General features: G+C 36.6%; 6 protein-coding genes across 9 annotated transcripts; 2 read left to right on the forward strand and 4 right to left on the reverse strand.

Moving 5' to 3' along the window:
- Window positions 1-15,435: 15,435 nt before the first annotated feature.
- Window positions 15,436-20,424, reverse strand: LOC115963515 (HIPL1 protein). The gene is made up of 7 exons (XM_031082527.1): window positions 19,437-20,424; window positions 19,125-19,282; window positions 17,907-18,704; window positions 17,613-17,829; window positions 16,980-17,158; window positions 16,223-16,464; window positions 15,436-16,046 (listed from the first exon to the last, which is right to left on the reverse strand). The coding sequence occupies exons 1-7, from the start codon at window positions 19,525-19,527 to the stop codon at window positions 15,647-15,649; spliced, it is 2,085 nt and encodes a 694-aa protein (XP_030938387.1). The 5' UTR covers window positions 19,528-20,424; the 3' UTR covers window positions 15,436-15,646.
- Window positions 20,425-24,409: 3,985 nt separating this feature from the next.
- On the reverse strand, window positions 24,410-29,077 carry LOC115963516 (protein NUCLEAR FUSION DEFECTIVE 4-like). 4 transcript variants are annotated; one of them, XM_031082529.1, is made up of 4 exons: window positions 28,520-29,077; window positions 25,794-27,052; window positions 24,888-25,001; window positions 24,645-24,779 (listed from the first exon to the last, which is right to left on the reverse strand). In XM_031082529.1, exons 1-2 carry the CDS (start codon window positions 28,967-28,969, stop codon window positions 25,856-25,858), a joined length of 1,647 nt encoding a protein of 548 aa, XP_030938389.1. In that variant the 5' UTR covers window positions 28,970-29,077; the 3' UTR covers window positions 24,645-24,779; window positions 24,888-25,001; window positions 25,794-25,855. The 4 variants fall into 4 exon arrangements, with proteins under 4 accessions (XP_030938391.1, XP_030938389.1, XP_030938390.1 ...); XM_031082531.1 differs by lacking the exons at window positions 24,645-24,779; window positions 24,888-25,001 and adding an exon at window positions 24,410-24,482; XM_031082530.1 differs by lacking the exon at window positions 24,888-25,001.
- A 3,643-nt stretch (window positions 29,078-32,720) lies between these two features.
- Window positions 32,721-41,832, reverse strand: LOC115965479 (protein NUCLEAR FUSION DEFECTIVE 4-like). The gene is made up of 2 exons (XM_031084712.1): window positions 41,226-41,832; window positions 32,721-33,978 (listed from the first exon to the last, which is right to left on the reverse strand). The coding sequence occupies exons 1-2, from the start codon at window positions 41,712-41,714 to the stop codon at window positions 32,830-32,832; spliced, it is 1,638 nt and encodes a 545-aa protein (XP_030940572.1). The 5' UTR covers window positions 41,715-41,832; the 3' UTR covers window positions 32,721-32,829.
- A 3,262-nt stretch (window positions 41,833-45,094) lies between these two features.
- On the forward strand, window positions 45,095-46,237 carry LOC115964378. Its single transcript, XM_031083704.1, has one exon. The coding sequence runs from the start codon at window positions 45,095-45,097 to the stop codon at window positions 46,235-46,237; it is 1,143 nt and encodes a 380-aa protein (XP_030939564.1).
- A 7,989-nt stretch (window positions 46,238-54,226) lies between these two features.
- Window positions 54,227-54,751, forward strand: LOC115964379. Its single transcript, XM_031083705.1, has one exon. The coding sequence runs from the start codon at window positions 54,227-54,229 to the stop codon at window positions 54,749-54,751; it is 525 nt and encodes a 174-aa protein (XP_030939565.1).
- Window positions 54,752-66,765: 12,014 nt separating this feature from the next.
- LOC115965994 (protein NUCLEAR FUSION DEFECTIVE 4-like) lies at window positions 66,766-69,964 on the reverse strand. The gene is made up of 2 exons (XM_031085327.1): window positions 69,489-69,964; window positions 66,766-67,953 (listed from the first exon to the last, which is right to left on the reverse strand). Exons 1-2 carry the CDS (start codon window positions 69,942-69,944, stop codon window positions 66,766-66,768), a joined length of 1,644 nt encoding a protein of 547 aa, XP_030941187.1. The 5' UTR covers window positions 69,945-69,964.
- Window positions 69,965-72,089: the final 2,125 nt, after the last annotated feature.

Consider the following 72,089-nt stretch of genomic DNA (forward strand, 5'->3'; position numbering starts at 1 on the left):
AATTAAAATGCTTTCATTTCATTGTCTTCAGGATTCTATTATTGTATTATCACCAAACAAATGAATAATAATAAGTATTACATTACAACATCTTGTATTCCTTATAATACCTATTCCTATTTCTATGTAATTTCTATAATAGTCTACCAAACGTGCCTTTAGAGTATGTTTGGCATCGGCTTTAGTTTTTAGTTTTGAGAAATGTTAACAAATGCTCTAAGGGCATTGATTTAGGAATTATTTTTAGGAATATTTTATGGGAAAATGATAAAGTAATTAATTTTTCTGACAGCTTTTTATATTTACTATGTAAGAGGTGTTAAAAACTTTCCTAATATAGTTAATTAACAATTGTTCTAAGAGCACTTGTTAACATGATCTTTTAGCTTTTAACTTTTATCTCTTACGTACAATTTTTTAAAACCTCACGGTTTTTTACTTTTTAATTTTTTTTTTATAAGATATAAGTATTTAAGCACACTTCCAATAAAAAAATTTCGGCAAAAAATTAAATAAATTGTTCAAAAGGTACGTTTTAAACTCTTTGAATGAAGATGTTATTTGTTTTGGTATTGGTTTATCATGATGTTATTGGATCTGAACTTCTCTTTATGAGAAGGAAAAAAAAAGAAAAAAAGAAATCAAAGGACAAGACATGTGCGATCTATTGATTGCAGGCTGCAGCTTTTGATTCAACCCATTTTGTTGTTTATGGTACAGGTGAATAGAAATGGCATCATAGGGTTCGTTTGGATTGAATTTATTTTTGTTGAAATTAAAAATTGAAAATACTGTAACAAAATAATTTTTAAATGCATGAATAGTATTGTGGGACTCGTAAACAGTGCATAAACAGTGTTTTCGTCGCTTGCACAATAAAATCATGTGATATTACTGTTCACGCACAGAAAAAAAAAGAGTCTGAAAATGCAAAATGTAAACGCCACATTTAGTTGAATCCAAACGGGTACTATGACAACATCTTAGCTTCTTCTTTTTTTTAAAAAAAATTTAATTTTTTTATATTATAAAGAAATTGTCATCATTTTTTTTAATTTAATTTTTTATATTATAAAGAAAATATCATCATTTTAAGGAACTCTACACAATAGAGTATGACAGAATATCCTAAAAGCTCTAGAAGATCTTGATCTATTTACATATACATTCTTAATAAGAAGGTTTGTAGTTATATTTGGTTATTTACACAATTTTTAAATGAAGTTACCAACATGTCATTAGAGTATTAACATTTATATCTAAACATCCAAGCACAAAAAAATCTATACATCGGAGCATCCATAGCTAAAAATTTTTAGCCACAAGCTACATAAAGGTTGTATAAGTACAACCTAATTTTAGCAGCTGTTTTTCTTATTTTATTATTTTTTCTTCTTCTCAATTTTTCCTTCCTCTGCTTATTATTTCTAAGTTTTATATTATTTTATTGAATTTTATGTAAAAATAAGAAATGAAATGTTTAATATATTATAAAATAAGTGAGTAAAATAAATAAAATACTTTTAAAATATAAAATACGTATTTTTTAAAAGTTCAGATATGAATACTCTTATAAAGCCCACTAAAAAGGAAAAGTTTTATCTCCCAATCAGTTTAGCATAAAATTTCTCAATCCCATTATGAGGGGAATGGAAAAACTATTCATACACAATGATGGCGTTAAGTATTGTTTGGTATCAAGGAAATTCCAGAAAACTGGGTTTAAAAGAAGAAAAAAGACCATGCATGCACGGTGCATATACTAGTCACCGAAAGGTTTAGGGAATTGTTGACTACTTGACTTGACTAGGTGAGTTCAGCGTCAGACACAGTTGATCAGTTCGACAGTTCCTTTAGTTCGAATTGCCAATGTGAGAGAGAAAGCAGAATCATGAATCATGAATCATGGAATGAGATCAGGTGGAACCCTCCATTACTATTTCACCTGATACAATAGTAATAAATAATTGAGATTTGAAAGTTGAAAAAGTAACTTTTTTTCAATTTTCAATCGAACCGTTAAATGTAAAAGGTTAAAAACTTTTTTAAAAATTAAAATTAAAAGTTAAGAATGGTAAAAATTTACATGAGAGTAATTGCACCGGATGCAATATCCACCGGATCCAAATCCATGCATCCACTAGTCCTTCGCAGTTCGGATCATTGTTTCATTGTCGATGGCAATTATTGCTCCAAAAATCAAAGAGCTCGTTATGATTCCTCATGGCCTTTGACTGAAATTACACAGGGAACTCCCAAAAGAGTAGACCAGTAATCATGCCTCTGAATGGCCTCCTATGACTCAATGCTACATATTCTTCTTTCTGTAATTAATTTAGTGGCGGCTTTTCTCAGCCCAAAAAAAAAAAAAAAAAAAAAATCAGTGGCGGCTTTGATAATCATATTCTTGCCAAAATAATAATAATAATAATAATAATAATAATAACAATAATTTAGTTCAACAAAATAATCTTCACCTTCCAAATATAATTCTTAACCCCTTGAATAAATAAAATAATAATAAAAGTATGTATAACGACAATAAAAATTATAGAAATTTTATAAATACAACAAAATCTCACAACTTTTTTACCATATCTTTATTTTGAATTGTGGTCAGTTTCAATTTAATATTTTATTGTTTTATTTTGACCTATGAGCGACCAACACATAAGTTGCTATGACAATTTATATATTGTGTTCTTAACACAACTCTAAAAAATGGTCCAAACTACAACAAAATTAAGCCAAACAACAACAAATGAATAAAATATTAATAAAATAAAAAACTCATTCAAAAACCAAAAGTAAAAATCCCAAATCATTCAGATTTGTAACTCATTCAACCAATTTTATAAAAATGATCTCTAATTTTATTTTCCTAAAAAATGATACCTAGAGAGATATACTGTAGTCGTGAATTCTCCCTGGCAACAACGAATTTGCTTTTCTTAGAGGCTTAACTAACAATTGCAGCAGATATCATTCTCTCTCTCTCTCTCTCTCTCTCATTATTTTAGATTTTTTTTTTCACTTTATCTGTTATTAGTCTATTTTTGCATTTTCATTTTATTAGTAGAAGGAAATTATAAGTCTTCATATATTTGTATTTTTTTTGTAATGTTGATATTTTCAAGTTCTTATTTTATTAAAATTTGTATGATTTTAGTTTCTTAACGAATAATCTAGGAAAAATTAATAGAACTGCCACTAATTTTATTGGACTTAAATTAGTTTTAACATGTATTTATTTTCATTTTTTTCGCTAATACAACTTAATATTTTTTTTTTGAGAGAGAGTTTCAACCTATGACGTCCGCTCCTAATAATAGTTCTTTATTATCAGACCAAGACATCAATCAGTTTTGGTGTAGGCGGAGATTGAACCCCAGATCTCTTATACAAGCATCAGAGACTTTACCAGTTGAGCTAACTGGAACCCACATACAACTTAATATAATTCTTAACAAAACCTGGCTTTCATATCGTTGATTACATTTTTGTTTTTTGTTTTTTTTAAATCTGTTGCTTTTAGATATTCAAATCTAAGTATAAATTAAAACAATTTAGATGATGGAATGGGAAAAAAAGTGATCTCATTTCCAAAATAATATTGCCTTAAGGCATATACTCAAATGCAGAGATGGACCCAGGATTTCAAATTAAAGAGGGTCGGAGTATAAGAAAAAAAAAAAAAAAATTCTAAATAGGCATCCATATAGTATTACAAATTATAAAGACACAAAATCGTTATTTCTTAATACATTAAAATGCAATCATCTACCAATAAATACCCAAAAAAAAAATGTTTAAAAGAAATATATACTAGGCTAGCTAAGATTTTTTTTTTAGTTAGAGCATTCACAGTAGTAGTGTTAAAAAATTTAGTTTTTAGTACCGAAAAAAGCTAATTTCAATACACCAAACATCAAATATTTTATTTTTTTACTACTTCATTTAAAATAATATAGACAACTCATTAAAATAATAAAGGAAGAGAGAGAATTTTAGTTTTTTTAATTGAAGGTAGAGAGATAATTTTAGTATCCATTTGGATAACATCCAGCGTTTGGAGTTTTGTGCGTCCAGTATTTTTAGTGGGTCTCATGCACTGTTCACAGTACCCGCAAGTAATTTTTTTCATAAAAAAAATTTTAAAACTGGGTTCTACGGTACTATTTACACATTTAAAAATTATTTTGTTACAGTATTTTCAGTTTTCAATTTTCAGTTTTCATCAATAAGCGGTATCCAAACAAACTTTTAATAAAATATTGTATTTTATTTTTAACAACTTATTACAGTTAACTAGTATTTATATCAATTTACTATAGTTTTAAAAAATTTAGCTTTAGCTTCTCCAATAACACATGGTTTTTGGTTCTTTGGTTTTTTGGTGATAAAATAGTTTTTATTTTTTATTTTTTTATAAAATATAATCAACATTGTAAAATTTTAATTATTTTTGTTAAGTTTTTGAGTTGGATAGTTGTTAGTTGGAGGGGGGCCTAAGGTTTTGGAATGGGGGCAACTACAAAAAATGATGTATATAATTTGTAAAATAAAAAAGAAAATTGGACCCAAGGCCCCTTGGGTCCTAACCTGTGTCCATCCCTGCTCAAATGGTACTGACCAATAGATGTAAAATCATAAAAAAAGAAAGAAAAGAATATGCATATGAGATGAACGGGTGGTTGTTGCAATTTGAAACAATATTGAATAATTGATTTAACTGAATAATAATTAAATAAATTACATAAATATTTCTCTAAGCGTGTGTTTGTTTGGAGATAAAATAGGATGGATGGAAAACTTTAGAGAGAAAATGAGAAGAGAAAACTTTTAAAAGGGTGTTTGGCTTTTTTATTTTTATACTTTTGATTTCCTGTGCAACGTTGGGTTTTTTTTTTTTTTTTTTTTTTTTTTTTTTTTTTTTTTTTTTTTTTTTTTTTTTTTCGATTTCCTGGGCGTGGGGAGATAGTGATTTGTTTTGTTTTGTTCTTTTTTTGGTTTTGTTTAACTAGACATGATTTTTTTTCTTGACATGATTTAAAAAAAAAAAAAATTGGGTGATTGCTTTTTTTTTTTTTTTTTTTTTGTGTTATAGTTGAGCATCATTTTTTAACAATGGTATGTGAGTAAATTTATACAAACTTTTTTTTTTTTTTTTTTTTTCATCCATCCACTTTTTCACTTCCAACCAAATAAAAAAGAGAGAAATTAAAATCTTTTCTATTCTCCAACTTTTCCCATAATTTTTTATCCTCCCACTTTTTCACCCCTTTCAACCAAATGGACTCTAAATATCTTAGGTCGAAGGATCAATATTCTCAACTAAAATTCCATTATATGGATAATACGTATTTTAGCTGATTCTAAAGTTTTGTTTATGAGTAAAGATATTCTGTCCACAAGTGTGATTTCTCCTATTTAGATATTCATGATCAAGAAGTATTAGATTCTCTTTCTATGCTTAAAGATAATAAGATATTCATGATCAAGAAGTATAGATTCTCTTTCTATGCATAAAGAAAATGCAAAAGAAGGGTGTTTATACGAAAAAAAAAAAAAAAAAACTTGTATATACTTTTTGTGTAATAATGTAAATGCACTAGTTAGCAATACAAAAAAATTAACACCACACAACATAGCAAGTCAAGCAAATGTCCAGTCAAAGGACTGATTTTTCTAAGGATCTGTTTTTCAAACAATTAGGTAATATGCTTACAATTTTTTGGCTAGTGTACAAGAATGAAAAGTTTGTAAAATTCTTCTTTTGACTATCAACTTGTATGAATTTATTAAAAATAGTGAAAGTTCATTCTTAAAAGAGTTATGCTAGTGTCATATTCTTTGGCACAACTCGCTCATGTGGCGAGTTATGTTTGGTGGAGGGGTGTTCCACCAATCACAACTCGCTACATGGACGAATTGTAGTACAAGCTGTGCCAAAAGTTGTAACACCAGCATAATTCTTCTTGAAATACATTCTAACTTCTAACTTCTAAGTTTCAACTTTCAGTAGAATATTATCAAAACTCCTGAAGTGGTAATATGCATGCATGTATAGCTAATTAGCCAAGTATAAGATTTTGTCAGCACTTATAATATTGTTCAAAATATCTCTCGCGTAATATCCGTCATTTTCTGCTCAGTGTGTAAGAATAAGTCAAAAAGTGTAGTTTTATACTCATTTTTTGATGTCATATGCTATACGTCATAATTTCATTGAAGTAATTATAGAGTTACTAATATAGTAATTTAAAGGGATTTATAAGTTTGATTATTCCTTCAAAATGGGTTTCAAATGCTTGACTTCATAGATCCAAGCTAAGTCAGCTTTGTCAATGTGAGTTTGGAAATTTTCCATGTGAATTCTTGACATATATCACATCTCATAATTTGTTCCACCATTCACCTTTTGACTAGCTAGAATGTTGTGATAATAGCCATCATTGAGAATCATTTTAATTATATTAAACAAACAATCTAGAAGCTGAATTTATTAAGAGTAAGCTCTGCCGACCACTTAGATGGTCTAATTACTCATTCTTAACTACTTAGTAACTAAAGAGTAAACTCTCTCTCTCTCAAGGTAAAAACTAATTAAAGAAAAAAAAAGAAAAAGGAAGAGAAATGAGAGTGACCATAATTAAGCACATATTTACATTACCGATGGTGGGTTACTTTTTTCGTTTTTATTCTGTGTTTCTTTTTCATTTATACTATAGCCTAATGTAATTTCCATGTTGATTAGATTCCTATTCTACCTAAGAATTTCTATAAATAGAGGCTAACCCTAACAAACTATGAACTATCCAAACAATACTTTCACTTACTCTCTCAAACACTTGTCTTTGTGCCTTTAGAAAGTCCATGTAGTTTTAGGCTTTTAGTCATCCTTTCCTTCTTTTTGTAGGGTTAGCTGCTGAAGCATGCAAATGACATACGAGATGAGGGCATGGTGGAGCTCTGTCGCAAGAGAGATGACACCCGGTGTCACTAAGATTATAAGCTAGTTAACGTGACACTTGTTGTCATCTCTTTTGGACAGACCTCCCTCAACTCCCTCCTTGCCTCTCTCTCTCTCTCTCAATGCCTTATTTGGTTTATTTTTATGGATTACATTAAGAAAGGTAAGTACCTTCCATACCCTCAAGATAATGGGAGGTAACTATCTTCTATATATATATCCAGACATTTATGGTTTTGCATGAAATTTTCTTGACAAGATAATCTTTTACATGAGAAGTAGAGTTACTAATATCTAAACAATTATGCTTGACAAGACAGCCTTCATGCAAATTCGAAGTTGTGGTTTATGGAGTAACCATTTATTTCTTATATTCGGTTTGGTTTTCTGTTTCAAGCTATGAAAAACTTGATCCACATTTTTCCAATATATTGTTGTAAAAAACTGTTTATAAAAATTATTTTCTTAAAGCACACCAAGAGGATCTATTTCTATCTTTATTACAAAGATAGAGTGAGAGAAAGTGGCTAGGCAGGCAAAGAATATTTATACATGTGTATAAGATGACGTAGTTGATTGTACAGTTGACCTGAATAATGAATATTTGTAATGAGAAAAACAATTAGAATATAGAATATGGATATCCGCGTGGTGGTGACGGCCGGCCTAAATGTCTCTTATCCAATGACAAAGAATACCTTATTTAAAGATTAACTAAGATGATTTATGAGCGTTTATTGTTTAGTTGATTACCCTTATAGCATAAAATTTGCCCTGGAATCTGTGACATATTATAAAGTTACTTCACTTTTAGCGATCGTGATAATTGTGGAGATAGAGTAGCATTTTATCTTTTGGTGGAGAGAATCTTGAGAACACAATTATTATTTTCTCCATTTATGTTCACCAAGCTCAAGAGTTGTCCAAATTGAGTACGTGTTCGACACATATATACATCTAATCAACTGAACTGAAATGAGTTGTGAATTGTGATCTCGAAGTGAGTGTGCCATTTCAATTGTATCAATTCATATACATAATTTTGTTTATGAAGTCTTTTCTAAATTTGAGTTTTAACCCTTTAATTTAAAAACTTTCAATTTCACCCCTGAAAAGTTTAAAATAGTAATTTCATCATTCCTTTATTCTATGGTTAAAGAAATTACATATATGGCATTCGAAATACTAACATGCATGGCATGTTAAAAACCTAATGTGGCAAACAAAATGTTGGTGTGGCAGAGTAGAAAATTGATGTTGTCTGAAGTAAATATATTGAGAAATGGAAGGAAGGACAAAATTGAAACCTTTTAAATTTTTTGGAAGACAAAGTTGCAATTTTTTAAATTTTACTAAAGAAAATGGAACTTAAACCAATTTTATTTTATTTACTTTATTTATTTATTTTAACTCATAGTTGGGAGGGGAGGATTTGAATTTTAGATATTTTTGTTTGAAATACTAAGAGATACTAATTAAGTTAGAGGGCTCTTGACAACTTAAACCAAAGGTAAGAAATGAAAATACTTTTAAAGGTTAATGTATGTACCATAACCATATAATGTACAAACTATTAATCATTTTTTATTTATCATATGTGAATTCCAATTGGTTTGATGTGTGCCAAAGGTATTAATCATTACTAAGCTACACATATGATATATCACAATAGTTGACCAATTCTTCCCAAAGGTTCTCGAGCCTGGTGAAGTATCTCTAAAGAATTATGATTCACTTAGTTGACCAATTCTTCCCAATCTTAAATATTTCTATTAAAAATACAATGAGTTATCAATTAAGTTACAAAGTTTTTGACAACTTTAACCAAAGTTAAGAATGGAAAAATATAATTAAGCTTAAAATATGTACCATAGTCAAATAATGTACAAACTATTGATCAATTATTTTTATCATATGAGAAATCCAATTGGTTTGTCGTACCAATGATATTAGCCACCCATGATGTAACAGATATGTGCGCCTCGGCAGGTTCACTTTGGTCCCCCCTACTGATTGATGATTGTTATCACTCTAAATACCGATTGAAGAAATTAAAATCCAAAGAATGTTTTTTCTCAATCTGTTTACAGAGAGTTCTTCAACAAAGCTGGACTCAACTTGAAGAAACCAAATCTGAGTCTCAGTGATCAATCTAGAAGGTGAAGTTTGTATTTTAATCAATATTCCCCATGTTATAATATTTTCTTTACCACCCTTCTCTCTATTTTATGTTATTTCCTTTTCATGATATCTAGATTTAATTTCAGTATATTTTACTAGCAAGTTAGAAACAATCTTGTTATAATCTTTTCTTGACTCTTTTTTTTTAAAGCTATTCTCAGTTTCAGTTTGGTCATCATATTCATGTTAATGAAGCATCTTTGGTGAAGTAATCAAATCTTTATGTGGATAAAAAGTCATGAGTTCAAAGAGAGATGACTAAGTCGAGAATAGCTTATACAGTTGTCCCTATTCACTAACTCTCTCTCAATCTCAATCTCAATCTTACAAAGTTAGTTCCTAATCTATTATAGTTTCTTCATCACACTGTTGAGGGATCTTTGGTAGTGTTTTTTCAAGATATTCTCTGAGTGTTGATTTCAAAAGATACGTGTCAATATTTTTGCAAACATAGTCACCCTTAAATTATGCATTACAAGTTTCTCGAATTCTAAGTTCTACCATAGCTTATTCATTTAGTGTTGATGTGTGTCTTTGGTGGGATTATCAAAATATTCTCAGAGTCGAGGGATTATAAAGTTGAGAATTTTAAAATATACAGTATCTCTAATGATTTATGATCCACTTAGTCGTATTTAGTAATCATTACTTAAAACTTTACTAATTATCAATTTTTTTGCCTTGATTATTAACAATTATAGTGTTGACGTGTCTTTGGTGGGATTATCAAAATATTCTTTGAGTCGAGGGATTAGAAAGTTGAGAATCTTAAAATATACAGTATCTCTAATGATTTATGATCCACTTAGTCGTATTTAGTAATTATTACTTTAAACTTTACTAAGTATCAATGTTTTTGCCTTGATTATTAACAATTATAGGGTTGACGTGTGTCTTTGGTGGGATTATCAAAATATTCTTTGAGTTGAGGGATTATAAAGTTGAGAATTTTAAAATATACAGTATTTCTAATGATTTATGATCCACTTAGTCGTATTTAGTAATTATTACTTAAAACTTTACTAATTATCAATGTTTTTGCCTTGATTATTAACAATTATAGTGCAAGTTGTACGCAGTTCAAGTAATTGTTCAACGATAATGACATTCTTTGTAAGACAGTGTTTATTGCACATAATGTGTGCTATATACATTGCCCAAAACCACCGTGTAAAACACATTGTATGCAATATGTTTTTCCTTCTTTGTAATTCCTCATGTTTGTGAATCGAACACCACCTCCCATTTTTCACTATTTATCTATCTAAAAAAGAAAAAAAAGAAAAAGAAAAAGAAGACGCAAGTTGTTCTATGTGGAAAAACATTTATCATGAGTCAAAGAATTGACTTCCAAGAGCCAAGACTTGGACCAAGAACGCATTATCAAGGGAGAGGTGCTTCAAAGATGCTTCAAAGATTTAGATTCTTAATCCAAGATTATCTTTATTAGGTAGCAAGCAATTGACTCTTGGAAGAAAAGGACCTCTAGGTTGTAGTTTGTACTGGCTCTCAAAGAGTAATATCTATTGGACAATGACCTATTATTCCATCTTAAAATCAATTGGTGATGAAGAAGATACTCTTAAATCTTTTATAATATTCGACACCATGCTCTGGAGGCCTCTTTTTAGAATGGTTGTAAGTAGTCAAATTTTGGTCCCCGAACAATCAATAGGTAATCAATCGAACAATCAATATATATATATATATATATATACATATATATAAGAAGAGACCTTATGTGAGAAAGTATGAGGTTTTGCCAAGTGGCGTATCCTATGCAAAGAGAATTGAAATATTCTCAAGATAGGAATAAATTAAATATTGATTTTTTATTTCATTTGGTTTAATGTTTTAAGAATTTTCTAATTAAAAATTAAATATTTTTTGTATCGTTTAGTTCAATGTTTCAAGACTTTTCATCCCTTACACATCCCACAAACCTCTTTGCATTTTAATTCACCATTTTCACCTTTTGTACTTCTATCCTTTTATATATACCTTCCCATAACCCTTCATACCATCCCATGTCAAATACACACAGACCAAAAATGATGTCATTTACCTTCAATCTTTCAAGCTCTAACATTGTTGTTTAATCTAATCCTACCTCGTATGGGTTGGATACAACCAAGGAAGGAGGGCTTGCATTTTATATTGAGTGACAACGACAATTACTATTTTGATGTTAAGGTCGGACGTTGTGGATTTACAGGTTTTATAAATGATGTGATTGACTGTTTAGAATGTGTATTTTGTTTTAGAATTAAAGAAAAAGAGAGACAAAATTGTATGCTATAATATTCCTCCAAAGTTTTTATTTTTATTTTTTATTTCTCATCACTTCAATTGAATAATTATAATAAATATGTGTGTACAGTTTATAATTATTGCTTTTTATGATAAATTTATTACAAGTAAAGTTCTCTAACAATTATGCTATAATATTTATACAACATTCTCCAAAACTATCTTACAGAAAACATTACAATATTATTTGTGCATCGCACGGGTAACTTATTAGTTGTTGAAAGTCACTGGGTAAATTATTCATGTATTCTCTGATTCCATATACTTTTGCAAAGTTGAGAGAGAAAGATGTAAAAACTAAATTGTATTAAGCCAATTAAACAATCACATTACACTGCTTTACATATACCAACAGAATTGGGAGGGAAGCTAAGAAACTAACTAACAACTTCCCGACAGCGATCTGATGTGGCATAATAGAATTACAAGTCAGACTAACACATGTCAAATCTGTATCTAATTCTAATCATAAACTTAATCTATGCTACTTTTTAGTTTACAGAGTGTATTTACAAAACTAGCTTTCCTATAGCTATTCTCAATATCCCCCTCTAGATGGGGTGTATATATTGACAAAGTCCTGTCTTGTTGAGCAGCAATGAGAACCGATGTAATGCAAGGGCTAGCTTTGGTAAATATGTCAGCAAGTTGATTTTGGGTAGGAACATAAAAGGTCATGATCAATCCTTCTTGAATCTTGTCTCTAATCTAATATGTAAAGCAACTTGACTATCACAATATAACAATATTGGTTGTGGATGGGGTATTTTAAAATCCTTCAATAAATTTACCAACCAAAAAATCTCACAAACAATCTCTAGAGATTGTTTGCTCCTTCTTGGTCTTCCATGAAACCAATGAACTCCCAATACAAACACAATAGCCTATGAGAGACTTCCTTGAGTCTGGACAAGCTGCCCAGTCAGAATCAGTGTAGGCTTTGACATGTAACTCTTATTTAGCATTAAAAAAAATAAACCCTGTACTGGACATCCTTTTAGGTACTGTAAAACCCTATGAGTTGCATGTAAATGAGGCGGCCTAGGCTTTTCCATAAACTAACTAAGCCTGTGAACACAATAATTCAATTCAGGACTTGTTAAAGTGAGGTAAAGCAACTTACCCACCATCCTTCTATACATTGTAGGGTCATTGAGTAACTCTCCTTCATCCATGGACAATTTAGAATTATGTTCCATAGGACATTTCACTGTTTTAGACCCCAAAGCACCTGCTTCTACAATTAACTTAATTAAGTCCAGCACATACTTTCTTTGACACGCATAAATTCCTTTAGAGGCCTAAGAAATACTTCACTGGACCCAATTCTTTGAGTTTAAACTTGTCATGGAGAAATTGCTTGGACTGATTAGCAGCGAGTACATCATTGCTTGCTACCAAGATGTCATCAACGTAAACAGGAACTGCTTGAACAAACCCTTGAGTGGGGATGACATCAACAAGTTTGGCAAATCACTGCCTACTGGCTTGTTTTAAGCCATACAAGAACTTTGTTAACTTGCATACCAATCTCTCCCCCTTGCTGCCAGACTGAGTAAATAGAAAAGGAGGTAAGTCCATGCAAACCTCATCAGTCAAATTGGAAACTCGTTGGTGCACTCTTTAGCCAAGTTTGCTAAGTCTATCTTTGATAATGTATCTTGGATGAGGGATCCTCCTTTTCTTGCCTTAGAGGCTTTGTTTCTTTGATTTAATTGTTTCTCTTTTGTGAATGATAGTTTTTTCACTAAAAAAAAAAGAAATGAAAAATATATATAAGCTTAAAATATGTACCATAGCCATATAATGTATAACCTATCAATCAATTATTTTTATCATATGTGAAAACCACATCTTGGAGGCAAAGATGGTAGATGGCCCAGGTCCACTTCTTTTCTTTTTAATAAAGTTCATCATTTAGTAAAAAAAAAATAATAATAATAATAATAATCCAATTGGTTTGTCGTGCCAAGGACATTAACTATTAAGCCGCCCATATGATAGATATGTGCATGTCACACTTCAGGTTCACTTTGGTCCCCCCTTAGTGATAATTGTTATCACACTAAATATCTGTTGAAGAAATTCCAAAAGAATGTTTTCTCAATCTGTTTACAGAGGTTCTTCGACAAAGCTGGACTCAACTTGAAACAAACCAGTTTTGAGTCTCAGGGATCCATCTAGAAGGTGAAGGTTGCTTTTTAAATAATATTTCTCATGTTATAAAATGAGATTTACCACCCCTCTCTCTATTTTATATTATTTCCTTTTCATGATATCTAGATTTAATTTCAGTCTTATCATATTTTACTAGCAATTTAGAAGCAATCTTGTCATAATCTTTTCTTGTCTCTCTCTTTAAAGCTATTCTCTGTTTCAGTTTGGTCATCATATTCATCTTAATGAAGCATCTTTGGTGAAGTAATCAAATCTTTGTGTGGATAAAAGTCATGATTTCAAAGAGAGATGACTAAGTTGAGAATCTAATTCATACAGTTGTCCCTCTAATGCTTCATAGTCTCTTTCTCAATCGTACAAATTAGTTCCTAATCTATTATAGTTTCTTCATCACACTGTTAAAGGATCTTTGGTAGTGATTTTTCAAGATATTCTCTATGAGTGTTGATTTCAAAAGATATGAGTCGATACTTTTGCAGATATAGTCACCCTTAAATAATGCATTACATGTTTCTCGAATTCTAATTTCTATCATACTTTATTCATTCAGTGTTGGCTTTTCCTTATCTTCGGTGGGATTATCAAAATATTCTTTTGAGTCTTTATTTACGAGGGATTATAAAGTTGAGATTTTTGAATATACAGTATCTTTAATGATTTATGATCTACTTAGTCATGTTTAGTAATTATTACTTAATACTTTAATAATTATAAATGTTTTTGACTTGATGATGAACAATTAGAGCGTGGGGTGTATGCGGTTTAAGTGATTGTCCAGCAAATGATATTCTTTGTAGTTCTAGATGTTTGTGAATCAAACAACACTTCTCCTTCCCCGCTATTTACCTATCTAAAAAAATAGTGTCATCAAAGAATTGACTCCCAAGAACCAAGAATTGGATCAAGGACGCATTATCAAGGGAGATGTCAACTCACACGAAGTATTATGATTTAAGAGCCTTATTAAAAAAAAAAAAAAAGGTACTTCAAAGATTTAGATTCTTAATCCAAGATTTTATGCTTATTAGGTAGCAAACAATTGAATCTTGGAAGAAAAGGACCTCTAGGTTGTAGTTTGTACCGGTTCTCAAAGAGTGATTATATCCTTTTGGAAAGTAAATATTGGAAGCCTCTAGGGAAGTTATTCATGTACTTATCTGATTCCAAATACTTCAACCCAAAGACCAAAGTTTTAAATACCATGTTATTTCCATTGATGATTCTACTAATCTTCAATATGTTCTTGAATTCACGCATCTTAGACACACTGTTGGGCATTTGGGATGCCCTTACTAATAGAGTTATCACATGTAATACAACGTTTACATCCACTATCCACGGGGAAATTTGATTTCTTAACTCCTCAGTCTTAGGATGCATCTAATGCACAAGGCTCCCATTTCTAGGGGGTTTGAGATAGGTGATTGGTAGGCTTTCTATCATATCCAATACAGTAATTTTGAAAAATGACAAAAGCTAAATAACAAAGAGTATATTTTATGGAGAGAGAGAGCGTTGAGTCCACGCTGTGCAGTGTGCATGTGAACCACCCTTGAATTTATTGTTCAGTGTATGCCGCTGTTCTTCAAAGATGGGGTGTGAAATCATGTCAAGTTGCTATGAAAATTTGTTTTGTAGTTTTACTTGATACAGGCTATATAGTTATTGGATATCTGCAATTCATGTCACTTTAAATGTTGATGAAAATAGAATATACTTATTCCAAGTTGCTTCAGATTTATAATCATTATAAGAATCTCCTTTCCTGCAAACATTTCTGTATACTCCACAGCTTTGCTATTGAACTACAGAGGATTTAACTCTGCCAGAAAACTTGACATAATTAATAGAAAAAACGTAAAAGCACTTCAGTTTTCATCTTGTCAGTCCCCATAAACAAAAGCTTAAAAGGAAAGAAAAAATGGTTACATAGTACAAAAAGATTCACAAGCCATTGCAACGAACACCCCCTCTTTATAAATAACATGCAGATATTGCAAAATACTAGACAAAACCAAGCAAAAGCAATAACAAAGAAGAGAATAGGAGGACTACATTGTTACATGGGTCAATCAACTGGCTTGCATGAGATTTCGGAGAAGAAGGACTTGGACTTGCAAGACTAGTAACATTTTCCTTTGAACAAGTGTAATTACAACGGCTAGGACGAACGACTCTGTAAACACCACTGCTGGCAAGGAGATAAATATCCTTCCGGTTGTCCTCCCCGAATGAGTAAATGTAACCCAAAGCTGGAAGAGAACTTCCTGGCAGGGAACTGCATTGTAGAGGAGAGTCAGCTGCACAGCTGAAGGGAATTTTACTACTGCTAAAATTCCCACTGTCTACTGGATTCTCTATGCCAGCCCATAGGGCAGTTGCATACAAATCTGCATATAAGTACCTGAAAATAATGATTGAGCGAGTTGTTAGCAAGGATCAATATTATTGCAAGGATCAGCATGGTAGTCCCAAGAATAAATCTTCATTCTTTTTTGGTTGATAGCTTTTGTAGATTATCAGCATGGTCAGTTCTTCAACTTGTCATATATACATAGAATGAAAAAAGAGCTCATTTACCTTCCGTACATACAAGGATCAGTCATAGACCGATAGAAATAGCCCCCTGTGATTGATGCTGACCCTTCCTTCTGGTTTACATCAGAATGGGTATATCCCATCACAGGAAAAATTGGGCTTATGGAACTTGGAGTTGTATTTCCACCAGGTGAATCTGGAGGAGTGTAAAGAAGGGGGCCCTCATAAACACGCCAGCCATAGTTTCCATCCTTGGTGATGATATCCACCTCCTCATATCGATCCTGTAGGTAATCAAAAGTGTCATATATGTTCAGAAACAAGTGGTCTTGGGGTTGTTTCTTATTTCATGGCCTCTGAACATGCAAGTTCATAATGAAATGAAGATGCATAAGCATCACCACAATAGCAGAAAGAAAATGAAGCAATTGCTGAAATTGAAATGTCCTTACTCTAGAAACACAATGGACTCACTTCAAATTCTACCTCGAATGCAAAATAGAGAATGAAAAAAAGACATCAACTTTCTGACATCTTTGTAAATTCATATGAAACCATTGGTAAAAGAGACCTAAATATTAATCTGTGGCAGTGTGAGATGTACTTGATGCAAGCAAGACAGTGTAATTAATTAATCAAGGGCATTTTTCAAAAAAGGCTGGTCACAGTCATATTTTTGTGAGGAAATCCTACCAGATGCTTCATAAAATTGTATCTCTTTTATATATATGTTGAATAATGGTAGCATAATAATGGCCAGTCAGATACTATTTAAACTTGAGAGAGAAATATCTCAAACCTGCCCAACATCAGCACACATAAAGTAGGAAGGCCTTTCAGAATCAAAACTACAGCGCCAAGGATTTCTTAATCCATAAGCCCATATTTCAGGCTGCAAGCCTGTATCTTCCTCATAAGGATTATCTTTGGGGATAGAATAGTTTCCCCACAGATTGAGTTTGGCAATTTCTGCAGCACCTGAAAAGACAGTGCAATGGACAAGAGTGAGAAAAAAAAAATGCAAAGTACCACTTAAACTATGCAAGTGAAACAGCTCCTATTTACACTCCTCCATTGAGAAAATATCATGTCTAGGACAATTATATTTATAATCATGGTTTCAGAATTTCAATTTTTTTTCCTTTTACTTTTCCCCTTTTTCTGATTGATCAGCACAGAGTCAATAGAGAAGACAGATCTTTCACATAGTCCTTTTAGTTCCTAGTAAAAATTGGAGAGAGCAAGCAAGGTAGGCAGTGAAGTGATGCTTTGAACAAAAAGAGTACTTACAGAGATGTGAGATAAGTAACCATTCACAGGTAGGAAGATATGAAGAAGGCAGCAGATTGAATAAGTAAAAGAAATTTAAATAAATAATAATAATAATAAATAAATAAAACTATATGCACCAACATTCTCTGCTGATACTCACTTGGTACGTTATCAACATCGAGCCTCAAAATTTTGCCAAGCAATGATTTCTTGTTTTGGGAAAAATTGTAAGGATCGCCTGTACCACCACCATCTCCCATCATGAAGTATAAATATCCATCAGCAGGTCCAAAGAGTATCTGCCCTCCGTGATGAGATGTAAATGGAAGGCCCATAGTAAATATCCTACTCACTTCAGTTGGCTTGGCACTTGTTGCCTGGGAAAAAGATGAAGTCATTTCTAATCATTTGAGTTAAATAAAAATGGAAAAATTCAGTGTTTAGAGATTTGTACCAAGGAAGGCTGGGATGCAGTACCATTAGCAGTATACTCCGCAACAACATTTTGATACTGGCATGGCTGGGCACCATTATCAGTTCCTAGCTTTGAAGGATCACAATTGACATCTGAGTTACATGAACATCTTCCAGTACATCCGGACCACTTAGCCTTATCACAATTAAACGAAGCAAAGAATCGCCCGTTTTGTGCAAAGTTTGGATGAAATGCAATACCCATCATACCAAATTGAGTATCAAAATATACTTCATCAGTTAGATCTACAAAAGGATTGGATTCATCAAGCCTTAATGCTCCTCCCGATTCCTGATCAGGAATAGTTGCTAACCATATCTTTCCTTGTTGGCTACCAAAAAATGCACGGTTTGACCCATCAGGATGAGCAGCCATACTGAGGTAAGATCCATTCCCTATCTTCTCAAGACACAAGCCAAGTGGGGGGCTAGGAATTTCGGTGTTATTTAGCATAACAGGTTGACCATCAAAACATACTGATGCAGTACTAGAAGCTCCACCAAATGCATTGCAAAAATCAGTTTTAGACTGCCACAAGTCAGTAAGTTTGCTAAAATTGGAATTGACTGGTAATCCAGCTTGACCTTTTAGTGAAGGGGCAAATGGAGACTTCATGAAAGACACATTTTGGCATGTATCCCATACATTAGAGCAGAAGTTATTCGCTGCTTGGCTAGATTGGGACGAATTTGCTGAAATAGTGGAATTGCAAAGTATAGGAACTGGTCGGGGTGTAGAACCAATTGTAAATAGCTCAGCTGAAAATGGATCGCATCTCTACGCACCATGATAACAAAGAATTGAAACACATCATAATTCATACATCTGTGTTTAGAACATTTGAAAAATGGCACATACAACAACAAAGAGAAGATTCAATCATTTAGTATGTTTACGAGCTAATTTGCCTAAAAGATATGCTAATATTTAACTCAAACTTCAGCAAGACCTTCATAAAAGGTAGCTAAATTGAAAACCATTTCCTTACAAATGCAAAAATCAAATATGTATTACACATGCGGCAACTGGAGGAGATTAAAGTACAGTTCTTATAAATGTCAAGTTGACAACATCTATTCATCCAAACAACCTATATATTTGGCATTGAAACGGAAACAAATACATCATGCTCCACCTACCTAAAATCTGAAACTTGGAAATTTAAAAAAAAAAAAAAAAAAATTAAGAACTTCTTACCGCACAAAGTATTGATTTCATAACAGAAGCACATCTAGAATCAGAAATATTCATTGCTACGAATTGCTTCTGTAATTCTAAATCCTCTGTGGAGTTGCAGCATGAGCTCGCATTGTAAGAACAAAACTTCAGTGTGGTGTTCAGGCTTAAGGGTGCCGCTTCACCAATTAAATCAGTAGAAATGACAAGTCAGTTCAGAATTGAAATAGATTCTTAAACATAAGGCACTGGAAGGAAAAAAAAAAAAAAACCTGCAAAATTTAACTGCAGAAAAAGAGAGGGGGAACAAGTATGAAAGGAAATTAAACCCACTTGAATCAATGCATAAGGGATGTGAAAAGGAAGCATCGAAAAGCAGCAGCAAGCTACAAAATAGGAGGGCACTAGCAAGAAGGCGACCCATCTCAGCAAACAAATAGACAAAAAGCAGATATTCTACTATAACATCCCTCCCTTGAATCTGCTTGAGAGTCTAAAGCAGCAGTAGAACATGAATGACTTCCAAAAATTAATGGCAGATTATATACAAAGAGAAGGTTTGCTGGCTCTTGAACATGCTGCCCATTACCAACTTCTCTGTATCTTTCAGTTAACTATTGGCCCATCTACACATCCTATCTTTGACTTTGTGGGGGGAATTCATTTTCAAGTCTCTCTCTCTATCTCTCTCACATATTTTACATACCATTTCCAACTTATCTCTCTCAGCATCCACAATAATTTTCAACTCTCTCTCTCTCTCTCTCTCTCTCTCTGGGTTAACTGCAGCTTCCAGAAGAAATTTTTTTACAAATTTCTTTTCAAATTGATAAATTAAAAAAAAAAAAAACCCTTTATATTAAAAGATTTATGCAATAGCCTGATCCAAAAAAAGAATAAAAAAGGTAAAGGATAGAGACAGAAACTAGAACGGTTTGTATAGTTGACTTTCATGAATTCTTTATTCAAAGGATTTAAAATAATGGTAGTGGTTGAGAAGAAAACCATTGGTTTTCCCAAATGAACAACTTGCAGAGATCTTGGTTGGTTCGATGGTTCTGTGCTCACATTGATTTCTCTTTTATGGGTTCAGCGTTTTCAACCTACCCCAAAGGACAAGCCTAAAAACTAGACCAAAATTCAACTATGAACGAAAAGTCGAAATCCCACTTGCATTAACATAAAAGGAAAAAGAAGCTGAAAAGAGAGGGGTCCAGCAATGACTGTGATACCAATAATATGACACACTAACAAAGATATGAATGGAAACATTAGCTTTTTTTGCTCAATAATGGAAATATTAGTTTTAACTAAAACTAGAGCCCTTCTAGATAAAGAAAAGAGACATCACATGCTTGACATAAATGTTAGATAATGTTTTCTGGCGCAAAAAGAATAGAATAATCACCAGGTCAAGGTCTACTCACAGTCACGTGTGTTTAGTGAAATGTCTCTGTAATAATGGCTGAAAATAGGGGCAGAAAGTGAAAAAGGGACTTCTTGGCTTGATTTATTTCCTGAAAACTGTTTTCTGAAAACATAGAAAACAAAAGTGTGTGTGTGTGTGTGTGTTTTTTCAGAGATTACCATTGACCAATTACCAATCAGACGGTTGTGGTTAACGATGCTAATGGTGTTTTGAATACCCGAACCACTCGGAGTGTAACTGTTTCTGTTTAATCTAATCTAATTATCTCCTCTTTACACCTAAAAAAAAAAAAAAACATATTATTGAGATGAACTTTGAGGAAAGGAATCAACTGGTAGTGAGAGTGGACCCCATGGGAGATTGGAACAAGTTTTGTACTTCCAGAAATGCCTGTTCCTGCTTTACTTATCTGTTTTTGACTGAGCCTGACTCTAGCATGTAACATTGTAAAAGTCAATATTCCAGGATATTGCGTACAAGAATAAAAGATTCCATGTTTTGTGGGCTTAAAACTGTGTCCCCTGTTTTGTTTTTGTTTTTATTTATTTATTTTTTTTAGTGTAGCCTAAGATTCTTTATTTATTTATTTAATTATTATTTATTTTTTTAAAGGAACAAACAAAAAGAGTTAAAATGTCATATGATAGTAAGACAAATTATATTATACGTAATTGTCATCTATATCTTTAAGACATTTGTTAACGAAGTATTTTAGAAGAGTATTTTTTTTATAATTATTTTAGAAGAATATTAATTTCACTTTTAAGAGAAATATAAAAAACTTATTAAAAAAATTAGTTTATTTTTTTACCATAAAAATTTTCTAATAGGATTTTTTAAAGCTAAGTGAATTATTTTAGAGAGTCCGTTAATAAAATATTGTTGAATATTATAAAAATAGGTAACATGACTGGCTACATAGAAAACTAGTGAACCCGTGTAGTGGTAATGAATAAAAAGAAGATTCCAACTTTTGTCTTAAAAAAAAAAAAAAGGAAGGAAAATCCCAACATCTCAAGTCTAGGATGTCCATTGGTCGGATTTAAGAATATACGAATTTGATTCGAAATGTAGTTTGTGTTAAGACATTTAAAACTCGAATTAAGATTGATTGTTGATTAATTTTTTTTTAATATTAATCTATATGTATTTCTAATTTGTTGGGTAAGATTTATTTCTAATTTAAATATTAAAAATACAAGTGGCGCTATTTATTTACTTAAAAAAAAGAAAAAAAAAAAAAAGCGGTGCTGTATATTTATGTTGTGATATGAAGTTGCTTAGCTGACCAAGAAGACAAAGCCAATGAGAACTCAAACAGTCAAATGTAACAAATGTTAACTATTGGATTAATATAGCAGTATATATGGAAACGATATACATAAATGAAGGAAAAATGCTAAAATTATTACTACTTATTTTAAAACAACAAGCTTACAATTTGAAGTGATAATGGAATTTTACGGGTTGGCTTGCATTTTAGGATCACCTCAAGAAATTCTTTTGTGCAATAATATGATGTGTGTAGAACAAGAGACTACATACATTTATAGGAATAGTTAGATGTTTGAAAAGTGTTGGATTTCCTCGTTAGGGAGAAAAAATGATAATGAATGTGACAAATCCATCATTAGGGGAAAAAGTGATAAAAAATATGATCGGATTCACACAAGTTTCATCACGGTACAATAGCTCTCTTACTACATGATATGCTGCTAATTTATGTGTGTAGATTAATTCAAAAAGGTTGCATCTCTAGAATGCACATAAAAGATTATTTAATTTATTTCTTACACGTAAAATACATATTTATGTTTTTGTTTAGAATTAAATTTAAGTTTATATTTTATTTCTTTAAATAATTATTAAAGATTAAAAAATAATTACTTTATTAGTTTGATGTTACTAAAAAAAGTTTCAATTTTTTATAGTATAATTTGAACATCATTTCTTTTAATATTTTCTTCCAATTAAAATATACAAAAATAGCTCAAAATGAGCGAGAAAGAGATGAACAGGTAAAACAAACCACATAAGGTGTACAGAATGTGATTTGCCATGTGAAATTACAAGTCCAAATGGTTTAGAGCAATTTGACAAACCTGCCTCATGGCAAGCACTAATTATTGTGTTAGTCCTGCTTTACTTATGTATTCTATATAGATTCTTATCATTAATCTTATTTTCAAGCTAAACTTTAACACTTTGACAAAATGTCTTTTTTTATTATTTTTTTTAATATTCTTTCTCAGAATGTATAAGCTTATTATATATATATATATATACTGAGAAACTAGTAAATGAAATATATATAAAATTTTATTGCTTAAGAATTATGGAGTAGATATGAATATATGATTATACTGCAATTTCTTAATTAAGTAACCAAAACGGTGACTTTGGCATTATAAAAATTAGTATTTGACTGAAAGACTGAAATTAGCACTTGCAACTTTTGAATAGAACCCTGAGATTGCTTTTATTTTCTAAAAAATAGTGAACCTGTTTGGACGCTATATCTAATATCAACGTCCGTGAAGCTCCACCCCCCCCCCCCCCCCCCCCAAAAAAAAAAAACAGCAGGCAGAGGGAGAAATGTTGACACTAAAATAGCTAAGGATCCAAATTCCTCTGAGGAACTTAAGAAACTTATAACCTTTTGGGAATAATTAAAATTTTCATTAATTAAAAGCAAGTACGAAGAAAATAGTTGGGCTCCCCTAGTGGAAAACACAAAAAATAGGTTTACAATAATTTTGCCACAATTATTGAATAAATGTCATCTACCTTTTTTTAAGCTTAATTATCATTCTCTTTGATGTATTGTTTCTCTCTCTCTCCCTCTCTCTCTCTCTCATTGTAGTTCTTTTCTCATTATTTTTTTTCAAATATTTTCTAGGTTCCTCATTCTTGGAGAATCTTATTTGATATTAGATGGATTCCTAGCATTCTTCAATTTATCTTGATGCTGATGATTATATGATCTCAATATATTTTTCGTTTACATGGAGTTAGAAAAATATGTATAATCTTATTGTATTTCATTTTATTTTCCATATTTGTAGAATTTTTTTCTTTACATATTAGATATCAAAAAATATTTTGTTTTACTCAAATTTTGGTTCTAGCATAAAACTTATCAGTACTTTCTCTATTAGTTATATAAAGCAAAACAAAAATGTGCACACATACGGAATGAGCATAAAAAAAAATTATTCAATTTATTTTGTGCAAATTCATGTTTATATTTATGTGTAAGTTTATCTTCATGTTGTTTTCATGAAAATAAGGGTAAAATACTATTTTGGCCCTTAAACTTTATCAAAAGTTTGTTTTTGTTCTTCAATTTTAAAAAGCTCTTTTTTCATCCTTAAACATTGGAAAAAGTTTTTTTTCCCCTAATAGTTTAACTTTTCAATAGTTTAGGAATGAAAAATTTTAAGGCCATACAACACAATATCTTCCAACTCCTCCACATAGGACAGTCCAACACAATATCTCCCAACTCCTTCACATGGGACACTTCAACATATGACAATTGTCTCCTTGCTGACAATTGCTGTATAAACTTTTCAACTCTTTGTAAATGTAAAAGAGTGTCCTTATTGAGTTTAAAGTTTATGCACTAGCTTAACACCTATGGTTCATTCATAAACATACAACACAAATTAAGATAACCAATAGGGTTTGGCTTCCCTCCAGTGGATTTGAGCATTGGAGGGGACACGACACTTAAACATGTCTTAAAATGGACACATGTCAATCCCATGTCCAGTCCTCTGCTCCTAAGAAGGAAGCCTCGCCCTAACCAATAAATCTAGATTTTTTTTTGATAGGTAAGTTACACGCGCATCCAGTAGGTCTTGAATTCACGATCTCACCCTCCCTAGCTAGCACTTGCAAGAGGAGGAATTGCTAGTTAAGCTAGAGCTCATTGGCATCCGATAAACCTAGAAATTAATGCTCAAAAATATAAACTCACAAATATGATACATAGTCGTTCAACAAGACGACATCTGGAGGTCGCATGTGTTAAATAACCTGTTTCTGAGCAGGAACAAACTCTCACTCAATAATGTGTATGTGTGCACAAATATGTAGGTATATGCATAAGCACAAACAGAGATATAATAATCATTAATTATTTGAAATCCTTCATATTTACAATTTTCAATTTTGTCTTCTTGATATTCTTAAATTTTTCTCAACAATATAGTCCAGCTCCAGCATGTCACCTCTGGTTGAACCTAATCAATAGATGGGCAGAGAGGATGATGCAATCACATAACTACCAGAAGAATCTGTTGCTTTTAGAAAATCATGCACAAGGATCTAGCAAAGGAAAACCAACTAACCATACATTCATGCCTCACAACTAGAGTCAAGTATGAGCAATCTGTATGCTAAAAAGAATGATTTCTCTGGTAAGATCACTAACTTAAACATCAGGGACCGTAGGCCAATGCCACCTACATTAATCATTGTGTCAAATAGTTACTCCATTACTAAGTCAACCACATAATCACTGTATCATCAAAACCCATTGTTCAAACAGAATATTTTGGGTAAAGGGCTCTTGAACCTTTTTTCAACTGATGAATCAGCCGAGAATTTCATCATTCAAAAACCAATTGCCCACTACTTTTCAGGTGATTAATCAGATCTAAACTGTGTGATATTCCAAGCACATGATTTTTTTTTTTTTTTTCTTTTTTTAATTCTTCATAAACAATGAAAGTTATTGAAAAAAAAAAAAAAAAAATCACTAAAAAAAGCATCTAATGAGAGGGTAAAAACAATAAAATTTGTGGGACAAACACAAAGTAAACTAAACCAGATTCATAACCCAAAACAACTGTCTGGTGGGGAAACATTCTTATGACACAAGGGGGAACGAAGGGACTTCCAACTTAATGGGACATGATGAACACTTAATACTTCAATGGAAGCAAAAGAGGAGAAGAAACCAAAGAAGTCAGGGATTGAAACTGGAGGCATATAATAGAAATGAGAAAGGGTTACTTGGGGTAATAATGGCCTGGAGGGTGAGATAGTGAGTTCAAGACCCAACGGGTGTGTGTGTGTGTAGCCTCCAAAACAAAAAGAAGATAAAAATGACGAAGTTGACTCCCTCTTCTCCCTAGAAAGGCCAAGCAAGCTCTTACACACATATCAATTTGTAGAGAATACAACAATGAACATGTTATGTTACAAGAAGCAACTAGAAAGAAAGAGAGAGCACTTTGGCATTTATGATTTACCTCTTTTACTCACTGAACAGAAGCACTTGACTCCTTCAAAGTATTTTACAATCCTCAACACTTTATCCCCTCAAAGAATGTATTAGTCTTCTGAGTATAACCTGATTATAGAAACTTTTTGTCCGAAAGTACAACCCCAAGGCAGCAAGAGACCCCAAAAGAGTAGCAGATGCCATGATAAGAAAAGACAACATGAAGCATTGAGTTCCAGTGCATGTTTTGCCAGCTCCTGATGCTTCTTTGTCATATATATAACCAACAACTCTCACAGAAAATATATAAGATCCAACAGGACTTGCTATGGTAATTGTATTGAAAATGGTACCCATATGAACCACGCCAAATATCTCAGAAGTGATAGTGGGCATTAGTGACCACTGAGAACCATAACAAACACCCACTAATACTGAACCAGCATATAGAGCACCAGGCAAACCAGAAGCAATCACCAAATAACCAATGCTCATGATTGCTAGCGTGATGACCATGAACAATGGCCTTGCACATCCTCTTGAGTGCAAAAAATAATCTGATACGTAGCCAGCTCCAAAACGGCCAAGAAAATTCCAAATGCTCCACAAAGAAACCAAAGTACCTGTCTCAAAGCTGGTGTATCGAAGAGATCCTCCTATCTGGCTCATGTTATTCACTGTAGCAAGTCCTGAGCCCATACCACAAGCCATGGCAAGAAATAAAATCCAGAAGTCTACAGTGCGCATAGCTTGCAACAGATTGAGATTTTGTTCTGCCTGTAAAGTCCTCCTATCATTATTATCCATCTCTTGATCAGTACTGCTGGGCAAATAGCGATACCCAGCAGAATCCTGTCTTGCATATATCTTCTCAGCAACCAGCTGGTTTGGATCATCCATTAGTTGGTCCCTCTCAATAACGAGAGTCTGTGAAATCCTATCAGAATCTCTTTGATGGGCTCTAATTGCTATGCAAAGAGGTGAGGCAAGCAGCAGCATGAGCAGCACAAATGCAATGACACGTATTGCAAATTGAAATAAAAAAATGTGCTCTAATATTATTATGGCCATAAGATAAGCAGCAATGACCAGTGCAATCAGTGAGAAAGAATCTAAGTGTTTCTTTTCATCTCCTTCATTAGTGTTGTTGATTCTCACAAACCACATGAGCAACAAAGTATTAATAGTGGGCAACAGTGCCAGCATCAGAAGATAGGATGTAGGCTTGTTGGTGAATATTGTCTCATATACTTGAATTAAAATTGCTCCACTTAAACCAAGAAAACCCTAGCAATAGATAAGAATTATTTTCAATATCCAAACTTAAGTCCTTGCTCCTAACAATCCAATAAGAAAGTAAATTCAAAGTCAAACAGTAACAATGGCGTAAGATATGACATAAGACCTGTTAGGAAGGTGAACTGCTTTTCACAAGCTTAGATCTCAAAAAGGGTTAGGAGATGAGTGATGTGGAGCAACAAACATTAATACCATTTGATTAGAAACTTGAACTTGTCAAGTATTTTCTTCCTCTTTTCATGTAATAGTGGATTTCATTCATTAAATTCATGGTGAAACTTACCACTCATTTAAGATGTGGGATTATCGCTTCTAGAGTGTGGTACAGAACATTTTTGCATTCCATATCTCAAATTGGTGGCCCGTATGATTTGCACGGCTTATTGGCAACTTAGCAAGCATGTTAGTTTGTAAGTTTTTTGTTAGTAAAGCTTCCACTACCCTAAGCATTCCTCTTAACTAATCATTGGATAAAATACTATAAAAGCACTTGTAGAAAGTAGAAACAATAAATGATGAAAAGTAAACCCCTCCCTATCATCAGTGATGCTGTTTCAGAGTTGGAAGTTGGTCTGAATGCAGAAGACAGGTAAGTCAGTTGGCAGCAAAAACCCCCACATATTTTCATTGCAATATTTTTCAAGTAACACCAAATAATTAAGCTAAAAAAACTACTTCCTCTGTCTGGCTCTCGTTTAATGGGTCTTCTATTGCATTTCCAAATTTACTAAAAGATGATATTTTTGAAAAGTTAATAGACAGAATATTAATAACTCTCTCAATTTACAATCTACTTCATTTGAAAAGTTGATATCTCTTTTCTATCATGTTTATTTAAGTTCTTTTGAAACCCATGACAATAAATTAAGATGCCTCTTAAAAAAATTGAATTTTCTAACAAAATGGGAAGGAGCATTACCATAATTGCCTAAAAATCCAAATCTTGTAAGAAAAAGCGTAATTCTTATATCAATGAATATAAACGTTGCTTTTGATACATTTTTTTCTACAGACTAAATTGCCTACCGCAATGACACATACTGACATACACATGCTAAGAAACATGGACACATGTATGGTACAGGTACGAGATGAACAATTTTTAAAAATTATAACATGAAAAGGCGGACGTGACACGGAAATGACACCTTAAATAAAGTGTGTCTGTGCTTCCTAGTACAAATGATATAATCATTGATCATTCATCACAAAAAGGGTAAAACCTTTTTTTTTTTTTGAGAAACCAAAAAGGGTAAAACTTACACCATGCAAAAGCTTGACATTAAAAATTTAACAATAAGTCTAAAGTCTTGACAATTTTCACGAAATATTTTACAATTGTCAAGATAACAAATTGCCATTACAGACAATAATAAAGTAATGTTAACAATAGACTCATATAAGAACTAATAAAAACCCGTAAAAAAAAAAAACTCAAAAAGTTTAACGATGTACCTTCATAATACCAACAATAGTGCCACTATAATTAGGAAAGTTCCTAACCCCAGTGACCACATTAGCAGTGTTGAAGAAGCTCTGCGCGTGAGCGGCCACCAACATGAACAAGCACATGGCCGCCATGGGAGGCCGAGGAATCAGCCCAGCAACGGAGGCCCACATCAGGAAATACCCCAAAAAGCATTGAACCGCGCCTACCAGGTGGACCAGCCACGGCCCAGTACGGCGGCGGTGATTAGCTGTTGTGGCGGAGGAGTAGAGGACGCCGGAGAGGACGCCTATGTCTTTGAAGACAGACACGGTGTCGAGCGTGGATTGGTCGTAGGCTTGGGTTGATTTTAGAACTGAGGAGTAGATGGAGAAGGTGTAGAGAGAGCCGCTTGTGCACTGGATCCATATGCTGGCTATGTTGGAGACCCATTTGGTATCGAGCTTGAGCACATCCATTTCTTATTGTTTGCTTCAGTTTGATGAGTTGGGTTTTTTTTTTTTTTTTTTTTTTTTTTTTTTTTCTTTTTTGGGTCTCGCTTAAGATAGTTCTAGCATTTTTCGGTGTTAAAAGTGTAAGAACTTTGTAGAGTGTGTAATGACTTTTGAGTTGGCATTCTATGGTCTTGACAGTTGGGCAATGATTCCAGTACATGTCAGCTCTTACTATACGGAATAATTAATCTTACGTCTGGTTTTATAATTTGTTGACTCTTACTATTGTGAGTTAACGACAAATAATATGTACATATGGGCAAGTGTAAAAAAAATCTATCACTATCGTCAACAAGTTGTGAAATTAGGTGTGTAATTATATGTATCTTTAAAATTATTCATTAAGTTCTTGACGTTTGAGATCAAGTTCACAAGAATTATTATTTTATACTCAAACCAATATAGGCTCCTTGAGTTTCAAGTTTCATTTGTAACTAAGTATTAAAGTGAGAGAGTATGTTGTCTGAAGTATAATTTCTTTCGTCTTCTTTAAAAAGTTATTATGACTTTTCAGCAGTATTTATAGTGTATTTTTATGTTAGAACTTCATTCTTTTTCTCTTGTGTATGTGTGTTTGTATCTCAAAAATGAAAATAAATTGCATCGATTAAAATTGATTTTTTTTAATTGTAACTTGTTAGCTTTTAAAAAATAAATTTATTATGATTTTTTTTGAAATTGTACAATATTTAATTAAAAAAATATTTATTTATTTACTTTTGCTCATTTCCAATATAGTGAAATACGTTTGATTGTTTGATTTTTCCTTAACGAGGGAATTCAAGCCTCATCAACATAATCCTTACTAGTTGATGAATGTGATGAAGGTTGACTAGTAACCATGAAGACAATACAACTACAACATAAGCAACAAAGCAAAATGGTGGAATTTTGATAGCAATTATGAAATCATTTGGCAAATGAGGAGCTTGACCAAGAAAATGATGAATGTGATAATGGTTGACCGGTTAGAATTCACATTTTCCAAGAAAAGAAAGGCATCAAAGAAAATTTTAAACTAAAGATTCTATTTGGTTAGGAGAATAAAATATAGATCATATTTACTAGGATTGTGCAGAAATTGACTAGAGCCAACCTAACCAACCAGCGTCGACCCAATTGACCCGACTCTAGCATTGACTGACTGAGCCGACCTCGGCAATCGGATGGAGAATCCTTCTTTGACACCGGCGCGGTGCTACCATCGGATTTGCAAATTCCAAATCAATATTTTTACCGAACTGACTGATACATGGGTTTTATACACACACACACACACACACACATTGTTAGGTTCTAAAGTTTAAAACAATTGGCAAACCATGAACACAAACTTGTCTAAAAATAAATCTTAGAGTCTATAGGGTTTATTAGACAATGCTTAAGGTGCTACAAGTCAGGATACAAGAAAAAGGAAGCTATAGGTTCAGGAATTTGAAACATATTAGGTTCGACCGACGGGTTCTACAGAATTTAATTAAAGACCATCAGCTTGTTAAACTCATGAAGTGATTAAGGTTTCAGATCTATTTCACATAATATTTAAAGAAAACCCTAAGACACGTTTTGTTATAATTTTGGAGGTGCTCTTATGAGATTTAAAAGGTACTGTGCCTTCTCTGTTCAAAGTCACTATCGGAAATCATTCTTATACTATTAGAACTGGTAGATCTAAAGTTGCTGCATCAAGATCATACATAGCTAATGACTTAAACCTTCAAGGGTGGTCTTGGAGTCACAAATTGGAGAGTTTGTGTTGCTAAACCTATGAGTGGGATCTTAAAATCACAAGCGTGAGAGTGTGTATTCAATAAATTCAAGATAGAAGAGTCCATGGAGTCTGAGTTGCATGTGGTTGTGTTAGTAAGTTCTACATGAGGTAGCTTTAGATTTAGGGTTTAAATCTATTGTAATCTTCCATTCTATCATAGTGGATTTGTTTACCTTGAGGATAGTTAGGTTAAATCCTCCTTAGATTTTTACCTTGAAACAGTTGGTTTTCTTAAGTCATTATATTATTGTCTTCTTTACTTTTGCGTACTAAGTAATATGTTTGCATGTGTTTAATCTAGATCTCATAATTAACCTAAGTAAATACTTGGCTAATTCATTAGGTTAAACTAATATGTTTTTAAGGAGTCTAAACAAACAAACATATATTAAGTAATAAACCTTAATACGGCGTCGTTTGAACTATTTTTCTTTTAATTTTTTTGACAAAAAAAATTCATTTCATTTAGTAATTAAAAAAAAATCAAAATCAAAATGGTGTCATTTTGAGCTAGGTTTTTTGATTTCCGCCCTAGTATAAATAGCTTATCTCTCTCACAGTCGCTCAACTCTCTTAGACCTTAGTTGCTCTATCTCACGCTCTCGCCTCTTGCAGCTTGGCTGACTCACCATTAACCACCAACTCTTGCCTATCTCCGGTAACACACACACACACACACACACACACACACACACACACATTTTTTGATTTCCGCCCTAGTATAAATAGCTTATGTCTCTCACAGTCGCTCAACTCTCTTAGACCTTAGTTGCTCTATCTCACGCTCTCGCCTCTTGCAGCTTGGCTGGCTCACCATTCACCACCAACTACTGCCTATCTTCGGTAACACACACACACACACACACACACTCTCTCTCTCTCTCTCTCTCTCTCTCTCTGTGAAAACAAAAAGTCTACTAACATTTTTTTATAGCATTTTGATTGTTAGGGAGACTGAGACTGAGAGAGTTCTCTCACTCTTCCATTCTTCACAGACAGGTAATCACTTTTAGCATTTTTATTTTAATCTTTAGTAAATTGCTTCATGGGTACACAATAACCATTTTAAATCTTTTGTAAGCATTTTTTTCTTAATCTTCTTGGGCACACAGTAACCACTTCGTAGGTCATGGGTGAGACAATTTCAAAACTTTTTTAGATGGTGAATGAAATGATGAAATTTAGACAGATTTTTATGTGTGAATAGGTTGGATAAGTTTATGATGAAATTTGGACATATTTTTTGTGATGAAATTTGGACAGATTTTATTGGACAAGTTTTTTATTTTATTGGACAAGTTTTTTTATTTTATTTTTATTGGTGGGATGGTAGAAATTGCACCTGGAGAGTTTATTTATTTATTTTTATTTTATGTGTGAACAGGTTGATGTGTTAATTGTGAATATGTATTTGTGAAAAATCTAAGTGGACATTTTCTTGATGTGTGAACAGGTTTGTGTGAATAGTTTTTATCAAGTGAACGTTTTGATTGAAATCTTGAACGTGTTGTGTATTGGGCTTGAAAGCCCAATTTTTTTTTTTTCAAAAAGAAAAAGAAAAAGAAAACAAACAGTTTTTTTAATATTTCAAACCGACCAAAACTATTAAACTGACTGCAAAAAACCGCACGGCTATAGGTCAGGAAACCAACCCTAAGTGGTATGTATCGGTTCTAATTATGAGAAAACTAATCTCTATCGATTCGGTGATAAATTTAGAAAAAAAACCGAGCCGGCCGAACCGCACACATGCCATTATTTACGGAGGATAGTCCCTAACTCAGAAAATATTTAATGTGATATTTAATGAAGAATACAAATAAATTATTTATTTTCTTTCTATTTCATTGCTCATTTGTTTTGTTGAAAAGAGATATATATATAGCATTTAGCAATAAGTTTAAACAAAAAATAAAAATAAAAACAAGGAAAAAACCTGTTAGTGTTAACCATATTACAACCTATAATGTATTCTAATGAAGACACCAAAAAAAAAAAAAAAAACCTCGCCTAATGTTTCCCTGTAAATGAAAATTTTCACATTGACTTCTCTTCAGCTTAAAGAAAGCTTAATTCTTTTGAGCACAACAAGCTGATAGAACCTTTTTGTACGAAAGAGCAATGTAAGAGCAACAAGAGACCCCAAAAATGCTACGGATGCCATGATCATAAAAGACAACCTAAAGCAATGGGTACCATAGCATGAGTCATCTTCACCCTTCGCTTCCTCGTCATAAATGTACCCAATTACTCTTACAGAGAAGATATAAGATCCCACAGGACTTGCTATGCCAATAGTGTTGAAAATAGTACCCACATGCCTAACACCAAATAGTTCTGAAGAAATAGTTGGCATTAGTGACCATTGTGAACCATAACAAATGCCTACTAGGATTGAACCTACATATAGAGTTCCAGGTAAACCAGAAGCAACAACAAGGTGGCCAACACCCATTGTTGCTAGAGTAATAGCCATCAACAATGGCCTTGCCCAACCTCTGGTGTGAAGCAAATAATCTGATAAATAGCCAGCTCCAATACGACCCAGAAAATTCCATATGCTCCATAAAGAGACCAAATTTTTCGTCTCCAAAGTAGTGTAATTGAGAGATTGACCTATTTGGCTCAAGTTATTTACCACAGCTACCCCAGAGCCCATTCCACATACCATAGCAACAAACAATAACCAGAAGTTTATAGTGCACATTGATTGCAAAAGATTCATGCCCTCTTCATCAGACAGAATTTTGTCATCTAAATCAGCATCAACTTGACCCTCTCCACCAGGCAATTCATTGTATGCTAGAGGATTCTCCATTGAAGGATCATTCTCAAGGGACAATGTTTCTAGAAATTTCTTGGTGTCCTTTTGGGCTTTGATTGCTATTCCAAGAGGTAATGCAAGTAGAAGCAAAAGAAGTACAAAGTTGAAAATGCGCGCCCACAATGGTAAACTAAAGATGTTTTCCAAAATGATTAGAATCATGAGATAACCAGCAATGATCAAAGCAACTATAGTGAAACCATTCAAGTGTTTCTGGTCATTAGCAGTGTTAGATTTATGGATTCTCACAAAAAACATAAGAACAAGAGTGACGAACGTAGGCAACAGAGCAAGCATCAGAAGGAAAATGCTTGGCTTTCCCTCCCAGAATGTGTCATACACTTGGATCACTATTGCTCCACTAATACCAAGAAATCCCTGGCAAGAAGAGAAGTAAGAATGGCAATGCAAATTACCTCATGCAAGAGCAGGGCAGAGCTAGAATTTTAAGCTTGAGGGGCCAAATTATAATAACAAGAAAAAATGTTAACAAATTTAAGGCCAGATAGGTGCATATATTTGTTGCAAGAATAAGCTAAAATATAATGTTAAAAATTCAATTCTTCGAAAGTTTAAGCCTCTATGTAGCTCCCTTCAAAAAAGAAGATATCATTGCATCAAAAGAGCTTGGGTTGCTTAAAACTTTTTAACAATATTTTCACCCATTGGGTAATTCCATATTCAAGTTAAAACTGGAATTCCGAGTTTTATCCCCAAAGGCATATTAGTGCACTGTTTTAATTTTTAACATAAATAAATAGTAAATTCAAATTAATGTCCATTCCAATTTTTCAAAATGATACCTAATGAACACTCATTTTGAGAGAGAAAAAGAACAAAATAAAATAAAATAAAATAAAATAACGATAAACATTTGACACTAATCGAAATATAACTAGTTTTAAGTATGAATATACAAATCACTTTTGTTATGCCCTCTTTATTATTTCTCATATCTAATAGGTTTTTATCAATTAGGCTACCAAACATGTGTATCAACTTCAAAAACATTTTATTATTGTAATTTTGCAAACAGTTCCAAACGTTAAAAATCTTTTTGATCAAACCCCATTACAGCTAAAGTTTTGCTTCTACTACAATGCAAAGGAACCCTATAACTGGCACAGGAACTCGTGAGAAACACACCTTCCACATATCTGGCTAACTGTTGTATTATATGTGCAGATATATATTAAACTATCATTTGGAGTCTTGGAGAGGACCATAAGTTTCGTGAAAAACAAAATATGTTTGGTGGACCGTGGACTGGACAGAGGGGCCACTTCTGGTTTTTTCAAGCTTCACCACCTGTGCATGCCTATAATGATGTGGCCCCCTTGAATTTGTCATATTCCTTCGACTTTATCTTTCGTGTATAATTATTTTTGTTACCTCTTATATGTTATTATTAATATTATTATTTTTCCATATGTTTACATTTTAGACTCCTTCAAAATTAAATATAACATGTCTTATGAAATTATATAAAATTCTTTGTAATAAATAGAAGGGAATCAATGTGACTTACTCGTCTATAAACTTAAAATCACTATATATTTCTAATTCAAATAAATTTCACACTTGAAAATTAGTAGGTTATTGATAAGGGTAATTTTGTAATTAACCCATGACAAAACAAAAGGCGACAGACATAACAAGGTTGTCAACTTCACTCATGAGAGACAACCTTGTTGTAAAGTTTACAGCTCCACCCCATACCTGATGGTTGCATCTTGAGCACAGTAAGCTAAAGATAGTAAGCTGAAGAGGATAACCTGAAGAGAATAGGCTGAAGGGGATATATGAATCTCTGACAAGTTTGACGTGGCTTTGCTTGGTCTCCACGCATGCGTGTATAAGAAAATATCTTGCGCCCCACGCTTACCTCTAATCAAGAAGACTCCTATAAGGAAAGGATTCTGGAAGATACACGGATTAAAGAGGTTCTCTCCTATAAGGAAAGAACCTGGATCAAGGCATGGATTTCAGCCCTACACTAATATAAAAACTCTAAAACTCTCACAAACGAAGGGACCCATAATTTCCCCCCAGCTCTGAAACTCTAGAGTTGTGAATAAGAGATTTCTCTAACTTGACTATCGGAGGGTATTTGGCTGGTACCATATCGGTACTCCTCTTAAGGTCTTCAGCTTTTGCATTGTGCAGGTTCTTGTCAGGAGCACGTAAGGACCGCATGGCTTACTGACGATTTTTCGGCATCATCAGTTGGCGCCGTTTGTGAGAAATTTTTACGATTTGTAAGCCATACTATCGCTTCCAGGACAAAGAGTTGAATGGTACTTACTCGCTCGATGGTGACCACCAACGACGTTCAGGGAGATGAACCACGCCCAATTGCACTCGAGAGACAGGTGCAGACTCTCATTGTAGCCGTGGAACGCCTCACTAAGCAAAACAACAATCTGGAAGAGCAGCTGCGCCAAAAGAATGCAGGACACGGCACTCAGGAGGAGGACTAAGAAGGTACCAGTGTCGAGCGAAGAGACTGAGAAGGGCCGAAAGGTAGTAACGCCCCAAGCAGAATTGAGCGACAAGATATGAGCCGTCCATCCGTCACTGATACGGCTCCACCCCACATTGTTGCGGAGATGAAAATGATGAAGGAACGGATGGACCTTATGATGAATGCTCTCAAAGGACGGGTGTCCAGCGACCTTGATGATTTGGTTCATCAAACCAATTCGCCTTTCACCACATCCGTCAACTCTTACTCCCTATTGCAGAAGTTTCGTATGCCGCAAATAGAAAGCTACGACGGAGCCAAAGACCCTCTTGATCACCTAGAGACTTTCAGGACCTTGATGCACCTTTAAGGAGTAGCAGACGAGATCATGTGTAGGATCTTCCCTACAATGCTGAAGGATCCTGCAAGAATTTGGCTCAGCCGGCTGACGCTTAACTCCCTCAGTACTTTCAAGAAGCTGAGCACTCAGTTCACTTCGCACTTTATTGGGGGGGCATAGGTATAAGAAGTCTACTGCATGCTTGATAAGTATTAGGCAGCAAAAGGACGAGACGTTGAGATCCTATATAACTCGCTTTAACAAGGAAGTGCTCTCGATCGATGAAACTGACGACAAGATACTTGTAGCAGCCTTCACAAACGGGTTGCGAAAGGGTAAGTTTCTGTTCTCTTTATACAAAAACAACTCGAAGACTATGTTAGATGTGCTTTACAAGGCAACTAAATACATGAACGCTGAAGATGCGCTTCTGGCTCGAGAGGAGAGGCCCAAGAAGAGGGAAAGACAAGAAGACGTACGGTCGGACGGGGGGCAGAAGATGGCTAGAACTGGAGAACGCTGGGAGGACTAATGCTCCGAACCACCCGTGGGGAAGTTCACAAGCTTCACCCCACTAACTGCCCCAATCGACCAAGTGCTGATGCAAATTAAGGATGAAGGAGCCCTGACCTTTCCCAGCAAGTTGAAGGGAGATCCTAATAAGAGGTGAAGGGACAAATATTGCTGCTTTTACCGTGATCACGGCTATGACACAGTTGACTGCTATGACTTGAAGCAACAAATAGAAGCTCTTATTAGGCAAAGAAGGCTACAAAGGTTCATCAGCAAGGAGAAAACAGACCCACCACAGGAGCAGGCTCCCCGACGGGAGAACGAGCACCCCAAACCACCCATAGGAGATATAAGAATGATCGTAGGAGGCACCACGACTCTTGGGTCGTTAAAAAAGGCCCGTAAGACTTACCTCAGGATGGTTCAGAACATCCAGTTGACGGGATCCATACCCAAGATGGCGCGGATCGACAACCCCCTCATCGGGTTCTCAGAAGAAGATGCACGACATCTTCACCATCCACATGATGATGGACTCGTCGTTAGCATACGGGCAGGAGACTATAACATGCACCGGGTTCTGGTTGACAACGGTAGCTCTGCTGACATCCTTTACTACCTCGCATTCCAGCAGATGGGGATTGATAGGAAGCGACTAGTTCCAACTAACGCTCCGCTCGTTGGCTTTGGAGGGACGAGGATATTCCCCCTTGGTGTTGTCACTTTGGTTGTAACTGTGGGTGACTATCCCTAGCAGATCACTAAGAATGTAACGTTTCTCGGGGTCGACTGCTCGTCCGCTTACAACGCCATTATAGGACAGCCTACTCTCAATTCGTGGAAGGCTATAACCTCAACCTATCATTTAATGATCAAGTTCCCTACTGATTATGGAATAGGGGAGTTGCGGGGAGATTAAGTGGTGACACGTGAGTGTTACGTAGCCATGATGGAAATGGATGACCACTTCCAAGCCATGAGCATAGAAGAATATCGGACAATGGCAGAGCCTGTTGAAAGACTTGAAGATATACTTCTTGATGATTCTTGACCAGAGCGAACAACCAAGATCAGCACCCTTGAAAACCTTATGGTTCGCCAAGGCTAAGGAAAGGCATCAACCACTTGGAGACACTTGACAGGTAGAAGCTACGCCATCCGTAGAACGCCGAGCATCTCAAGAAGTACTACCAGTAGAAGACAACATGAAGAACGCTACTCCTCATTCCCAGTTTATTTCTTTTAGTCATTTATCTTAGTTTACTTTTGCCTACAAGTACTTTTTAAGCCCAAAGGACTGAAGTTTATTCTTTTTAGAACAATTTTCTACTTATATATGCATTCATTATAATAAGAGGAGTTTATTTAGAAATAACTGGTGTATTTGTTATGGGGATGGAATTAGTTAGTCCTTAGGTGGACGAATTCATGATTACGACCAAAAGTGGACGAATTTATTACAAAGTCCACAAAGTGGACGAGTCTACTGCTAAGTCCACAAAGTGGACGAATTTATCACTAAGTCCACAAAGTGGACGAATTTATTGCTAAGTCCATAAAGTGGACGAGTCTACTACAAAGTCCACAAAAGTGGACGAGTCTATTACTAAGTCCACAAAGTGGACGAGTCTACTGCAAAATCCACAAAGTGGACGAGTCTTCTGCTAAGTCCACAAAGTGGACGAGTCTACTGCTAAGCCCACAAAGTGAACGAGTCTATTGCTAAGTCCACAAAGTGGACGAATTTACTATTAAGTCTACAAAGTGGACGAGTCTACTGCTAAGTCCACAAAGTGGACGAATTTATTACCAAGTCTACAAAGTAGACGAGCTTAGGACCATGAAGTGGACGGGCCTATCACTAAAGTCTACAAAGTAGACGAGTTTAATATAAGTCCAAAAGTTGGACAAAAACCATTACCAAGCTTACAAAGCAAACTAGCCTAAGATCATAAAGTGGACGGGCATATTACCAAGTCTACGAAGTAGACGAGCCTAAGTCCACAAAGTGGACGACCCCACAAAAGTGGATGAGATTATTACTAAATCCACAAAGTGAACGACCTCATTACAAAGTCCACAAGACAGTGGACAGATCCACCACAAATAGATGGACCTAAACATAGACAGGTTCGTAATTTGGTTTATCCCACGAAGATGGGTTGATAAAATAAAGTCCACAAAACAATGGAAGGATCCACAACAAGTGGACGTACCTAACTAAGCAGACAGGTCCATGATTAAGTTCGTAAGCAGGTTCATCCCGTCAGGATAAGGTTACAGACCACAACAAACAGACGGATCTATAACTAAATAGACGGGTGCGTCTCTAAACTTGCGAAAACATATCTTGAGGCATCACACATAAATGACCATTCCACGATGTTAACTCCATAAACCGTCAACTAAAGTTGACGAGGCTATGGAGTAGGGGGCAGCTGATAAGGGTAATTTTGTAATTAATCCATGACGAAACAAAAGGAGACGGACATAACAAGGTTGTCAACTTCACTCATGAGAGACAACCTTGTTGTAAAGTCTACAGCTCCACCCCATACTTGACAGCTGCATCTTGAGTACAGTAAGCTGAAGACAATAAGTTGAAGAGGATAAACTGAAGAGAATAAGCTGAAGGGGATATATGAATCTCTGATAAGTCTGATGTGGCCTTGCTTGGTCTCCATGCATGCGTGTATAAGGAAATATCTTGCACCACACGTTTACCTCTAATCAAGAAGACCCCTATAAGGAAAGGATTCCAAAAGATACATGGATTAAAGAGGTTCTCTCCTATAAGGAAAGAACTTCTGGATTAAGGCATGGATTTCGGCCCTACACTATTATAAAAACCCCAAAACCCTTATAAACGAAGGGATGCACAATTTCCCCCCAGTTTTGAAACTCTAGAGTTGTGAACAAGAGATTTCTCTAACTTGATCATCGGAGGGTATTTGACCGGTACCACACCGGTATTCCTCTTAAGGTCTTCAGTTTTTGCGTTGTGTAGGTTCTTGTCAGGAGCATGTAAGGACCGCGTGGCTTACTGACGATTTTTCGGCATCATCAGTTATTAACCATAAGTCCATAAGGTTGTTAATAATTTCATATCACTGAAAAACCTTGACTCTTTTTGCAAAAAAATTCTAGTTCCTCTAATTAGTTTGGATTATTGCAAAGGGAAATTCTTAGGTGACGTTTTAGTTTTTGCTGAATAGTAAAATATTAATACTATAAAGTTACTAAAAATTACTTACAATTTTACTGAAAGGTCACAGTTTTGACATCTTACTTGTGAGTGATGAATAGGAAAGCTTACAGAATTTTCAGTTTTATAATTTACTGGTGAAAATGATTTTCACGGATCAAATTATGATTTGGTAAATAAAACCGAAGCCACCCACCATTAAAGTCGCTCCATATAAGACAAAATGACCCGTGACCCCAACAGAAGTCTATTGGGTTAGCCAGGATTGTGATTCGGATTTATTCTCTAGTCTTTTTTTTTTGAATTGTATTCTCTAGTCTTTTCAATGAAGAAGGTATGGATTCCAAAATCCTCTCCCACTTGTTATTAAAAAAAAAAAAAAAAAAAAAATTTTTTAAAGAAAATTATAATTTAATAACACTGCCTGATTTTTTTTCTCTATATTTATCTTCTCGATGTTTAAAAGCGGAAACACAAAAAACAACAAAAAAAATTTATTTATTTTAATTTACTTTAATATATATACACACAAGCTGAAAAGAGAAACTCTCATTAACACATCATCGTTAAATACGTTTTTGTTTATTTATTAAAATAAAAAATAACTGGCTGGAAAGACTCAAGTTATAAACATGAAAGACAAATTCTAGAACCGGGCTTTGTCTCAATTTTGATTTGACAAATTATAAGTAACAAAGAAAAAGTGACAAATCTATATGAAAATGACAAATAATTAGTTAAGTATTTTATAATGACATATTAGAACTCCAATAATTAAACTAAGAAGAGTAATTATCATGATACCACTCTTTGAAAATTCCTAATAATGACTCATTTATGTTCCTAAAATTACCATGGAATCCACTCCATGTATAATGGATTGCTCAAAGAAAATCAAATCGATAATAATATCTAGTTTTACAGCCAATTTTAAATAGTGTGATTCACTGTGAGTGAAGGGTCCACATGTAAAAACTAAAAACGTCCATCACAAACAGTCCGCTCATAATTAAAGTTTGAAAACGTAGTCTTGTCACATGTGGTGGAATTAGGTTTGTGATGTGTCCTATAATTAATGAATACTAATAAAGAACAAAGGGTACCTTCATGATCCCCACAATGGTCCCACCAGAATGAGGGAAGTTCTGCACACCGGACACCATATTGGCCGTCGTAAAGAAAGTCATGGAATGAGAAGACAACAGCATGAACAAACACATCACCGCCACCGGTGGCCGTCCGATCAACCCGACCACAAAAGCCCACATCATGAAATACCCAACAAAGTTCTGGATCGCCCCCGCCAAGTGGACCACCCATGGTCCACCCCACTGGTAGTTATTACCGTTACTTTTGCGGTTATTGCCCACTGCCACGGCGGAGTAGAGCATCCCAGCCAGTACTCCGGCGTTGCTGCCAATATCCTTGAACACAGCCACGGTGTCGAGCGTTGATTGGTCGTAGCCTTGGCTCGATTTCAGAGCTGAGGAGTAGATGCTGAAGGTGTATGCACCGACGCAACACTGGATCCATATGCCTGCCACCGTGGCTATCCATTTGCTATTACTCATCAGACTCAGCTTCTCCTCCATGGAATCTCCTTCTTCATGCAGTTCTTTCTTTCTTTGCTATCTTTCTTTATTTATTCATTGCCTTTACTCAAACTTTTGTTTTACGCTTCAATTAAAATAAAGGAGTGGCTTTTATGGGGGACTGTGAGTCAGTGTACGAGGGTACGACCCAGTCACCACATTTTCCTGTGAAATTATTTACAGGGAAGTAGGCCCAACAGACCATAAAAATATAATGGTATTTGACTCTTTATTATCTTTTTCTCCCTTTCTTTTTGGGGCTAAAATTGGACTCGTGCATTATTTGGTTTGGTGGGGGGAATATTTTGCACGCTATTGTATATACTATATACGTGGATACAGTATTTTTGGCAAATTTGAGAGCATTTCTTTAGTAAAATTTTTTATGGATGAATAAAAAATTTGTAATTCAATTTTTGCTTACATTAAAAATCGGTTGGTGTATTGATCTGATGATAAAAAGTTATAATTGAATGTCATAGGTTGAAATCCTCTCTCTCAAAAAATTAAAAAAAACTTTCAAAAATACCCACATACCCACGTTCGTTGATGTATTCATAATGCAAAATGAGATTTTGCTATAATGCTTGTGCAAATTTGCAAGTCACTCCATTTGCTATTGTGTTCTTACTTAAGAAATTGAAAAGGGAATAAAACAACAAATGTACTAAAAGCGAAACTAAAGTTTTCTTATTAAGGAATGGATGGACAACCAAAATCACTTACAAACAATCTTCCATCAAGTCATGTACCTAATGCAAAATTTTTTTTTATTGTTTCTTTGCGTTTCTTAAAAGTAAATAAAAATATTGAATAGCGATTTTTGTGTGTGAAAAGACAGAAATAATTATTAAAAAAAATGATATTGTAATAAAACAGAGTATACAGTAGATAATTAGATGTTGGTATTTTAAAAAAATAGTTAAGTAAAATTGAAAAAGAGTTGATTAATTCTTATGTCAAAATAAACCAAAAAAAAAGAAAAAAAGAAATTGGCGCTAATAATAAAGCTTGGTAAAGTATGAATGTGATGGTATATATTTACTATTTAGGAACTCACGCTTGTCAATTTCTGAACAACGTAGACACAGTTATAGGTTACTTGGGTGTTGTAGTTGTACCACTGATTGCTTAGTTATACTTGCATTGCACTCTTTCTTTCATAACGTAATTTCCAACTACGAGTGCAGAAGGACGACTGGCCTCTTTCTGATGGCAATTGCACTCTCGTAGCGTGTAATTCCCACGACTTCCGTTAAGAAAAACTTGTGGATATATAATTTTTTTTAAAGTGAATTTAAACTCTTACATTTCTATTCAAAACATTAGAATATGATTGAACATAAAAATTATTAGAAAATTACATGATAATTAACTAATTACAATCTAAAAAAATAGATAATTAAATAGTTTAGAATTCAAAATATAAGTCCAAAGTCTAGGTTATGAAATGGGAAGGTTTTATGCACCTATTTTACCTGACTCGAAAGTCAGTCTTCTAGAATTTAATGGTTATACCATTTTATGCATAATCAAGCCGTCAATATATATATATATATATATATATATATCATGCCATCATCATATGAATGAACAATGAATATATTATCAAAGATAACCTTAAAGTGCATCATGTTCATCGTGTTATGTTTATCTCTAATATCAGGTTTAGATGGTTAAAGCTCTATCCCAAATACAATGAACAACGGGTTTTAAGTCCAATGGCACTGCCCAAAAAAAAAAAAATCCTGCCATATTCCTATATATGCATTTTCCAGGTATAGATAATTAGTTTGGAGATAATATTGAAATGTGAGTGTTTGACAATTAATTATTGAGAAAAGTGATCACTCTCCCTCTCGTGGAGCTATTCCTCTCGTTCTAGTGCGAGTTCTTTCTCCCTTGGCTGTGTGCAAAGGGTAATTGTCCAGTACTAAACAAGGCAGAATGGAGGATGCTGTGTGTGATAGGTTAGATAAGATGAAGTTGACAACAGAAGAAGAAGAAACTATAGCCATCTCGGATGACGGAAGATTGGAAGCTATTGAGAGTTGCACTTTGAGTTTGATTGGAAAATTCCTCACATGCAAGTCGTTCAACAAAGCAGCAGCGAAGAATACGATTCGCCGCGCGTGGGGATTGAATGAATCTATATAAATTCTTGAAGTAGGGCCAAATCTCTTCCAATTCAAATTTCAATCAGAGTTTGATTTGGAGAGGATTTTGAGAGGAGACCCCTGGTCCTTTGATAATCAGTTATTATTGCTTCAGAGGTGGAAAAAGGGTATGACTGTGGGAAATATTCGATTTGAGTCAGCATCCCTCTGGGTTCAAATATGGGAAGCACCGTTTGACATGGTTTCACCTCATGTAGCAAGGGAAGTGGGAAGCCGGCTGGGTAAGGTTGAGGAGGTGGAATGGAAGAAACGGAAAGACGATATAAGTATGTTTATGAGAGTCCGGGTAGCCCTTCCAATTGCAAAACCTATTCGACGGGGAGGGTTTATTGCTGGATCGGATGGTGTGAAAACGTGGGTATCTTTCAAATATGAGAGATTACCCATCTTTTGTCACTTCTGTGGAATTTTAGGCCATGACTTGAGGCACTGTGTAGCCCATTACGCAGCAGAGAAAAAGGGTGAAAGAATTGAATATCAATATGGTGATTTTCTCAGAGCTGTAGGTGGTCGTCCAAGAACACCATATGCTAAAGCTTCAAGTCAGATGGCCGGCATGGAGGAGGTTACAGATTATGCAGCAGAAACGGGACTGAAACAAGGAGTGCAGGAGGGTCCGATGAGCACAACGGCGGCGGCAGCAAACCTGGGTGATGCTTGGAACCCTAGCGCCGTTGAAAACCCTAGAAGAGTGATTAATGATGAGGCCGTGAATCCTGGACCCGTTGCTGAAATCACGCTCAGCACTAATGAGCGTATCCAATCCCATGCAGACGTGAAGGGCGCGAAGTCAGCTGCTGAAGAAACGGCTAAGGAAATTAAAAAGAATGGACAGGTCAGCAGGGTTTTAAAGGGATTTGATGAGAACGTGGGGGCTGATTTCAAGTCCAATGAGGCCAATTTGGTGGATGTTATGATACAGACTCAAGAGCAGGGGCTGGACGCATCTACTTTAAGCCCGGGGATGAATGGGCCAACTAATGTCAAGCCCAAAGGGTCTTGGACTCGCGTGAATAGAATGGACCTTGGGTTGGGAGATGTTGGCAAGGCTATTATGCTACATGGATTGGGAAAGAGGGAGGCACGTGAATCTTATGAAGGGCAGGCTGTGGAGCAGATTAGAAAGAAAGGAAAATGGAATAGTGATGATGAAAACAATGACCATGGATCGGCGGGGGTGGAGAGCCACCCTTGCCGGGAGCAATGAGACTGTTAAGCTGGAACTGCCAAGGGCTTGGGAACCCTTGGACAGGTCGAAGCCTTCGCAAAATTGTGAGGGAGCAAGTTCCCACGGTATGTTTTTTGATGGAAACTAGACTTGATAAGGAGGGTTTTGAAAATTTGTATGGAAACTTACCGTATCAGAATAAAATTATAGTTAAACATCCGGATTCTGGGGGAGGGTTGGCATTCTTGTGGAAGAATGATGTGGGTTTGGAGGTTATTAATTTCAAAGTTAACCATGTATTAGCTAAAGTAACAGAAGATGATGGTTTTGTTTGGTATTTGACAGGATTTTATGGGTGGCCAAATGCACAGCAGAAGGAAAATTCATGGAGATTGTTAAAATATTTACAAACATTTGTTCTGGGTCCATGGGTGGTGATTGGAGATTTTAATGCGTATTTACATGTATCTGAAAAGTTAAGTGCAAGACAGCCGCAGTATTCTCAGATTGAGGCATTTAGAGAGGCATTGAGCTCTTGTCAACTGCATGACCTTGGTTTTAAGGGATATCCCTACACTTGGAGTAATAAGAGGCCTGGGGAAGCTAATACTAAGATTCGGCTGGATAGGGGGGTTGCCAATAAAGAATGGACTGACAGATTTCAGATGAGTAGAGTTGTGCACTTGTCATCTCATGCATCGGATCACCTTCCACTTTTATTGCATGTTCAATCATTTTCACAACCAAGGCAGAACCGTGGGAGAAGTTTCAGGTTTGAGGAGTCATGGTTGCTTCGGGATGAATGTGCAGATATTATTCGAGAGGCTTGGAGGAATGGAGGTGTGAATAGAGACGGGTTGGCTGCTGTACAAGAAAAAATAAAGGCTTGTGGGGTGGACCTTATGGCTTGGGGCTCATCAATGACTGACCCGGATACGGTGGCTATTAAGGAAACTCAGAAGCAACTGGACAGGTTGAATGAGGTTGAACTTACTGAAGCTTCCAAAGCTGAATTCTTGAGTTTGAGCAAAAAGATGGATGACCTTCTGCAAAAGCAAGAAATTTACTGGGCTCAGCGGTCTAGAATAAATTGGCTGAAACATGGGGATCGAAATACAAAATTTTTTCATGCCAAAGCTTCACAAAGAAGAAGGAAAAATTTTATTAGAGGCATCTGAAATTCACAAGGGCAGTGGGTGGAAAATTTGGAGGAGGTGGTTCAGGTAGCTTCAGATTACTTTGATAATCTGTTTCAGGCAGGTGTGGGAGATCAGATGGAGGAGTGTTTGAATGCAGTGGATACTAGGGTGACCGAGGACATGCGGGAATTTTTGTCCACTCAATTTACTGCTGAAGAAGTGCAGGCAGCCCTGTTTCAGATGGGACCAACAAAAGCTCCAGGACCTGATGGTATGAATGCCCTTTTCTATCAAAAATTCTGGCATATTGTGGGTGATTCTGTTGTTTTAGCTGTTTTGGATTTTTTAAATAATGGTAACATGCTCCCTGAAATTAATCATACAAATATTGTGCTTATTCCAAAAGTACAAAATCCGGAGAGAATGTCTGAATTTAGACCTATAAGTTTATGTAATGTTATTTACAAAATTATTTCCAAGATGTTGGCAAACAGATTGAAACAGGTATTGCCGCAGATAATATCATCCACACAGAGTGCCTTTGTCCCAGGGCGACTGATCACTGATAATGTATTAGTGGCCTATGAGACTCTTCATACAATGCATGCCAGAAAAAAAGGGAAAAAGGGTGCTGTGGCTTTGAAGCTTGATATCAGCAAGGCCTATGACCGGGTTGAGTGGCACTTCCTGCAAAGTATTATGGAGAAAATGGGATTCCCAGCTGGTTGGATAGAAAGGGTGATGAGCTGTGTCACAACTCCATCCTTTTCTATTTTGGTGAATGGGAAACCTTATGGAATGATTCAGCCATCTAGAGGAATTCGCCAGGGAGATCCGATTTCACCATACTTATTTCTTTTGTGTGCTGAAGGCCTTACTGCTTTGTTAAATAAAGCCAAATCGGAAGGGAGGATTAAGGGAGTGTCAATTTGTAGAGGTGCACCAAAGATTACTAATCTTATGTTTGCAGATGATTCATTACTGTTTTGCCAGGCAACTCGGGCTGAAGGAGAAACCATAGCAGAAATCCTCCAAACTTATGAGAGAGCTTCTGGGCAAAGTATCAATTTGGAAAAGTCTTCTGCTTATTTCAGTACTAATACTTTGGAGAGGCAGAAGGGACAGATTTTGGAGATCTTGGGAGTAAAGGAAGTGGACCGTTTTGTTAAATATTTGGGCCTACCAACTTTAGTTGGTCGGGCTAAGTATAACACCTTCTCGGATTTAAAGGACAGAGTTTGGAAGAAACTCCAAGGATGGAAAGGAATGTTGCTGTCTAGGGCTGGCAAGGAAATTCTCATCAAAGCTGCAGCTCAGGCTATACCCACATACACTATGAGTGTATTCCAAATCCATTTGAAATTATGCTCTGAACTTGAAGCGTTGTGTGCAAGATTTTGGTGGGGTCAAATTGGCATTGAACGGAAAATTCATTGGAAGAGTTGGGACAAGCTAACGGCTCCAAAGAAAGAGGGTGGAATGGGGTTTAGAGATTTGAGAGCCTTCAACTTGGCTATGTTGGCCAAGCAAGGGTGGAGGTTGGTTCAAGGCATTGATTCACTGCTTTATCGATGCTTTAAGGCACGATACTTCCCAAGATCATCTTTCCTAGAGGCTAAAGAATCCCCTAATTGTTCATATGTGTGGAGGAGTTTGATGGCAGCACAACCAATTCTTCAAGCATGTCATTGTTGGAGGGTTGGGAATGGATATTCAATCAATGCTGTGAAGGATAGATGGCTGCCAAATTTCCCAACAAATAAAGTCCTTCATTCGGGCCAGAGAGATTTGGGTGAGATGTTGGTGGCAGAGTTGATTAACCCAGAATTGAACATCTGGAAGTATGAGGACATCAGGGCAATATTTCATAGGGATGAAGCTGAAGCAATATGCCAAATTCCATTGAGTCGAAGAAATGTGCCTGACTCTATTTTTTGGCTGTATAATTCAAGGGGACTATTTAGTGTTAAGTCCGCGTATCATGTAGCGAGGAGGCTTTTGACTGAAGCTAACCGGGGTGGAACATCATTGGAAGGTGCTACAAAAAATATATGGAGTGCCATATGGAAGCTTCGGCTTCCAAACAAAGTGAAAGTCTTTGCATGGAGAGCCTGCCACGAGATACTCCCTACTGCTGTGAATCTGACTTCAAGAAAGGTTATTCATGATGATAAATGCTTAATCTGTACAAGGGAATCAGAATCCACTATTCATGCCCTTTGGGATTGTGCTGCGGTCCAGGATATATGGGCTGGTAGTTCTAGAAAGTTGCAGAAAACTAGACATGGCCAGGCGGACATGATGCACTTGATGGAGGAGCTGCTGGAGCGTCTCACTCAAGATGATCTTGACTTATTTTGGACCCTTGCTTGGCTTGTTTGGAGTCAGCGGAACAGTTTGCTGCATGGTGGTCGAATGAAGGTTCCAAGTAGTTTAAATAAATGGGTTGAGGAGTATATCACAGAGTTTGCAAGTGCGCAAAATCGGCTGGATGTGCAACGAACACAGCAACCAATCGGTGAGATTTGGCAGCCACCGCCCCCAGGAGAGTTTAAACTGAACTTTGACGCTGCTGTGTTTTCAGATTTAGGTAGAACAGGCTATGGTGCAATCATTCGGAATGAATATGGTGAGGTAATGGCTGCTATGACTGCTAGTGGTCTGATGGTGCGCAACAGTGATGAAGTTGAATTTCTTGCTTGCCGAAAAGCTATAGAATTTGGAGTGGATGCTGGATTTTTGAGATTGATAATTGAAGGGGACAATATCAATGTTACTCGTGCTATCTCTTCTTCTTTGGTAGACTCTTCCCCATTTGGTAATGTCGTGGATGATATTCGACATTTGTTGCGGAGTTTGCAATGGGTTAGTGTTGGCTGTATTAGGAGAGGTGGGAATCAAGTAGCACATGTTTTGGCCCAATATGCTAGAAATTCCTTGGATGAGAATGTTTACTGGATGGAGGACTCTCCCCCACCAGCAATTGAAGCTTTGTATCATGATATTTCACTTATTTAATTGAATGAATATCCACCTTTCAAAAAAAAAAAAAATATCAGGTTTACAGTTCATATTAGAATTACGGACAATCATTTTAGGATAAAGTTTAGCTATAAATTTGGTTGTAGGCTTAAACTACAACCTTACTCCATATCTTTTTATTGGAGGCGAATTTCAACAAATCCATCATTAGATGACATATTCTTCTTATATTCTCCATGCTTGCAAAATTTCTAGAAAATTGAAGATCAATAGCTATATCATCAATAAATTATTTATATTGCAAGTTTTTATAATTTAAAATTATACATAAAATATAAACTTATAGATTATATAGTAAATAATATCCGATTGACACAAAGTTTGATATGTGTATTGAGAGCGTAAAAAACATATAATGCAATGGTTAGATTTTCAAAATATATAGTAATATTTATTTTATTGAGTAAGGTTGTAGCCTAATGCTAAAACCAATTTTATAGCTAAACTTTTTCCATCATTTTATAATCTGATTGGTCATGCATGCTCATCTCTCTCTCTCACACACACATATATTACTTTATTACATCCTATTTCATCATATGGCAATCACATATATTTTAAGAGAATAAATTACGTTTGGAGCTGGCGTAAAAGACAACTTTTATGCCAGCCAATCCTGAAACACCATGTCAGCGAATAAGTGCCACGTCAATTAAAATATAAAACCCTTGACTCAAGCAAACTCAATTGTGGTTAACCATATAATTTACTCTTAGCAAACCCATCTAATCAGAAAATTTCAAAATCTCTCTCTTCTCCAACCCATCTTCAAGCCTCACTTTCTCAACCTTGCCATCGCCGCTGCCACCAAGATCCTCGTGACAAGCCATCGTTGTCGCATGGGCCACGTCTCATAGCCCAACATTGCTGGACTACTCTGTTGGCTCAGCCACTGCTGTAAGTTTTCTCTCTCTCTCTCTCTCTCTCTCTCTCTCATTTTTTATTGATAAGCTCTGTTTGGTTGCTGGAAAAACGAAGGGGAAAAAAACTTTGATACTGCTATTTTTTTATTGATTTATTGGTGTTGAATTTGGCTTCTTTTTTGAGTGAGTTTAGTTGTTGGTTTTGAGCTTTCGGGATTGATTGTAATAAGTTGGTGGTTGTTTCAGCTTTGTGAGATATGGGTGTTTTAATCCGAATCTGTTCTAAAAGCTATGGGATTTATGCGTTATTTTGACACCACACCCAAGTTTCTTGAGACAAGGATGAAAAATTAGAAAGGAAAAAAAAAAAAAAAAAAAAAGAAGAAGAAGAAGAAGGGAAAACCATAAGCAAAGCTACTGTGATGAGTGAATATTTAATAATTGAAAATTGCTCCATATGCTTTGCATAAGTTAAGAAAAAAGACATGAAAATTACAACATATAAGAAAAGCATGAGTGATTTTTTTAAGCACCTATTATGATTTGCCTATATCATTGGTGTTTATGCATATACTTGGGTAAAAACTCTTCCCTTTGTGTGCCTTATTTTCTAATTTGCTATGTTATCTTAACTTTTCATTTAGTTGTTTGCAAACTTTCAATATGATTTTTTACAGGTTAAGGGAAAAAGAAAAAGAAATTTTTTGACAATTTTTATTTGGTAAGCATGAATAAGTGCACTAATTCACCTTATAAAAGCTTAGAGTGTTGTTTGTTATTGTAAGGTCAATCATATTGGCTTGAGGATGCATTGATTTAGATGTATGATACTATGAATGTTCAATTTGGCTTTCAATGAGTTGTTAATTATTTTCCTTCTTTTACCCCTCCATGGTATTGGATTGTGAGTATCCATCAAAATTCAAGATTAATGTTTTACTTGATTTGTCCAAATGCGCTGCCATGGAATGGTCAAATTTTTCTCTGCTTTGCCTATTTCGAACTCTTGGTGCTCATTAGTATCATGACAAATACGGTCTTTCATCATCAAAATTCTCATTTCCTTTTACCATTTTTGCTTGTAGGCTGAATTAAACCTTATGCTTTCATTGGCAAAACATGGTTGAATTGATGCAAAAGGTTCTTCTTTAAATTTTTGTCCAATTCCAGGTTGAACCACTTGAATTCTTATGCTTTCATTGGCAAAACATGGTTGATTTGATGCAAAAGGTTTTCTTTGAATTTCGGTCCAAATCCTGTCTGAGCCACTTAAATTCTATGCAGTAAGCTAAGCTGATTTGATGCAAAAGATTTTGCTTATGATTTGATGCAAAAGGTTTTTCTTTTAAGTTTTCACAGCTTAGTGCTTGAATTTGTAATTAACATATTACCAATTCTTAGAATTAGCACCATTACTTTGAATTGCTTTTTTTTTTTTTTTTGGGTAAGCATAGTATTAAATCAAGTATCTATTGATTTCATTTGATCTTGTTATTATGTTAGTATGCATCACATTATAAAATGGATTTTTGAGTTGATATGTCAAAATGCTTATGTAAAGGGGTTAAAAACATTGAACATTTAGCTTATTGCATATAAAAGCATAAATATTTATTTTGACATACATAATGCATTTGGTTTTTCTTTTTGTAGGAAATGAGTTGGAGCAACCTATCGTTAAAAAAGGTCTGAAGACAAGGGTACAAGTATTGTTCATAAAATCAAAATGCAAGCTTTATGCAAAGTTCCATGTACTAATTTTTGCTTATTTGTTATTGTAGGGTCAAAGGCCTAAGATCATACAATGGGCCTTGGGTCCTGTATGGGAAATTCGACCACGTCTGAGGAGAAGACGTGGGTGCCAAAAGGGCTCCCGGCCCAATTCTTGTGGGCCTGAAGATGTTTAAAAGGCGGTCTGAGGAGAAATGTCTCCTCGGACGTACCAAATATGGCTCAAACATGCATTCTGCCTGTTAGAAAAACCCACCCCAATGAGCATTAGTAACAAGGATGAGTCCCACAAACCCGTAAGAAGGAAGAAAGCGTAGGATGCCAGGGGTGAGGCTGCAGCTACCACATTAAATATATGACAACTACTTTTCTGGCTGCATTAATGTGGAGAGGACTTGTGAACAGTGTTGCCTTGACTACCACAACTCACAGAAAGAGGGGGGGGGGGATGTCCGATGGGACAGACACTCAAGTGAAGGTCCAGATGATCAACAAGTATAAGGCCCTGATGACTTCAAGAAGACTATATAAGAAAGGGAAGTCCCCATGAAGAAGGGAATGGAAAAAAAAAAAAAAGGAATTAAGAACAGAAGAACAGTGCAAGAATCATAGCCTTTGAGCAGGGACCGGTATACATCCTTCACGTCTCCTCGGACTGAATATCTAACGGACATGAAAGGGATTTTCTTACTTTCAATTGTTGCATGGCCCAATTTTAGCTAGAATACACTTCGTTAAGGCTTAGTTCTATAGCCTACTCTCTATAAATTCATTGTTTCGGGCTCCTTGGACCAGAACCCCATACCTGTTAGGCCTGTGCCCTGAATTGTGACCCTACAATTGGTGCCCACCATGGGGAGAACTTGTACCTCAGCAAGTGAGACCGTTAGAGATGGAAGGATCAAGTCTGCCCCAAACGGGACATGCAGACTCCCAATGGCAGGACAACTTTTTGAACCTCGAACAGGAAAGAGATCAAGACAAGCGACGAGAGGGCAGCGTAAATACCTCCCATACGAGCAGAAGTCGCTCGAAAGGGAAAGGTCATGCATCCCAAAAGCGGGACGATAATAGGTCTCTACAGCAAGAAATTGTCGACTTGAAGAAGAAGTTGCGTCGAGCGCAGCGAAGGCATCCTTCCCTCAGTTCAGACACCAGCGATGAGGAGGATAATGAATATAGGCAAAGGTCGAGAACCTCGCCAAGTGAAACCTTCTCCTACGAGGAAGAGTAACCTCACAAACGCGGCTACAAAAGTCCGTCTTACAAGGGCCTAGCAAACGACACCATGAGTAAGGCCCTGGACCGCATCTCTCAGTCACCCTTCATGCGCAGGATAGAGGGGGCTGAGCTTCCTCGGTAGTTCTACCAACCAACTTTCGCCATATATAATGGTCGGACAGACCTTGTAGAGCACGTGAGCCAGTTTAACCAGAGGATGGCCGTCCACTCCAAAGACGAGGCATTGATGTGCAAAGTGTTTCCGTCCAGTTTGGGACCTATGGCGATGAGGTGGTTTGACAGCCTCAATCCAAATTCCATAAATTCTTTTAAGCAGCTAACACAGGCTTTCGGTTCTCGCTTCATAACGAGCAGCAGGGTTCCTCGGCTCTTAGATTCCCTCTTGTCTTTGTCTATGCGAGAAGGAGAGACCTTGAAAGCCTACTCGGATAGGTATTGGGCGATGTACAACGAGATAGAGGGAAATTACGATGACGTCGCCATCAGCACATTCAAGAGAGGCCTGCCGACAGAGCACGGTTTAAGGAAGTCCCTGACAGGGAAACTGGTCACCAGCGTGCGCTAACTCATGGACCGAATCCACAAGTACAAGAGAGTTGAAGAGGACCAGCAGACGGGAAAGGGCAAGGCGAAGGTTGTCCCTTAAGAAAGGGGGGACTTCAGGTCAGACCGATTTAACAACAGTAACCAGTTGAGAAGGGATTACTCGGAACAGTTTGGATCTACCGGGGCACAGGTAGTCCATGTTGTGTTTCGAGAACCATTACATAAGATCTTAGAGAAGGTCAAGAACGAATTGTTCTTTCAATGGCCGAGTAGGATGGCAGGCGACCCTGCAAAGCGTAACTAGAACCTATATTGCGAATACCACCCAGAACCGGGCCACACCACCGATGACTGCAGAAACCTGAAAAACCACTTGGACCGGCTGATTCGAGAGGGAAAGCTGAGACAGCTCTTGCATCATCCTGTTGGACGGCAAGAGTAGACGAGCGTTGAGGCAAGGCAAAGCACATTGAGACTGCCCATTGGCAAGATAAATGTCATTCTTATCGCTCCAGGGAGAACCGGCTCCTATCCTTTCAGAGTGATGTCGGTGGCCTGACTCCCCGTTGAAGCTAACGACCGGGAGTCTAAGAGGGCTAAAGGGATGGCCTCGCCCATGCTCGGATTCTCGGATGAGGATAAAGTTGGAACCATCCAGCCCCACGATGATGCTCTAGTCGTTACACTTAGGATTGGGGGATATGACGTGAAGAGGGTACTAGTTGATCAGGGTAGTGCCGTGGAAGTAATGTACCCCGACTTGTATAAGGGGTTGAAGTTGAGACCAGAAGACCTGACAGCATATGACTCCCCTTTGGTGAGTTTTGAAGGGAAAACTGTTATCCTGAAAGGCCAGATTAGGCTGCCTATACAAACAGGCTCGGACATAGTGGAGGTGGACTTCATAGTGGTGGACGCATATTCGCCCTACACCGCCATTGTAGCCAGACCGTGGCTTCATGCCCTAGGAGCTGTATCATCAACCTTACACCAAAAGGTGAAGTACCCGTTGGAGGGTCGGGTCAAAGAAGTGATAGGGGACCAAGCCGTGGCCTGGCAATGCATGGTGTCCGCCATCTCGCGACGACCAAGTACTGAGCCCTCTACCACTGCCGAGGATGGCTTATAGCAATTAACAACCCCAGCCCTGGCTCCGGGTGGTGGGGGACTCGCCGAGGAGGCGAGTTGTGAGGATTTGGAAAAAGTTCTTGTGGGCTCCGATCTGGAAAGATTTTTTCAGGTCGGCTCAGAACTGCTGCCCCAAGAGAAGAAAATGCTGATTGATTTTCTCAGAAAAAATGTGGACGTGTTTGCATGGGACACCTATGAGGCTCCGGGGGTCGATCTGAATTTCATTTGCCACCATCTTAATGTTAGTCCGGCCGTGACACCTAAGAAACAACCTCTTCGGCGATCGTCGAAAGAGCATGCAGATGCGGTGAGGGAGGAGGTGATGAAATTAAAGAAAACAGGGGCTATCAAAGAAGTTTTTTACCCCGAGTGGCTGGCCAATACAGTTGTGGTGAAGAAGATGAGTGGGAAATGGCGAGTCTGTGTGGACTTCATAGACCTGAATAAGGCCTGCCTGAAGAATCCTTTTCCTATGCCTCGGATAGACCGATTGGTGGATTCGACCGTGGGACACCCTCAAATGAGCTTCTTAGACGCCTTTCAAGGATACCATCAAATACCCCTGGCTGCTGATGATCAAGAAAAAACGGCTTTTGTCACCCCTGTTGGAAACTACCACTATAAGGTGCCGCCCTTTGGCTTGAAGAACGTCGGGTCGACCTACCAGAGGATGATGACCAGGATGTTTGAACTACAGATGGGCAAGAGCATCGAAGTCTATATAGACGACATGGTAGTGAAGAGTAAGTTAGTGTCTGATCACGTGAGGGACCTCGGCGATGTCTTTGAAATTTTGAGAAAGTACAGGCTGCGCCTGAACACGTCCAAATGTTCGTTCGGAGTGGGATTAGGGAAATTCTTAGGTTATATGATAACCCATAAAGGTATTGAAGTCAGCCCCGACCAGATTAGAGATATCCATAGCATGCAGCCCCCTTGGAACCCCAAGGAGGTCCAAAAACTCACTGGCATGATTGCCGCCTTGAATCGTTTTATCTCTCGATCGGCGGATAGATGTAGGCCTTTCTTTCTCTTATTAAACAAGTGGAGAAGGTTCGAGTGGACTGAAGAATGTGCCCTAGCCTTCCAACAGCTCAAAGAATACCTGTCTCGGTCGCCAATTATGTCAAGTCCCGAGGCCGATGAGGTTTTATTCGCCTACATTGCTGTAGCCCCTCATGCAATCAGCCTGGTGCTGATCCGGGTGGACAATGGCATACAACGGCCTGTCTAATACGTGAGCAAGTCGTTGCATGAGGTAGAGATCCGTTACCTCCCCCTGGAAAAGGCCATCTTGGCGATTGTGCAAGTCACGAGAAAGCTCCCCCACTATTTCCAAGCACACATCGTTGTTGTGTTAACCCAACTCCCGCTCAGGTCAATACTCAGAAGTGCCGATTACACAGGAAGAATAGCTAAGTGGGGGACCATTCTTGGTACCTTCGACATTAGATACATGCCTCGCAGCGCTGTGAAGGGCCAAGTCCTCGCGGACCTAGTAGCTGAGTTTGCTGAACCCTCACCAGAAGAGGGGGGAGAGGTACCAAGCACGGACAAGAAATTGGTCGGCACAGTCTCTCAGCAAAGTCCCGCCTGTTGGAAAGCATATGTGGATGGCGCGGCAAATTAAAGGGGCTCTGGGGTGGGGCTTGTCCTGATTTCCCCCAAGGGGATCACCATCGAAAAATCGCTAAGACTAGGCTTCTCGGCCACGAATAACGAGGCTGTCTATGATCGAGAAATTGGGCGGGAAATCCATAAACATGTTCTCAGACTCAAGACTTGTTGAAGGACAAGTAAATGGGGAATTGGAGGCGAAAGATGAAAGAATGCAAGAGTACCTAGTCCAAGTTAAGCGCTTGCAGGCACGTTTCAATTATTTTAGCCTAATGCATGTATCCAGGAGTGGAAACATCCATGTTGATTCCCTTGCCATGCTAGCCACCTCCTCGGCACAATGCCTACCTCGAGTTATACTCGTAGAAGATCTACCCAGGCCCTCGGTGGTGAAAACCGAGTTAATGCATGTTCACAGCGTCAGGGTAGGGCCTAGCTGCATGGATCCTCTAGTACTGTTTTTAAAGGACGACGTCTTACCCGAAGAGAAGAGCGAGGCCGACAAGATTAGAAGAAAGGCTTCTCGATTCTGGCTGTCTGAGGACTTGAAACTGTATAAGCGCTCATTTTCAGGACCGTACTTGCTATGCGTACACCCAGATACCACAGAGCTTATCCTAGAGGAATTGCACGAAGGAATTTGTGGGAGCCATACAGGGGGTAGATCCTTGTCCCATAGGGCCATAACCCAAGGTTATTGGTGGCCGAGCATGCAAAAAGAGGCGCACAAATACATGAAAAAGTGCGACTAATGCTAGAGGTTCGTCCCAAATATACATCAACCAGGCGGGACCCTCGATTTGCTGTCCAGCCCTTGGCCATTCGTGCAATGGGGCCTGGATATCCTAGGACCATTTCCTAAAGCAGTGGGGAACAAAAGGTTCCTTCTCATCGGCACAGATTATTTCACAAAATGGGTCGAAGCTGAGCTACTGGCAAACATTAGAGACGTAGATGCCAAGAAATTTATTTGGAAGAGCATCGTCACCAGGTTCGGAGTCCCTCACACCCTAATCTTGGACAACAGTCTCCAGTTTGATAGTAAAGCTTTTAGAAGGTATTGCAGCGAGCTGGGAATTGCGAATAGATACTTCACATCGGTTTACCCACAGGGGAATGGGCAGGCTGAAGCTGTCAACAAAGTCATAGTAAATGGGCTGAAGAAGAGGTTAGATGACGCGAAAGGAAGATGGGTAGAAGAATTGCCCTATGTCCTGTGGACGTACTGCACCACGCCACGCAGATCCACAGGGGAAACCCCCTTTTCAATGACCTATGGAGCTGAGGCCGTCATTCCTCTAGAGACAAATTTCCCAACACTGAAGACCAACACATTCTGTCCTAATGCTAACAACAGGCTGCTGGAAAAAAGTTTGGACCTTATCGAGGAAAGAAGGGAGAGAGAAATTGTCCAACTCGCCTACTACCAACATAAACTCAAGCAAGGTTATGATGCCAAGGTGAAGCTAATACCCATAGCACTTGGGGATTTGGTATTAAGGAATGTTTTGGGCACTGCAAGAAATCCCGCATGGGGAAAGCTTGGACCAAATTGGGAAGGCCCATATCGTATCGCCTCGATGGCTAGCATAGGGGCATACTTTTTAGAAGATTTGGATGAACATGTAGTGCCACGTCCTTGGAATGTAAATAACCTGAAAATGTACTATTATTAATGAAAGTTCGTATTCTTGGTGCCACCCACTGTGCATTTTTACTTAAGTGTTAAACAGAATCCAAGTTCTGCGTGGCTCCTCAGATCATAGACTAGGGGGAAATTAACCACTTCGTGTTTTTATCTAAGTGTTAAACAGAACCCAAGTTTCGCGTGGCTCCTCGGACCTCAGACCTCGGACCACAGACTAGGGGGAAATTAACCACTCCGCGTTTTTATCTAAGTGTTAAACAGAACCCAAGTTCCGCATGACTCTTCGGACCACAGACTAGGGGGAAATTAACCACTCCGCGTTTGTATCTAAGTGTTAAACAGAACCCAAATTCTGCGTGGCTTCTCGGACCATAGACTAGGGGGAAATTAACCACTCTGTGTTTGTATCTAAGTGTTAAATAGAACCCAAGTTCCACATGGCTCCTCGGACCACAGACTAAAGGGAAATTAACCACTCCGTGTTTTTATCTAAGTGTTAAATAGAGCCCAAGTTCCCCGTGGCTCCTCGGACCACAGACTAGGGGGAAATTAACCACTTCGCATTTGTATCTAAGTGTTAAACAGAACCCAAGTTCCGCATGGCTTCTCAGACCACAGACTAGGGGGAAATCAACTATTCTGCGTTTGTATCTAAGTGTTAAACAGAACCCAAGTTCTGCGTGGCTCCTCGGACCATAGACTAGGGGGAAATTAACCATTGCGCAGTTTTTTTTATCTTAGTGTTAAACAGAACCCAAGTTCCGCATGGCTCCTTGGATCACAGACTTGGGGAAAATTAACCACTACACCGTTTTTATCTAAGTGTTAAACAGAACCCAAGTCCTGCGTGGCTCCTCGGATCACAGGCTAGGGGGAAATTAACCACTACGCAGTTTTTACCTAAGTATTAAATAGAACCAAATCCTGCGTGACTCCTCAGACCACAGGCTTGGGGGAAACTAATCGCGACTTCATTCATTCATACTTAGTCGTATTACTTAAACTACGAGTAATGGTTTATCCTCGAAAATCTAGTAACATGGTCAAAATTCATTCACAATAAAGGCAAAAATGGAAGTAGTAAAACAAGATTCAAAGAAGAAATTATATCATTCATTAGGCTCCGAGATGTATCTTCTTACAAATGTTGGCAAAAACTAAGGAAATGAAGGACAAAAGAAAACAACTACAAGAAAAGTCCTACACTAATGTCCTAGGCTTTATCTTGGGCTGAGTTCTTTGCAGGGACCTCTGCCTCGGGATGATCACCTCCTACCGAGGGCTTGGGCTCGGCCTCCCTGGCTTGCGCTACAACATCCCTTATAGTAAGGGCGTCCTTAGGTGATTTGTCCTTAGCTGGTAGCTGTACCTCTTCATTCCCCCCTTTTTCTTCAGGAACGATAGAGCCGGGAACGGTGGACGGGGCAGAAGGAGGCTCCTCAGGAGGAACCGAATCCGGAATCTCACGAATATCCTCAAGGAAGAAGATATTCTCGATCTTCCTAAGGTTGGAGTCCGCAGGAATTGCCACCCGGTCCAAAGCTACCCCCCAGGACATGGTTATGTAGTCTCTGCAGACGGCAACCACTTCCTCGGTCAACCTGGCTTCAGTATCCGCAACCCCGCACTCATAGGAGGCTGCCACCGCAGCCTCAGCCGCCTCCCTGGCCAAACGAGCCGCCTCCTTTGCCTGCAATAGCTGTGCCTTGAGGTCCGAGACCATTTGCTTCTCGGTCGCAAGGTTTATCTCTGATAGATGAAGTTGCTGGCGTATATCCTCAGCCTGCTTCGTTGTAGTCTTGAGGCCCGCCTCGGCGCTGTCTCGGGCCTTAAGTGCCTTCTTGATTTCCTTGCCCAAGTGCTCCTTTTCCAACCTAAGAGCACCCGCAGCCTTCTCCGCGGCAAGGCGAGATTGAACCTCAGTGTTCAGCTCTTCCCGAGAGCTCTTAGCCCACTCTTCAGCCACGAAGATTTGTTGGGTGACCTGCACAGAAGAAACAAGAGAATCACTAAAGATGAAAACGATGGGTAAACAAGCATGGAATAAAGGACTTGAACAAGGAAGAGTTTCCGTCTTACCATGGCCAGATCTCTCTTCAATGACATGAAGAGATCCGGTTGCCGGGTGGCTCGGAGCCCCTCCATGTCACGAGGAAGAAGGGAGGGCTGCTGCAGGGCCTCGACGAGGTAAGACACTTGCCCTCTCTAGGACTCCCAAAGGGTTGTGTCCCACGAGATAGGGGCGTCGTCTAGCTCCAGGCGCGGGGACCAGGTGCGCTGTTCCCTTTTAATAGCCGCCTCCTCTCGGCTATCAATGGACTTTGCTCTCTTGTCCTTTTGCCCTTTCTCTGTTGTTTGGCCTTTTGAGGGCCTACCTCACCTTCCACCAATTCCTCCACTGGCCTCTTCCGCCTCAGATTGGGAAGAGGTTGTAGCGCAGGGTCAGTGGAAGAAGGAAGAGGAGGAGGAAGTTTAGCTAGAACCTGCTCTTTGGGGGTGTCGTTGGAGAATTGCCCCTTGTTTTTATTTGATAAGAGGCCCCTCAGACCAGACCTCGACTTCAAGTCCATATCCTCCTCTTCAACCTTTTGGCTCGTGTCAATCTGAGCAATTATCAGGCCAGGAGTATGAGCCGCTGAGAAATGATCAAGATCCGAGTCGGAATCCGAGAGCTCTACAGGCCTAGTTGACACCTCTCCCTCCTCGGCGAAGTGGAATTGGTTGATTTCAGCCTCAAGAGATGAATGCGAGGAGTCAACTCCTTCTCCTGGGGTGGCTACCTCTTGGAGAACGCGCTGAACGGGCAGTTGGACTGGTGGTAGGTCTTTCCGAGCAAGGAAGCCTGGTTTAGAGACGTCAATACGGGCTAATTGGGGACTTCCAGCCCTTATGGCTTGACCCACGTCCACAAAAGCGCGAGAAAGGGGCTCGTAGTCCAAGATAAGGGGAGCGGCACGCAGTTGCCCGTCCTCGCTCACAAAGATCTCGGACCTTAGAAGGAAGTTGAGGGCTTGGACGTTGACCAAACTTATCCTTCGAGTTGTTTGTTCCTTGTCTGCAAAATACCCAAAGGAAGGGTTATGTCAGTCTGAGAAGGCAAATAATCAAAACCAAAATCGAAATAAGTGAGAAGAAAGCTCAAAACTAAGATCCCCGCCGAGGGATCTGACCCTATAGTGCCCTACCTGGTGTTCCCGCCCTAACTGGACAGTGAAGACCATCATGCCATGCTCTGGAGACAATCAAATGGTCATCCTTCAAGCCTTTGTTGGACTTGGGAAGGCAGGATATCAGCCTCACCTCATCGGACCTGGATTTCAGGTAGTACGACTCATTGAGGCAATGACATTCGTACAAGTGAACTACATCGTGCCATGAGAGGCCGAGGTTCATCTGTTCGTTTAGAGCGTTTACGCACCCTAGGATCCGGAACATGTTAGCGGTGCACTGGTGGGGGGCCAGCCTATGACCGTGCAAATAGTCCCTAGTTATCCTCCCTATGGGGATCGTCATTCCTCCTTCTATGAAAGCTATCATTGGAATGGCGACTTGCCCCGTCTCTTTCTTGGTTAAGATCTGGCTCGAGGAGCAATATTCTAGACCTACTCCCGGCGGGATATGGTATTTGGCCCTGAAACCTTCTATACCGGCCGGAGAATCTACCAGTTTCTGAAACTTACCCATCCTACTAACCCTAGGTGATACGAAGAAGGTTTACTTAGGGAAGGAAGCCGGGAAAGGAAACAGAGAGGAAAAGTTAAGGAATACGGGAAATGAACACTTACGGGAGCAAAGATCCTAAACCTCTCGAGCTTTCGAAGAACTTGCCGAAAATCCTCACGGAAGTGGCTATGGACTTTTGAATGTTTTGCAAGAGGAAGTACTGGAATGCTCTGGGTCGTTTGAGTGCTTTTTCTAAAAAGAGGAAGTAATTCCTCTCAGAAGCCTTATATAGCAAGGAGAAACTGAACCGGATTACTCCCGCTCAAAGAATTGGGGAAATATCAACCGTTGATTAGGCGCCCCACCGTTGGATGCGGGGGTTATAAAGCCGCCTGGCGCAATTAATAGCGCCTCATGGGTTACGAAATGCCAGTAGCAATAATGAGACACGTGAGGCTGTACTTCCACACGCGTGAGTCAAGAAATTATAATAAGTTATCCCATAAGTATCAAAATCCCACCTTTTCTCCTCGGATAAGAGGGAAAACCCGAAATTTTGAGGGGCTATTGTAGGGGCAAAGGCCCAAGATCATACAATGAGCCTTGGGTCCCGTATGGGAAATTCGACCACGTCCGAGAAGAAGATGTGGGTGCCAAAAGGGCTCCCGACGCAATTCTTGTGGGCCTGAAGATGTTTAAAAGGTGGTTCGAGGAAAAATGTCTCATCAGACGTACCAAATATGGCTCAAACATGCACTCTGCCTGCTAGAAGGACCCACCCCAATGAGCATTAGTAACAAGGATGAGTCCCACAAGCCCGTAAGAAGGAAGAAAGCGTAGGATGCCAAGGGTGAGGCTGCAGCTGCCACATTAAATGCATGACAGCTACTTTTCTGGCTGCATTAATGTGGAGAGGACTTGTGAACAGTGTTGCCTTGGCTACCACAACTTACAGAAAGATGGGAGGGATGTCCGATGGGACAGACACTCAAGTGAAGGTTCAGATGATCAACAAGTTAAAGGCCTTGATGACTTCAAGAAGACTATATAAGAAAGGGGAGTCCCTATGAAGAAGGGGACGGAGAAAAAAAGGAACTTAGAACAGAAGAACAGTGCAAGAACCATAGCCTTTGAGCAGGGACCGGTATACATCCTCCACGTCTCCTCGGACTGAATATCTAACAGACATGAAGGAGATTTTCTTACTTTCAATTGTTGCATGGCCCAATTTTAGCTAGAATACACTTCGTTAAGGTTTAGTTCTGTAGCCCACTCTCTATAAATTCATTGTTTCGGGCTCCTTGGGCCAGAACCCCATACCTGTTGGGCCTGGGCCCTGAATTGTGACCCTACAGTTATGAGGAAAAGGTTTTGAAGTATTCCATGACCGATTGAAGACGATGTATGTTGAAGTTAGCAACATTAAATTCACTAATTTTCAATTTAAGTAAAGATTGAGATTTGATGTATTCTAGCTTGTAGGACAACTTGGAAAATTATTTGCAAAGTTTTTAGCAACTTTTTGGATAGTGTTTGTAGTTGGCTTATGAAAATACTCAAATATGTTGGTTTTTATATTTGCATGTTTGAGTAGGTTTTAGTCAAACAGTGATCATATATGTGATATGTTATTAACATTATGAAAATATGTTTAATGAAGTTCTACTTTCTATTTAATTTCTTAGAAGTTTCATTTGAGGATGTTTGGGCCATTTTTAACTCTTTAATCTTTTTGCAAATTTTGCATTTCTCAATGAGGATATTTCCATATCTTGAAGAGTAGTAGTATAAAAACTGAAAACATAGATATATATATATATATATATATATATATAGATACACTTTAACATAAATGGTCAAAGTTCTTGAATGATTGAAACTAGTATGTACTTGTGTTGTGTTTAAAAATTATTCCCACTTATGCGTTATTTTAAGGAAACCAAAAACTGAAGTCCAAAAGCTGAAGGAATATGTATCGTTTACTTGAATATGAGTTCTCACTTCTCAGGGCATCATCAATGGTAAGGCAATTGTCTCAAGTTGAATAATTCCAATGTTGCATTACAATTAAAATTTGATCCAAGAGAGTAGTAGACAAGAAAAAAATTTGATCCAAATATGAACAAAATTTTATTAGAATGTACACTTTGATCGCAACCATAATAATAAGAGTTATATTGAAATACACTTTGATTACAATGTCATAATAACATGATAGTTTTGCACTTGGTGTGTCTCTTGCTTCTTGACAATACATTCCCTCCACAATCTGCAATTTTTTAGTCATAGCTTGATCACTTTGACTTGTCACATGTTATACAACTTGCTCCACCCTTTCCTGGAATGATATCTCTTCATTATGTAAGTTCTTTTGTTATCAAAGCTCTAGAATCCCAAGTTTTATGACACATGAAATGTAGTCACCTGATGATGATTCAAAATGTAGAGTATCTTGCACTTTGACAGTCTATCCCCTCAAGTAATTGATGATATAAAATAATGCAAGATGTATACAAAGAATTGATGAAACCTATAGGAAATATCCAAAAAATGTCAATCCTTCATATATTATTCATAGTGGATTCAAAACCACTTAAACTTTCATGAAATTTCCTGCTCTAACAATACCAAGCTCTGTTGCAAGAGAATCATTACTCACAGTGTTAGTAGGATGGCTTGAAAATGCCACGATACTAAATATGGATATGAGGGAAAACATGTAGAAAAGAATCATTATGAATGTCATTGGCATGAATAGACTGAGACAATGACAAGGATAAGTACTAGGCTGTAACATATTAAGACAAACAGATGAAAATATGTATCATAGAAAAATGATAAACAGCTTAGTGCAGTAGCTCACAGTGGAAGGTAACTTTGGAACAAAACAATTGGTGCTAGCAGTTTACAAAAACTTTTTCCCTATAATATGACTAACTAATTGTAAATAATCATACCGATCCTTGCCCTAATTCAATGAGGATGGAATATTAATTAGGATTTTTTTATTATAAAAAAATTGATAATTACATTACCATCCAATGGATTTTAAACCCACAACTTCAGCCTCCACCTTGCTCTTACATGGTGAGGAGATTCCTTTTAAGTTATAACTCATGGGCACCATAACTATGCTATCTTTATAGTCTTAGATCCCCTACATAAGTTAATGGTGCTGTGCCATATCTTTGGTTAATTATTGAATTCTATATGGTCATCTCCGCAGAGAACAAAATGTTCTCCTTTTAATGTATATCACATACCATATCTGCAAATCAAGAACATTGATTTCCTCCATTTCCAAACATATGCCTTCTACTAATAAAGCCATCCATTGATCAGATAGAAGGCTAATTTGCTTTAATACCTCATAGCAAAACCATCTCCATCGCAAACATTAAATCAACTAACTAAATTCAAGGTATCAACTATCCTAACTATCAATACGGAGCTATCAATTTATTAATATTGTGCTAGATGCAAACAACTAAATGAAAAGCAAAGATAAAATAGCAAATTAGAAAATGAGGCACACAAAGGGAAGAGTTTTTACTCAAGTATATGCATAAACACCAATGATACAAGCAAATCATAATAAATGATACAGGCAAATCATAATAGGTTTATAAAAATCACTCATGCTTTTCATATATGTTGTCATTTTCATGTCTTTTTTCTTAACTTATGCAAAGCATATGGGCATTTTTCAGTAATTAAATATTCACTCATCATAGTAGCTTTGCTTATGGTTTTCCATTTTTTTTTTTTTTTTTCTGATTTTTCATCCTAGTCTTAAGAAACTTGGGTGTGGTATCAAAATAGCGCATAAATCTCATAGCTTTTAGAACAGATTCGGATCAAAACACCTATATCTCACAAAGCTGAAACAACCACCAGCTTATTACAATCAATCCCGAAAGCTCAAAACTAACAACTAAAAATACCCACTCAAAAAAGAAGCCAGATTCAACACCAATAAATCAATAAAAAAAAAAAAGTAGTATCAAAATTTTTTTCCCTTCGTTTTTCCAGCAACCAAACAAAGCTTATCAATAAAAAATGAGAGAGAGAGAGAGAGAGAGAGAGAGAGAGAGAGAGAGAGAGAGAGAGAGAGAGAGAACTTATGGCAATGGCTGAGCAAGCAGAGCAATTCGGTGATGTTGGGCTATGAGACGTGGCCCGTGCGACAACGATGCTTCTTATGAGGGTCTTGGCTGCTGCGGCGATGGCAGGGTTGAGAGAACGAGGCTTGAAGATGGGTTGGCGGAGAGAGATTTCGAAATTTTTTGATCAGATGGGTTTGCTAAGAGTAAATTGTATATTTTAACCATAGTTGAGTTTGCTTGAGTCAAGGGTTTTATATTTAAGTTGATGTGGCACTTATTCGCTGACGTGGCATTTCGGTATTGGTTGGCATAAAAGTTGTATTTTAAGCCAGCTCCGGACGTAAGTTATTCTCATATTTTAAACACGTGCTCATTCATAATTTACCCCATATTATTTCAAAAATAGAAATAGAGAGAGAACATGTCAAAATTAGTATATTAATCCCTAAACATCATTAAGGAGAGGAATGAGAAAAGTTGTGATGAGAGAAGATAGACGAGAGAGAATTAGGGAGTGGAGAGAGAGAATAAGGGCCTAAATGACTAACAGAAGGGGATAGACCTAATGGTGTTTAAAGAGCAAGTTGGGATTAGGAACCAAGTTGGCCAATTTTGAAAATTTTTGGATTTGGTTGGTATTAGCCAAAATCATAGGTAGGTTACTGAAATTTATTATACTTTCGTTTTTTCAATTTCAAATGTTTAAGATGTGCATTCCATATGTTTCAAGGATTCAAACCTTTATCTATTTTTAATGTAATTTTTTTTTAAAGAATTCCATCAACTTAGTGTATCCATTCTTAATGATACTTGCCTCTTCTTATACCAGGGAACCTACGATATGAGGGCCCATCTTACAGGAAGAGTAGCGCACAAGAAAGAAAATATAAATGGAGTGAAAAAAGGGCACTTCAAAGCAAGAAAAAAGAATGGCCTTAGCTATGGCCTTGTAGACAAAGTTTCCATATTTACTTCTCATCATTTTAAAGAATGCTTTAATCTGCTGAGCATATAGAACCTCTTAGTACGTTGGAACAATGCAATGGCAAAAAGAAATCCTAGGAAAGCCAAGGATGCCATGATAACAAAGGATAACATAAAGCAACGTGTACCAAAGCAGGAGTGATCTTCACCACCTGCTTCCTTATCGTAAATATAGCCAATAACCCTGACAGAGAAAATATATGATCCAAGAGGACATGCTATGGCTATAGTGTTGAAAATAGTACCCATATGCCTAACACCAAATATGTCCGAAGTGATTGTAGGCATTAATGACCACTGCGAACCATCACAAATACCCATTAGAATTGAACCCACATATAACATTCCAGGAAATCCAGAAGCAGTAACAAGGTGGCCAATAACTATTGTTGCTAGAGTAATAGCAATGAACAATGGTCTAGGCCAGCCTCTTGTGTGTAGTAAATAATCCGATAAATACCCAACTCCAACACGACCAAGACAATTACATATACTCCATAAAGAGATCAAATTATTCGTCTCCACAGTAGTGTAATTGAGAGATTGTCCGATTTGGCTCAAGTTGTTCATCACAGCCTGCGTAGAGCCCATTCCACATACCATTGCAATAAACAACAACCAGAAGTTTACAGTGCACATTGCTTGCAAAAGATTCATACCACCCTCTTCATCAAACAGAATTGTATGATCTAAAGCAACATTAACTTGAGCCTCACCACTAGGTAGTTCATGATATGCTAGATCCTTCGCTAAAAAAGTCTTAGACGAGGAGCCCATTGACTCAGGGTTATCCATTGAAGGATTACTCTCAAAGGAAAACATCTCTAAAAGTCTCTTGGAATCATCCTTCTGGGCTTGGATTGCAATTCCAAGAGGTGATGCAAGTAGAAGCAAAAGAAGTATAAACTTGAAAATGTGTGCCCATAATGGTAAACTGAAGATGTTTTCCAAAACTGTTATAATCATGAGATAACCAGCAATTATCAGAACAACTGCAGAGAAACAATTCAAGTGCTTCTTTTCATCACCTGTGTTTGTTTTATAAATTTTCACCAAAAGCATAAGCACAAGGGAGATGAATGTAGGAAACAGAGCAAGCATTAGAAGGAATGTGTTTGGCTCGCCCTTGTAGAATGTGTCATATACTTGAATTAGTATTGCTCCACTAATACCAGCACATCCCTGACAAAGAGAGAAGGTAATATTACAGGCATAGCATAGCTCAAGCAAGAGGGATTACAAAAAAAGCCACCTTTTTTTTTATTTGTAAAAGAAGTCATTTTTATGTCTAGTTTAAGCAATCATTTAATTAGAATTAGAAGTTTCATGAAGACCATGACTTTCCACATAAAAAATACAATTCTTAATTAGCTTGATCATTACAACAGGAAAAACGTAGTGATATTGTCAAGAATCCGGTCATATATAATACGTATGACTAATAAAGTCTAATAGTATAGTAAAACTACCGCATATCTTTGGTGCGATGATCACTTTATAAGTATAAGTGTTTATAGGGTATAGAGGTAAGGGTCGGAGTTCAAGTCTCTAAGAGAGAGTTTTACACATACATACACTTAAATTAGATTAAAGTAAAATTTCTATCTTGTATTAAAAAAATATATATATATATATATATATATATATATATAGTAAATTGTTGCCAAAAATCATTTGTAACTTTTGCTTCAATCAATAAGGAGGTTATGATCTAAAATTTCAGACAGTTTTGGGTAGAGAGTGGAATGATTATGAATTATGGGCCGGTCACAAGTCAAAAAATTTACTGACTCTTCACTCAGATGTATTGCATATATATTGTTTGCCGACAAGTTTTGTTTTGTTTTGTTTTTTTAACCAGTAAAGTTGTGATTTACTTTATGGTGAGCATCACGATTAAAGCGAAGAGCTTTCTAAATAAGAAAAGTGATCTCTTGTATTTTGAATGCTCATAATATATGGACCACATGTACATAGGTGTAAGAATCCCACAAATTGTGAGATATCTATATATTCTATGTAGGAAATATCTTCTTTTATTTAAGACTTTAGGCATGACAACATTCAAAAGATGGTTAATCTCAGAAATTGATTATGATAATTCTAAGGTTAAAAAGAAAAAAAAAAAAAATACACACATAATAAAGAGATAAGAAAGAGGGAAGGAGGTTTTAACACAAAAACACACTACAAATTCTACCCAAAATGATAATTCTAAGTTCATTAGCTTAATACTAAATAATTGGAAAATTTGGATAGTGATTTGAGTGAAGATTTAAGTCATCCCTTAATGATTCTAAGTTAAAAAAAAAAAAAAAAAAATTCATCTCCTAATTTTTCTTTTTGAAAAACAAACTAACTGTTAAATACACACACTTAATTACACTCTTTCACCAAATTCAAATACTTTATTTAATCCAAAGTACCACTACAAAAAGCCTAACTTTTGTAATTATTGTATATAATAATTAAGTAAAATATACATATACCCAGTTGAGGTAGATATATTTTTTTTTTGGACAAACCAGTTGAGGTACATATGATTGCATCACTATATATATATTAGTTAGATATACCAACACTTTCTCAAAAAAAAGAAAAAAAGAAAAAAGAAAAAGTTAGATATACCAACTTGTAAAGAAAAATGTATACTCAATTTATTAACTTCATATGGGCAATCATAGAATAGTTTAAAGATATATGTATGATGTATGTACCTTCATGATACCCACAATGGTCCCACTAAATTGAGGGAAGTTTTGCACACCAGAAACAACGTTGGCTGTGTTAAAGAAAGTCATAGAATGACTGGACAACAACATGAACAGACACATCACCGGCAACCTGGGCCGTTGGATTAATCCAACGACAGAAGCCCACATCAGAAAATACCCAAAGAAGCCCTGGATCGCTCCTGCCAGGTGGACCAACCATGGCCCACAAAAACCAGAGTAATTATTGCGTGTTACGGCGGTGTATAGTACCCCAGATAGTACCCCGGCGGTTGAGCCTATGTCTCGGAAAACAGCCACGGTTTCGAGCTTTGATTGGTCGTAGCCTTGGCTTGATTTAAGAACTGAGGAGTAGACACCGAAGGTGTATGAACCGCTGCTACACTGGATCCATATGCTTGCCACCGTGGCCACCCATTTGTTGCTCAGCCTCTCCACCATTTTTTTTTTCTTTTCTCTTTGCTCTTTTTTTAGATTTTTTCTTTCTTGCCTTAACAATCTAGACAAGTTATATAATCCTAAAGTAGTGTTAGCTTAAAAGGATAACCCAGCTAGTATATGTCTATGTCCTATGAAATATTTTTTATTATAGTGTTGAATTATTAGGTGGAGTCATCTAAGAATATTCTTCCACACCTATATCATTTGTCTTATATATATATATATATATATAATTTTTTTTTTTAATAAACTCCAACACCTTACAAAGTTGTATAAAAAATTGTTTTTTTTTTTTTCCTTCTCCTAATTAGTCCATTATTACGGCACCAATCAAAACTCTTTATTAAGAAACTTTATCGTACGTATTTAAGTAGGCGAATATAACGTGTTCCGTTCATTACATAAATTGTAGTTTTAGATTCAAATAAACGCAATTATTTCCGCAAACTTTGGAAACCAAACGGGAAACTCTTGTTTCTCTCAACCTTACGAACGTACGTGTTTTTTTTTACGTGTATTTTATGCGTAATTACTAACTGAGTTAAGAAGACCATGACTTTCCACGTAAAATATACGCCACTTAAACTTAGTTTGATCATTAAACCAAAAAAAAAAAAATGTAGCGATCTATGTTTGCTTGAAGAATAATATAGTGATACTGTCAAGAATCAATTCTTTAATACCACAACTTATGTGCCATAATTTTTGTCACTACTATTTTGATGTGGTCAATTTGTGATGGATAGAAAATCACTTTTACATAAACCCATAAGTTTTAAATTGTGACAAAATTTATGTTTTTAAAGTTTCCCTAGTTTAATAGTACAGTATGTAGTTAGCAGGAGGTTATGGGCGGATCATGAGTCAAAAACTTTACAAACTCTTCACTATGATGTTATTGTTTTCCAACAAGTTTTGTTTTTTATTTTTATTTTTTTAAACCAGGAGACTTATGGTTTATATTTTATAGTCTGAGTAGTAGGATTGAAGTGAAGAGCTATCTCGCTAAGGAAAAAATATCTCATGCTTCAAATGCTCATAATATATGGGTTATGTAGGTGTAAGGATTCCACTATATGAGACATCTATATATCGAATATATGAGATATCTTCTCTTAGTTTAGACTTTGATCATTTGGGAGTTTGTGGTAAGATTCAAAAGATGGTCTCAATTTCATAACATGATTTTTATTTATATAACTTGATTATGATAATCTTAAGTTTGTTGCTTTTATTAGTTTAATGATAAAAAGTTTTATTGTAAATTATAGGAAAAATTTTATAGTGATTTTGGTGAATATTTAAGTCATCCCTAAACTTGATTATTTTATTTAGTAATTAAGTAAAATTATTAAACATTATAGGCTCATTTTATTTTTATTTACAAATGATGCAAGTGATACTACAACTTTTACAACATAAATCTTACAAACTAGTGTGTTTAACTTTTAAAATAAAAAACAAAACATAATTAAAAAAATTATTTATTATTTTATATGATACCAGTCAAATTAATTATAATGTCATAATTCATTTATAATATAATAAAATAAGTATTGTGGGGGACGAGGATCCCAAATCTAATTTAAATGGGCAGTTAAGGTTATTTCTGAGGACGCATCTCGGACTTCGGGGACGAGCACTAGTTATGTAAATGACATAAAGTTAAAACATCAAAAAGAAAAGAAAGTAGACTTGGCACAGAATACGATAAAGATGAAGGAAGAAGGGTATAGAAGCCATCCCCTCCACATTAAATATAAGACAACCACTCCTTTGACTGCATTAATGAGGAAATGACCATGAATAGTGGTGGCACAACTAAGATTATAGTGTAAACCATGCTAGTATATTCTGGATGAGACAAGAGTTTTAGGAATGCAATCTTAGCCCTCTAAGTGTAAGATTCAGATAGATTGTAGCTAGATATAAAAGCAAAAAGAAGATCCAGGTGAGGGGGAGAGTGAAAAAAGAAAGAAAAGAATTTATCCATCTATAACCACAACCTCAGACTAGACTCGAGAACCAATACTTGTATTTTTTCTTAATAAGTTCTTAAACTGTGTATTAATAGAAGAAGAACCATTTCTCATTCAATTCTATGCCGACATAGACCTTCTTAGTTTTTGCATTGGAAATCATAAA

This window comes from Quercus lobata, chromosome 10 (assembly GCF_001633185.2).
Source record: "Quercus lobata isolate SW786 chromosome 10, ValleyOak3.0 Primary Assembly, whole genome shotgun sequence".
Classification (NCBI taxonomy): domain Eukaryota; kingdom Viridiplantae; phylum Streptophyta; class Magnoliopsida; order Fagales; family Fagaceae; genus Quercus; species Quercus lobata.

Bases quoted from the DNA above. Each gene is read 5' to 3' on its own strand.
- LOC115964378 (XM_031083704.1), top strand. From the start codon at position 45,095: ATGAGACTGTTAAGCTGGAACTGCCAAGGGCTTGGGAACCCTTGGACA.
- LOC115965994 (XM_031085327.1), bottom strand. From the start codon at position 69,944: ATGGTGGAGAGGCTGAGCAACAAATGGGTGGCCACGGTGGCAAGCATA. The intron at 67,954-69,488 runs GTACATACATCA...TCTCTTTGTCAG, and splicing joins CCATTGTGGGTATCATGAAG to GGATGTGCTGGTATTAGTGG.
- LOC115963515 (XM_031082527.1), bottom strand. From the start codon at position 19,527: ATGGGTCGCCTTCTTGCTAGTGCCCTCCTATTTTGTAGCTTGCTGCTG. The intron at 19,283-19,436 runs GTGGGTTTAATT...TAATTGGTGAAG, and splicing joins TCCCTTATGCATTGATTCAA to CGGCACCCTTAAGCCTGAAC. The intron at 16,465-16,979 runs GTTTGAGATATT...GATTACCTACAG, and splicing joins TGTGTGCTGATGTTGGGCAG to GATCGATATGAGGAGGTGGA.
- LOC115963516 (XM_031082531.1), bottom strand. From the start codon at position 28,969: ATGGATGTGCTCAAGCTCGATACCAAATGGGTCTCCAACATAGCCAGC. The intron at 27,053-28,519 runs GTACATCGTTAA...ATCTATTGCTAG, and splicing joins CTATTGTTGGTATTATGAAG to GGTTTTCTTGGTTTAAGTGG.
- LOC115965479 (XM_031084712.1), bottom strand. From the start codon at position 41,714: ATGGAGGAGAAGCTGAGTCTGATGAGTAATAGCAAATGGATAGCCACG. The intron at 33,979-41,225 runs GTACCCTTTGTT...TCTTCTTGCCAG, and splicing joins CCATTGTGGGGATCATGAAG to GGATTTCTTGGTATTAGTGG.
- LOC115964379 (XM_031083705.1), top strand. From the start codon at position 54,227: ATGGCCTCGCCCATGCTCGGATTCTCGGATGAGGATAAAGTTGGAACC.